Below are 57,545 nucleotides of genomic sequence, written 5' to 3' on the forward strand. Positions count from 1 at the left end.
CTTGCGTTTGGATCAATATTGTGGTTGAGATGAAAGAGTTGTGTGGGCTCAAACTCAAAGTAATTTTCACCGAGAGAGTGATGGATAGTATCACGATCAATCGGAAGATATGGGTAGGCAAATTCAAAACTGGACCAAGGGTTGGCGATTTCTTGTGACGCTGAAACCGGTGTAGTAATTGAGCTTGAGCTTGGGTTTGGATCAATATTGTAGTTGAGATGAAAGAGTTGTGTGGGCTCAAACGCAAAGTAATCTCCCCCGAAAGCGTGATGGATAGTCTCATCATCACTCTGAAGATATCCCCCTGGAAATTCTGGGTAGGCGAATTCAGAAGTGGACCAAGGGTTGACGATTTCTTGTGAGGCTGAGACCGGTGAAGGAATGGAGCTTGAGCTTGCGTGTGGATTAATATTGTGGTTGAGATGAAAGAGTTGTGTGGCGTGTGGCTGATCCCCGGTGCTACTTTGTGGGTCAGGAATATTCTGATGATCAGTACTTCTCCCAATTAGCTTATTCTTCAAATGGTTGTTCCAGCGGTTCTTGACAGCATTATCGGTTCGCCCTGGAAGATGAGTTGCTATAAATGCCCAGCTGAAACACAACACATGAACCAACTCCTAGCTCAAACTCAAACTGACCACATTGTCATATCATATCATAATGGATCATTCTCATTAATTACCTATTCTCATGACTTGAATGGAGGCGGATGATGGTTTCGTCTTCCTCTTGAGAGAAGTTCCCTCTCTTAACATTAGGATCCAGGTGGTTTTTCCACCTCTCCCTACAACTCTTACCACTCCTGCTCAGCCCTGCCAGCTCTGCGATATTTGGCCAAGGTAGATCCAAATTTCTGCTTTTACATTCAAAGAGCATCCGGTCTTCTTCTTCGGTCCATCGCAGTCTCTGCTCCTCTGGTCTGGCCATCATGGATTTCCCTGCAAAGATGGAAGAAATTAACCCAATTTTTTCATGAAATATACTACGATAAAAATAAATACAATGACTGCTTAAAGACCAGGGAAGCGCCGTTGAAAAGCAAGCTGTCAAGAGGAGATTGAGACCTTGAAGAAACAATGTGATTGATATCCAATGCTTGGCTGAGTTTGCTTCATAGTGGTCATGTGCGCAGGGAATTTTATAGATAGAAGAGAGTCGCTTTCATGTGATCAGTTTGAGGAGATAATACGAAGCCATCTCATCGAGGAGAGATGCCTTTAGCACAGTTTTGAGTTGAAAATTTCTCATTGGAGAACGATGGGATCCGCTAAGAGCATGGATTTGGGTCAGATTTGAGGAGATAAAACTGACGCCAACTCTAGATGGTTTTGAACATGCAGCCACAAACATGTCAAATAAAATCTTTGGTGGACCACAAGAGGGAATTTTAATAGAAGATTTGTTCTGGGGTTAGACTAAAGAGACAAAACTTACGCCAATGGACATAGTTTAATCAACCAGATTTGTTCTTAGGATTTTTCTCTTACTGATTAGTTATTATAAGTAGCATACTAGATTTGGGCATCACTTAGAATTATTTCTCATACTAGATTTCCATAAAATATCACTTATTATAAGTTGCGTCCTAGATTTGAATTTCCAGTATACCATCTTTCTCATCCAACAAGCCCTGTTAGAACAAAATCTTAACACCCAAATAAATTATAATAGTTGGTATGGAAAATTTCGAACTTTAAGCAAACTCCTTTTGTCGTTTCTAGAAAAGCTAGCAAGCAAAAAATTAGTTAATTTCCTATCTCCAAACTGTTTTTTTGCTTGATTTTAAAAACTGTTTTTAAGTTAAAAAACAAAAAAACAAAAAAAAAATTAGATAATTTATTTTAAAGATAATTTTTTTTTTATTTTGTAAATTCAAGTCTTACTAAAAATAAAAATAATTTCATAATTGTAAATAAATTTAAAAATAAAACTAAAAAATGAAAACTAATATCATAATAAAATTTCTAACCTTGTTAATGAATCAAATACTTTAACAATGATATCTATTTTATTTCTGTCTTTGACAATGCTCCATTTAGTTGTATTTGTCATGTCCCAATATCTACTCTAATGTCATGATGGTTATTTTATACTTCAAACGTGGAAACTCGAAATATAAATGATTCAAACAAGTATCTTATATAAGAAAGTTATCAATTACTAAATTAACATATACAATAAATAAAAACATAGTACAATCCTCCAAACTCAACTCCAAAAATAAAAGTTGAAACCATTGTTAAAACTAAAAAACTTAAACAATTTAAATAGTTACTCTTTTTTTTTTTTTTTTAAACATTCAAACAATAAGCCAAAATGAAACTTTGAACCAAAAATCCCAACAGAGAATGATTTTCATTCTAACTACCACTTCTCGCCTAAAGTGAGAGTACCTAAAAAATAATCAATAAAAGGAAATGAGTTCAGACTCCAATATGGAATATTGATATAGATTCATGAATAAAAGGTTTTCTATTATGAGTATGTTTAGATTATTTGCATGTTGGGTTGGGAGAGAGAAAAAAATATTAAAAATAAAAATTAGTACGAACTACTTTGGATAAACAATTATAGTGATTGGAGGAGAAAATGCAAATAAATGTTTTAGAGAAATTTAATTTAAATAAATAAAAATAATAATAGGTTTTGGAAAGATTTAATTTAAATAATTAAGGAAAAAGTTCTTTAAAAAAAACTAATTAACTTTGAGAACTCATTAATTAAATTGTTAACTTCAAATAGAATTTAATAAATGAAATAAGATTGTACTTTAATTAAATTAGCTATATATATTCTTAGAAACAAATTGGGGAAATAGCTTTATATAAATTAGAAGCTCATTAATTCTACTTAAATAAGGAATAGATTACTTAAATTAATATTTATAATAAAAAATAATAATATTAATATATAAAAATTTTTAGAATTGTCAAACTTATAATTTTTTTAGATAAATAGTAATAACAATTTTTTTTGTTATTGTTGTAGTATGTGGCTCATATCGAGTGAAAAACATTTGGAAAAAAAAAAAGGGCGAACGATAGGTTGGGGGATGCAGGGGGGCAACGCTCCTCCGCGATATGGTTCAAGGGTATTTTTGGAATTTTCAATACCTAAGGGTCAGTATAAATACCCTTTTATGTAACCCTAAATAAGATATAGTGAAAGTCTTCTTCCCTATTCCCATAGACGTAGACAATCTATTGAACCACGTTAAATTTGTGCGTTTTCTTTTCGTTTTTCTCTAATTTTCACCAAGAATCATTGCACGAAAATCAACAGTTATGTTAGGTGAGGAATAGATTCTTCAAGATTAATTTTTTTCAAGGTTTTAAAGTGCTTCTTTGAAGTAAGAGAAATTAATGCATATTTGATAAAATAAAATAATTTTCTTTTTACATGCTATTTTGAAATGTGTAAAATGTCATATTTGTTTTTATGCATGAATCAAATATATTTTGCATGTAAAATATGTTATAACTTTTTCTTTTGTTTATAACAAAAAATATGGAGATATTATGTTTTTGTAAGTTTGAATAAATAAAACAAAGTGTTTGACTATGGTTTCTTTAACCCTAATCAATGCGATATAAATGTTGACTTTTCAACCCTTGTCATTGGGATATATATAATAGTTGACTTTTACATTTCATGGTGAGGAATGTAATTAATTTAGACCTTAGCCTCTTTATGTTTGGTTAGAGGTTATTAGCACCAATAGTGTTTGGTTCTGTCTACCTTAAAAGAAACAAATTTAAAGTTAGTCACTCATTTGTAAAGTCTCACTTAACTAAGCACCATTTGTTATTGGATAACCAAAGTAAAAATGTTTTGAATGTATTTGATTCGGATTTGATATAAAATTATTTTGATATAAATATGAAAATGTTTGGTTGAAAGTTTTGAATGTATTATCATGTTGAACCCAAAAGTTTTTATAAAAATAATTATACACTATATCTCCTATTTGCATCATAATTGAAAATATTTAATCTATGAAATTGTATTAATATTCTTTATTGTGCTTTAAGGTCATTCCTCTTCGTTGACAATTTTTCAGGTACTATCGATTCGGGCGAGGAGTGATGATTAGGATAAGATTTTAGCATTATTAGGACTTTTTGTTTAAACTCTTATTTTAGACATTGTTTAAATGTTCGATTTTAATTACTGTTAGTTATGGTTTAAGTTTGAAGTTGTTTGGACAATAGCCCTTTGGTTGATGTGTTAGTTTTAAACTTTTGTTCTACTACTCCGAATAAGAATTTGATAATAGGTAACTTCTAGTTACAAGATGAATGTTTGGGTTAATTTACGTTTTGAGTTTTCGGGCTTAAAGTGTGAAATGATTGTTACACACTTGGAGCGGGTCTTGGGGCATGATAGAGAGTATACTTCTAATGCATTTTTGGAATTACTTGCTTCACATGGAACTATTTACCACATATCTTATACCACACCCCATAGAAAAATGTTGTCACTAAAAGGAAACATAGGCATATTATTGAAAATGCTCATTCTCTTTTATTGTCTACATGCATTCCTATTGAATTGTGGGGGAGGGACATCAATTTTTACTATAGTTCACTTAATTAATAAAATTCCCTAATCCCACACCTTTGGTTTGTCACATTTGAAAAGTTGTATGTCTATGCTCCTAATTACTATTCCTTAAGAGTTTTTTGTTGTACTTGTTTTGTTCTTCGTCCTTGTGCAAAGCATAGCAAATTATCTTCTTGTCTGTCATATTTTTTTTCTAGGATATGATGAAAGTCAAAAGGGATATCATTGCTTTAATTCGATTAGCCATAAATTATATGTTTCTCATCATGTTTTCTTCTTTAAGCATATACTTTTATTTTTTATTCCTATTGAGTCTCATAATGTCTTTAAGTCTAAACTTGTTCACATTGATATTTTCTTGGATGATATAAATAGTTTTCATATAGAAACTGATATTTTAGTTCCAGATCATCATGCTCATTTCTCACTTCATATGGCTACTCTAGCACCTTTTAAGACTATGGATCCTCTTCCTTACATTCTTTTCAACGTCTTCATAAGTCTACTTCATTACCATATTTTATTCATTCCTCTTATTCAAATTCTTTTACATCATTTTTAGCTTCTATTCACAATCATTCTGAGCCTCTATCATATAAAGAAGTTATTCTTGATCTTTTTTGGTAGCAAACTATGATTGAGGAACTTTTTTCTTTTCATAAGATTAATGTTTGGGGTTTGGTACCTTTACCACTTGGCAAGAATGCAATAGGTTCTCATTAGGCTTATAAAATCAAAACTAATTCTGACGGTTCAATTAAGCAGTACAAAACTTGATTGGTTGCTAAAGGAGTTCCTCAATAATATGGTATGGATCATGAGAAAACTTCTGCTTTTATTACAAAGATGACAATAGTTTGTATTCTTATTATAATTACTTATGTACTCTTATCTTAAATGGATGTTGAAAATGTCTTTTTGAATGGTGATCTTCAAGAAGAAGTCTATATGGTCCTTCCTCCTAGTGTTTCTCATAATCTTAGAAAAGTTAGCAAGCTTAAGAAAGTTTTATACAGTCTCAAACAAACACCTTGTGCTTGGTTTTCAAAGTTCTTTAATGTGCTTATTTTTCTTGGCTTTCACCTAGTCATCATGATGCTACACTCTTTTTAAAGTACTACACCTCTATTGGTTGTATTCTTCTTTTCTCTATATGTTGATGGCATATTTATTATAGGTGATTGTTGTAGTATGTGGCTCATATTTGAGCGAAAGACATATGGAGAAAAAGGGGCAAATGCTGGAGCGATGGCATGTGCCATTCAGGCTTGTATTTCTATTGTTGTGGGTAACGATAAGTTGGGGGTGCAGGGGGCGTGGTATGGTTTAGGGGTATTTTTGGAATTTCATTCCTAAGGGTTAGTATAAATACCCTTTTATGTAACTCTAATTTGATATATAGTGAAAATCTTCTTTCCTTGTTCCTGTGGACATAGGCAATTAGCCGAACCACGTTAAATCTTCGTGTTCTTCTTTCTCGTTTTTTCTAGTTTTTGCCATTAATCGTTCCATGGATTCCAACAGGGATGATGTTGATAAGATTATAGTGTTGAAATCATATTTGACTTCCCATATTAAAATGAAGGATTTGGGCTCTATACAATACTTTTTGGGTACTGAGGTAGCTTCTTCTCCAAAAGGTTATCTCCTTTTCACAATAGAAGTACATAATTGCTATTCTCGATCATGCTCACCTTATTGATACTACTCTTAAAGTTAATGTTCAGTATTCTTCTTCTGATGGCAACCCCTTGCTAGAACCTACTTTATATCATACTATTGTTGGCAACTTGGCATATCTCACCATTACACGTTCGAACATTACTTATGTTGTTTATAATGTTAATCAATTTGTTGCTTCTCCTACAATAGTTCATTGAGTTGTTGTCTTTGTGTTCTATAGTATCTCCGAGGCACTATATTTCATAGTCTTTTATTTCCATCTACTTTTTTTTAAGAGTTGCATGCATATTTTGATGTTAATTGAACCAATGATCTCGAAGATCACAAGTCTACCACTATATTTTCTACATTTTTTTAGGAATTCCCTTATTTCTTGGAAGAACAAAAACAAACTATCATTTCTCAATCTTCCACGGAAGTTGAGTATCATATTATGGCATTTACCACCAATGAGACAGTTTGGTTATGTTCCTTACTTGTTGATATGGATGTTTCTCTTTCTTGTCCTACTCTTATGTATTGTAACTACAAAAGTACATTCAAATTGCTCAAACTTGAAAGGTGCTCAATTTCAGCATGTAAAAATTTTAATTTTTAATAAAATTAAGAGAAATTAATATAAATGATTAAATACAACTTTATATGAAAAATAAATTTTATTTTATTTTTATTTTATATAAATTAAAACTTAAAAATTTTAATAAAGTAAAATGTTAGAACAACAATCAAGTTTATATCTTATATAATTACAAATATTAAAAAATTTAACCAAAAAGAAAGTTAAAACTATGATCAATTTAGATCCATGAGCAAAAAACTAAAACTATTGTCATCGACTCTGATTTGCATATAAAAATTTAAATCTTTAAAAATATAAATAAAATACCAATGTAATAAAATTTATAAAATAAATAAATATTTTATTTAGAAAAATATGGAAAATCTTATGTTGTTAACTTTTAAAATTTGTTCATTATGTATTTGTTTTTATATTAAATTTGTTCTCATTAATTATTTATTATGCATTATTATTTTGTCTTAAAAATATTCATAAATAATTAAAATCAATAAATATTGAAAGATCAAATAGTGAAGAAAAAAAATTGAAATTAAGAAGATTTTATAAAATCAACACATTAAAAAAAAAAACAAAAAGGTGGTGGTATTACTGAAGGAATAGAAAAAGAAAAAAAGAAAAATCATATGACATGGTTGATTATCACATTTCAATGGTTGATTATCAAAGAGTTGTCATGTGTAAATGAGAAAAAGGAAAACATTTGAGGAGGAGAGGAGCTTTAGATAGTAATTTTGAGTGCACGTTGCTAGGATTATTTCTTTCAAAATATATGTACATTAAAAGTCAAAATTTAAGCTTCAAAGAAAAGAAAAAAGAAATAGGTGACGCATGATTATATAATCCCCACGTAATTTCATGGCTAGTTTGCTTTTTTTTTTCCTCTTTCATTTTCTTCTTTTCATGTTTATATCTTGTTTCATTAGCGGAAGCTTTGATGATCTTTAATTAACAACACAAAGATAAAAAAATCAACACAAACATAATATGAGGTTTTAACGTGGTTCAGCAACCATGTCTTCGTTCATGAACGAGAGATAATCATTTTAATATATAATAAAAAACATTATAAAAGATAAAATCAGATATAATTATTAAGTTCTCGAAACATCCTATGTTTTCCCACTCTTTGTATCCCTACCCTACCACGAGTCATCTCATTCCACCGAATACCTCTCGTATAATTTTTATAAGCTCATATTTTATCTCATTAACTTTTTTCTTTCATAACCTAAAATATTTCTAACAAATTTTCTTATTTTATAAAGAAGTTTAACATTACAATAATATATCAACCTAAAAATATTCCATACAATATTCTTTATAAAAAAATAATCTATACTAATCAGAAATTTAGGATATTTCCTAACATATATGGTGATTTTCTTTTTGAGAAAATAATGGTTTTGTGAGAATTTGTGTTAGAAGTTAATGGAAAAAGTAATCCTTTTAAAAAAAAAAAAAAAAAGAATATTTCACATCTAAATTATTTTTCAAAATATTTATTAAAATAATCTTTTAACTTTATTTCATTATTTTTTTTATAATAAAACCATAATCAGTAAACATCGATTTAATGTTTGTTATAAAAATTATGATTTTGTTATAAAAAATAATAATAATAATACGTAGATGTTGATCCGGAAAGAACGTAAGATTGGTTTTTTTTTTTTTTTTTTTTTTTTCAAAAAAGCTAAGTTTGGCATCAAACTCTGTGTTAGGACCAGAACCTTTTTGTCCATATAGAGGAAGTTAAAAGGGGAAGTATTCATGAGACCGATGAGAAGGATGTCGGATACAAACGGAAGAAAAAGAGCTAAAGAAAAGGTGTGATTGAAACCGATGTTTGATGATTTTCCAACTTTTTGAAGCTTTTATGATTGAAAATTGAAATCGGAACATCAAAGTGTCTTTTCAAGGTGTCATTGTTTCCTATTTTTATTGCAAAGATGGGCGCCCCTCTGTCATCTCGCATATTCGTTCCAATAAAACCGCTCTATTAGTCGGTGTCAGATTGGTATATAGTTTCTAAGAGAAAAATCCAAAATCCTAAGAACAAGTCTATGTGATTAAAGTATGTCCTTTGGTGTCAGTTTATCTCCTCATCTGAGCTGAGACCAAAGACTTTATTTCAAAAGTTCTGTAGCTGTATGTTGACGTCAGTTTATCTCCTCGATCTGACCTGAGAACACAATTCCTATTAAAAATTCCCTCTTGTGGTGGTCCACCAAAGACTTTATTTCTAAAGTTCTGTAGCTGTGTGTTGACGTCAGTTTATCTCCTCTATCTGACCCAAGTCCATGCTCTTAAAACATAAAAAGTTGCCTCTACAACCCGTGGCGGACCCCATTGTCTCCAATGATTGAATTTCGAACTCAAACTGACATAAAGGCACGTGTCCTCAATGACATGGCTTCCGTTTATCTCCTCAAACGGATCATCAACCGAAGGCAACTCTCTTGTATAAATTTCCCTCCCAAAATTAACCACTATGAAGCAAGCTCAGCCAAGCATCGGATAACAATCACATTGTTTCTTCAAGGTCTCAATCTTCTCTTCACAGCTTGCTATTCAATGGGGCTTCGCTGGTTTTTAAGCAGTAGTATGTTTGATGGAAAATTTATTGGGTTGATTTCTTCCATCTTTGCAGGGAAATCCATGATGGCAAGACCAGAGGAGCAGAGACCGCGATGGACCGAAGAAGAAGACCATAAGCTCATTGAATATAAAAGCAGAAATCCCCATCTATCTTGGCCAAATATCGCAATGCTGGCAGGGCTGGAGAGGAGTGGCAAGAGTTGTAGGGAGAGGTGGAATAACAGTCTGACGGAAGACAATACCATTACCCGCCTGCAGCGGCTTTATGGGAATAGGTAATGAGAATCCTCATACTCATATTTTTCCATTATGATATGATATGATATGATAGTATGGTCAGTTTTAGTTTGAGCCCGGCATTTATGGCAAAAAAATCATCTTCCAGGGCCGACAGCTGGAACAACCAAGTGAAGAAGCTTGGGATAAGTACTCATCAGAATATTTCAAACGCAAGCTCCTTTCCTACACCCATTTCAGATTCACAAGAACTCGTCAACCCTTGCTTCAGAAGCCTAGCTACCTAGAATTTCTCAGGGATGATGAGATTATCGATCACTCTGTCGAGGGAGATGAGCTTGAGTCTTTGATTGCCGAGTTTGGTTCTTTGATTCCCAACGTTAATCCAAAATTTCGGGGGAGATTACTTTGAGCCTTGGATTTCTGGACCGGTTTCAGCCTAGTGGAGAACGAGTTCACGCCAACTGAACAAGTCACCAGAAATCGGCAGAACTTTCCGATTATGAGACTAGTAGAGAATATATGTGTATACTCCATGATCATGAACCCATCTTTTTGTATTATGTTGAAGGGTTAGAGCCATTAATGTAATGGTTGACTTATTGTACTCATGGATGAAATTGTAATAAGAAATAGACAAGTAGTCTTTTTTTTTCTTAAAAAGAGGTCTGAGGAGAAAGGTGTCAACGATTGCTACTTTGGATTTGTAACCATCCAATTCGAAGGAAAAAACCGGGGCGAAGTTTGCAGGGCTATATAAGTCGAAGAGATATCCCAGACCTTGCAGGGCTAGATAGAATTGGTGTCTTCAACTGTAGCCTCTCTTAGACTAAATAACAAGTAAAAAATTAATCGGTTTGCTATGAACCCAAAAACAAAATGAAACTCCTAACATTTCTATGTCTTAAAAGGTTTGTTATTTTCCTTCAACATTTTTGGAAAAGTAAAAGCAATTCAAACAATTAGGAAAAAAAAGAATTGAAAGTGGGTGCTTGAGGATTAGGAAGACAGGGGGTGTTGGAGTGGGGTCTGTTACATGCAAACGAAGTCCATGGAGATGAAAGGATTCAATATAACAAACCTAGCTTGATACAATAAAGAGGTGAAGAAGTTGACATGGTGCAAAAAGTAGGGTCAGTTCAGGAACGGTTTTGAACATTATTTAAAAGTTTTCAAGCACAGTTTTTTTTTATATTTTCTAGATTAATATGTTTTTAAAACAACCACATAAGGATACAAGTAAAAACAACAAAAATATGTGTTTAGAAAATATCCTATTTTCTATTTTCAAGAAAATAATATTGTTTTTTATTTTTTTAAATTTTCAAACACGTTTTGCTCTTTTTTTTTTTTTTTTTTAATTCTCAAAAACAGTTACAAACCTTAGCGTACATTCAAGCCTTTTAAATACATAAATTGCTTTTAATGGTAAGTATTGACAATTGATTTATTCTTTCTTAATAGGTTTTGTTTTTTAATAATAATAAAAAGTTGAGGACATATTTGGCAAATTGAAAATTATAAAGGAAAAAGTGGTTTCCATACCCTTATGTATATAAAAATAATTACAAAACATGAATTCTTTAAAAATAATTTAAGTTTCATATATGTATTTATTGGTCAAACCTAGTATTTAAAATGGTCAAAAGTAGTATCTATATTATTAAAAGATAGTGTTTAAACCAAAAAGTATATAAAATGTTAATTATTTTTAGATAGCTATTTAAAATTCGTATTTTATAAATTTAAGTTCCTATTTTATGGTGTTTTTTCATATAAATGTATGAAAATATACTTTTTTATTATAAATAATAAAAAATATTTTTTTATTTACATTCTGAAACAACATACTTAAGTCATGTTAAACAAATGGTATTTGAAATTTTATAAATTTATTTCAATTGGTTGACCAAAATATTTCAAAAATCAATATTAAAAGTAATTTAAGCTATTTAGACTTTATTTTTTGTTGTTTATAATAATCAAAAGGCACTAATGGCTTTGGATTTTTATCTTGAAAGTGGTTATAAGAATGGTGCTCTATACTCATTATCTCTTTTTCTTTTCTTTTATTTTTTATTTTTTATTTTTTGAGCTATAAACTCTTTAATAATATAATTAAAACTATAAATAAATTTAAAAACTAATAATGTAAGAATGGTGGATTTATTTACACTTATTTTATTTTATTTTTTATTGTATGCGAAATTACTTTTTAGTCTTTTTATGTCGTTCACAGTTGAGGTTTTATTTGTTCTATTTCCTTCAAATGGATGGTCACAAGTCATGGATCTAACCCTTCAACTCTTCAACATAATAGAAAACACATGTTTATTATAAGATGAATAATTTCATCGGCGAGTACCATAAGCCAACCATTATATTATGCAGAAATTAATGGGTCTAACCAACGAAGCCCAGGTTTATTATAAGATGCATTCATGACCATGGAGCAAACTCAATGGTTATTCTTCAAATGCTTTTCCCACCTCTCCCTACAACTTGGAGAACTCCGCGTTGGCGCAGCCTCCTTTGCGATTTCTAGCCAATATTTATTGGGATTTTTGGTTTTACATTCAATGACCTTCTGGTCTTCTTCTTCGGTCCATGGCCGTGTCTCCAACCCAGTTGTCTGCTGTTGTGTTCCCATTACGGATTTCCCTGCAGAGATGGAAGAAATTAAACCAATAAAGCTGCTTCCATGAAATATACTATAAGAAAACAAATAAATAAATACAATGACTCCAAAAAAACCAGGGAAGCTCTCCCCAGTGAAAGCAAGCTGTGAAGAGAAGATTGAGACCTTGAAGAAACAACGTGCTTGTTATCCAATGCTTGGCTGAGCTTGCTTCATAGTGGTCATATGAGGAGGGAAATTTATAGAAAGAGAGTTGCCTTCAGTTGATCTGTTTGAGGAGATAAACTGAAGCAGCATCTCATAGGATCCGCCGGGAGTTGTAGAGGCAACGTTCTTTGTTCTAAGAGCATGGATTGAGGTCAGATTGAGGAGATAAACTGACGGCAACGGATATGTTTTAGAACATGCAGCTACAGACATTTGAAATAAAATCTTTGGTGGACCACAAGAGGGAATTTTTAATAAGACATTTGTTTGGAGGTCAGATTGAGGAGATAAACTTACGCCAACGGACATAGTTTAGTCTCTTAGATTTGTTCTTAAGATTTTTGTCGTAGTAATTAATTAGTTATTATAAGTTGCTTACTAGATTTGAACATCACTTTGAATTGTTTCTCCACCTCGTAGCTCTCACCACTCCTCAACACAGCTGTTTTGAGTGTTTCATAATAATTTTTTTGACATAACTTTATATTTATAATACACCTAAGTCATATTTAAGGACACTAACCCATAATATTTACCTGTAACAAATAGTTTTCTATATTGCTTAGTCATTAATTTTATATCATTTTACAACCATATTTATTGGTGTGACAAATATATGGTTGATTGGTGAATATTAATTCAGTAATAAGAGTTCAAAAGTATACCATGAAGGCCTTGTTAGAGAGAAGTGGAGCAAACAACTTATAAGGATACAACCAAACAAATTGACTCTAGGGTTACAACTAGGGCTCTTTTAAACTTACGCCAATCGAGGAGGGTTAATTTTCTACCCTAATTTTCAATTTCGGGTACGTGAGTTTTTTAAAATTTATGAATGATTAAAAATATTTTGTTTAAAAAAAATCTCGAACTCACTATTAACTTGATTCTCTTCATCCTAAATCTTATTTATTAAGGGTAGTGTTGGTGTCATTCCCAACTGGAGTCAGGTCCGTCCAGTTCCACTAGAGTCAAGCGGACTTCTTCCCTTATTTGTGCTTCTTGAGAAGTTCGTCCAACTGCATTGAAGTTGGACGAACTTCTTCCCTACACAAAAAGATGTCCGGACGGGTGGTCTGGGCACTCCCCTCCAAAGTTTAAGTAAAACAAAGATAGCTCTAACTATTTTGTGAGAGAGAATGAGTGTATGTGCGCGCGTACCTCGTTCGTGCTTTTTGAGGGGTTTATATAGAGTCGATGGCACCGTCATTGTAGTGTTGACTATGCACTCTAACCTTTCTGGTAATGATGATTGCCTTTAGGGCGGTTGGGCGATCATATTAGATAAGGGCGGCTGATTGGTGACATCTGCTGACATGCCAAAATATCGAACCATGCAGCTAATTGTCCATTTAGTCTGCCAATGTCTGAAATTGTGTGTAACAATTAATTAGTATTGACTTTTGGGTGTAAATAGAGTCTCATTCGCCACTTAGAAGTCAGGTGTCTGGGCCGATACTCAGACATCAAGTATGGTTAACCACATATGTCAAAAATCCTAAGGACTTGATTGGATTGATTTGCCCGTCTAAAAGGTCCAATCAACTTGGTTTGTCCATCTTGTCTGGCATTCTGGGAGTCCAGCTGGCTTATTTGGCAATGTGGAATAAGGAAACTTCTCACTTTTGGTGCCAAACGGAGCTTATGCTCGTCTAGAACAGGTGCCCCCAACAAATTATATGTTTGTCCTGATCGACCAAGTGGTCTTGAATTTGAAAAGGACACATGGAGGGAAACACCCCCTCACCCCACTGGTGGGACGAGTAGCCAAAAAAACTCACCCTATCATCATTCTAGAAAAGAAAGTAAAATAAGTGGAAACAAAAATATTAAATATGGAATTAAAAAAATTAAATTAAATTAAAAATAATGATAATGATAATTAAAAATTTTAAATGAAGCAATATCTTATTGGAACGAAATTAGAAGTCCATTTGTTATTTTGTACTTTTATAATTTCAAAAAAAAATCAAAGATAAAGGTGTATAAAAATATGTGATTTTAAAACTTTATAAAAAAATTGTAAAATAAAAAATTAACACTTGTAACTCGTCTATGTCCTATCCATGAACCATCGAAATTAGTGAAAGATTCTCGAAAAATGGATGAATTTTTTTTCTTTTGATTTTTGTTTTTAAAAATAAAAACATTAATTAGAACTATCTAGAATATTTATGAAAATTAAAAATACAATTTGAATATTTGTGTATTGTGTTATTTGCATGACTAAATTAGAAAAATGAGCTTCACAACTTGGGAAATACTATGATATCTATTTTATTTATGTCTTTCACAATGCTCCATTTAGTTGCATTTGTCATGTCCCAGTATCTACTCTCAGGTCATGATAATTATTTTACACTTCAAACATGGAAACTCAAAATATAAATGACTCATAACAAGTATCTTATATCAAAAAATTATCAATTACTAAATTACCATATACAATAAATAAAAACATAGTACAATCCTCAAAACTCAACTCCAAAAATAAAAGTTGAAACCATCGTTAAAACTAAAAATCTCAAACAATTTAAATAGTCACTTTTTTTTTTAAAACATTCAAACAATAAGCCAAAATGAAACTCTAAACAACAAATCCCAATAGAGAATGATTTTCCTTCTAACTATCACTTCTCGTCTAACCTAAGGGTACCTAAAAAATAATCAACAAAATGAAATGAATTCAAACTCTAGTAAGAAATATTGATATAGATTCATGAATAAAAGGTTTTCTATTATGAGTGAAGTGTGTTTACATTATTTGCATGTTGGGTTGGGAGAGAAAAAAAGATTAAAAATAAAAATTAGTACGAACTACTTTTGATAAACAATTATAGTGATTGGAGGGGATAATGCAAATAAATATTTTTTTAGAAATTTAATTTAAATAAATAAAAAAGAATAGGTTTTGGAAAGATTTAATTTAAATAAATAAGGAAAATGTTCTTTAAAAAAACTAATTAACTTTGAGAACTCATTAATTAAATTGTTAAGTTCAAATAGAATTTAATAAATGAAATAAGATTGTACTTTAATTAAATTAGCTATATATATTCTTAGAAACAAATTGGGGAAATAGCTTTATATAAATTAGAAGCTCATTAATTTTACTTAAATGAGGAATAGATTACTTAAATTAATATTTATAATTAGAAATAATAATATTAATATATAAAATTTTTAGAATTGTCAAACTTATAATTTTTTTAGATAAATAGTAATAACAATTTTTTTTTTTTTTTTTTTTGTTATGTTAGGTGAGGAGTAGATTCTTCAAGATTAATTTTTTTTTTCAAGGTTTTTAAGTGCTTCTTTGAAGTAAGAGAAATTAATGTAGATTTGATAAATAAATACCAAAAAAAAAAAAAATTATGCTATTTTGAAATGTGTAAAATGTCATCTTTGTTTTTATGCATGAATTAAATATATTTTGCATGAAAAAATATTTTATAAATTTTTCTTTTTTTTATAACAAAAAATATGGAGATATTATGTTTTTGTAAGTTTGAATAAATAAAACAAAGTGTTTGACTCTGGTTTCTTTGGCCCTAATCAATATGATATAAATGTTGACTTTTCAGTCTTTGTCATCGGGATATAATAGTTGACTTTTACATTTCGTGGTGAGGAATATAATTGATTTAGACTTCAGCCTCTTCGGGTTTGGTTAGAGGTTACTAGCACCAGTAATGTTTGGTTCTGTCTACCTTAAAAGAAACAAATTTAAAGTTAGTCACTCATTCGTAAAGTCTCACTTAACTAGGCACCATTTGTTATTGGATAACCAAAGTAAAAATGTTTTGAATGTATTTGATTTGGATTTGATATAAAATTGTTTTGATATAAATATGAAAAATTTTGGTGGAAAAGTTTTGAATGTATTAGCATGTTAAACTCAGAAGTTTTTATAAAAATAATTATACATTATATCTCCTATTTGCAATCATAATTGAAAATATTTAATCTATGAAATTGTATTAATATTCTTTATTGTGCTTTGAGGCCATTCCTCTTTGTTGACAATTTTTCAAGTACTATCGATTCAAGCAAGGAGTGATGATTAGGATAAGATTTTGGCATTATTAGGACTTTTTGTTTAAACTCTTATTTTAGACATTGTTTAAATGTTAGAATTTAATTACTAATAATTATTGTTTAAGTTTGAAGTTGTTTGGACAATAGCCCTTTGGTTGATGTGTTAGTTTTAAACTTTTGTTCTACTACTCCGAATAAGAATTAGATAATAGGTAACTTCTAGTTACAAGATGAATGTTTGGGTCAATTTACGTTTTGAGCTTTTCGACTTGAAGTGTGAAATGACTATTACGCCCTTGGAGCGGGTCTTGGGGCATGACAGAGAGTATACTACTAATGCATTTTGGGAATTACTTGCTTCACATGGAATTATGTACCACATATCTTATACCAACACTCCATAGAAAAATGTTGTCGCTAAAAGGAAACATAGGCATATTATTGAAATTGTTCGTTCTCTTTTATTGTCTACATGCATTCCTATTGAATTAAGGGGGAGGGGCAGCAGTTTTTACTATAGTTCACTTAATTAATAAAATTCCCTAATTCCACACCTCTGGTTTGTCACATTTGAAAAGTTGTATGGCTATACTCCTAAGTACTCTTCCTTAAGAGGCTTTTGTTATACTTGTTTTGTTCTTCGTCCTTGTACAAAGCATAGCAAATTATCTTCTCATTATGTCCTTTGTTTTTTCTAGGATATGATGAAAGTCAAAAGGGATATCGTTGCTTTGATTCGATTAGCCATAAATTATATGTTTCTCATCATGTTTTCTTCTTTGAACATATACTTTTATTTTTTATTCCTGTTAAGTCTCATAATGTCTTTAAGTCTAAACTTGTTCACATTGATCTTTTCTTGGATGATATAAATAGTTTTCATATAGATACTAATACTTTAGTTTTGGATCATCATGCTCATTTCTCTCCTCATACGGCTACTCTACCACCTTTTGAGACTATGGATCCTTTTCCCCCACATTATTTTCAACGTCTTCATGAGTCTACTCAATTACCATATTTTATTCATTTCTCTTATTCAATTCTTTTACATCATTTTTAGCTTTTATTCACAACCATTCTAAGCCTCTATCATATAAAGAAGCTATTCTTGATCTTTTTTGGTAGCAAACTATGATTGAGGAACTTTTTGTTTTTCATAAGATTAATGTTTGGGGTTTGGTACCTTTACCACTTGGAAAGAATGCAATAGGTTCTCAGTAGGTCTATAAAATCAAAACTAATTCTAACGGTTCAATTAAGCAGTAAAAAGCCTGATTGGTTGCTAAGGGATTTTCTCAATAGTATGGTATGGATCATGAGGAAACTTCTGCTTTTATTACAAAGATGACTGCATTTTGTACTCTTATTATAATTACTTATGTACTCTTAACTCAGTTGGATGTTGAAAATGTCTTTTTGAATGGTGATCTTCAAGAAGAAGTCTATATGGTCCTTCCTCCTAGTGTTTCTCATAATCTTAGAGAAGTTTGCAAGCTTAAGAAAGTTTTATACAGTCTCAAACAAACACCTTGTGCTTGGTTTGCAAAGTTCTTTGATGTGCTTATTTTTCTTGGCTTTCACCTAGTCGTCATGATCCTACACTCTTTTTAAAGTACTACACCTCTATTGGTTGTATTCTTCTTTCTCTATATGTTGATGACATAATTATTATAGGTGATGATGTTGATAAGATTATAGTGTTGAAATTATATTTGACTTCCCATTTTAAAATGAAGGATTTGGGCTCGATACAGTACTTTTTGGGTATTGAGATAGTTTCTTCTCCAAAAGGTTATCTTCTTTCACAATCGAAGTACATAATTGATATTCTCGATCATGCTCACCTTATTGATACTACTCTTAAAGTTAATGTTTAGTATTCTTCTTCTGATGGCAACCCCTTGCTAGAACCTACTTTATATCGTACTATTGTTGGCAACTTGGTATATCTCACCATTACACGTTCAAACATCACTTATGTTGTTTATAATGTTAGTCAATTTGTTGCTTTTCCTACTACATTTCATTGAGTTGTTGTCTTTGTGTTCTGTAGTATCTCCGAGGCACTATATTTCATAGTCTTTTATTTCCATCTACTTCTTTTTTAAGAGTTGCATGCATATTTTAATGTTGATTGAACCAATGATCTCAAATATCACAAGTCTGCCCCTAGATTTTATACATTTTTTTTAGGGATTCCCTTATCTCTTGGAAGAACAAAAACAAACTATCATTTCTCAATCTTCCACAAAAGTTGAGTATCATATTATGGCATTTACCAGCAGTGAGATAGTTTGGTTATGTTGGTTACTTGTTAATATGAGTGTTTCTCTTTCTTGTCCTACTCCTATGTATTGTAACTACAAAAGTGCTATTCAATTCAAATTGCTCAAACTTGAAAGGTGCACAATTTCAACATGTAAAAATTTGAATTTTTAATAAAATTAAGAGAAATTAATATAAATGATTAAATACAACTTTTTATGATAAATATGTTTTATTTTATTTTATTTTATATAAATTCAAACTTAAATATTTTAATAAAGTAAAATGTTAGAACAACAATCAAGTTTTTATCTTATATAATTAGAAATATTAAATAATTTAACCAAAAAGAAAGTTAAAACTATGATCAATTTAGATCCATGAGCAAAAAACTAAAACTATTGCCATCGACTCTGATTTGCATATAAAAATTTAAAATTTCTAAAAATATAAATAATAAAATAATATAACAATGTAATAAAATTTATAAAATAAATAAATATTTTATTTAGAAAAAATATAGAAAATCTTATGTTGTAAACTTTTAAATTTGTTCATTATGTATTTATTTTTATATTAAATTTGTTCTCATTAATTATTTATTATGTATTATTATTTTGTCTTAAAAATATTCATAAATAATTAAAATTAATAAATATAGAAAGATGAAATAGTGAAAATATATATATAAATTTAAAAAAATTTATAAAATCAACACATTAAAAAAACAAAAACAAAAAGGTGGAGGTATTTATAAAGGAATAAAAAAATAAAAAAGGAAAAATCATATGACATGGTTGATTATCACATGTCAATGTTTTTTAAAATAAAATAAAAATAAGAGACAACTCTTTGAGTTGTCATGTGTAAATGAGAAAAGGAAAACATTTCGGGAGGAGAGGAGGTTTAAATAGTAATTTGGCGCATGATTATATAATCCCCGCGTAATTTCAGGACTAGTTTGTTTTCCTTCCTCTTTCTTTTACTTTTTTTCATGTTCATATTCTGTTACATTGGCGGAAGCTTTGATGCAAACATTGTTAATTAACAACACAAAGATAAAAAAAATCAACACAAATGGTACATGAGGTTTTAAAGTGGTTCGACAACCATGTCTTTGTCCATGAATGGAAGATAATCATTTCAATATACAATAGATAACATTATAAATAACAAAACCAGAATATTACAGAGGACAAAATCAGATACAATTATTGAGTTTTTGAAACATCCCATGTTTTCACACTCTTTGTATCCCTACCCTACCATGAGTCATCTCATTCCATCCGTACCTCTCTATCCACTTTATATAGTCTTTATAAGTTCATCATCTTATAAAGAAGTCTAATATTACAATAATATATTGTAGACCCCCATTTAGGTCATTCTTTGCTGCAGCTGATTTTGCCACGTGGAAGAGCCTTGGCTAGCCACGTGTCGACTCCTGAGGGCCTGCTGGGGAATCATGGTAGTGACTTGAGAGAACCTATGAGGGTGCAACACCTATTAAGAAGGTTCTAGAAGGAGAATCGGCTGGCCGTTAGAGGAGCAGAGGCTGCCAGCTGCATGGGGGTAGTGGAGGCTTGCAGCTGCAGGGAAGGTGGTGTCGTCTGACCGTGGAGGATACTTTTAGCTGGCAGCGTTTCTATTGGAAGGAAGAGGAAAGGGTTCAGGGAGTTTTCAGAGAGTAGGGAGGCAAGGGAAGCGGGGAGCTGCTTTTGCTGAAGGAGGAGATTTTTCTGGGGAGGATTTCCTGGAGCTTAGGCTGCTACGGAGAGGGGTTTTGGTGCCAAGGACGGGAGCAGACTGGTTTTTGTAGGTGAGTTTCATCGGAGAGGAGTTTCACAGGTATGGAGTATAGTGTTTCTTTTTTAGGGTATTTTTCATTATCACTGTTCTTCATCATCTTTCTCTGGCTACTTGAGCATTGTTAGTTTTGTTTGGTTGTGGATTGAGATTTGCTGAATTTGAGTTTGTTTTTGTACTTGCTCTGTTTTGGTTATTTTCTATTTTCTTTGTTTTCTCCTGTCAATAACCGATGTATGGATTATTTTTGAGATTGATGTTTGATTAATCATGCCACTGCTCCCTGTTTTTCTCACCTGTTTAGATCCATTGAGTGCAGCATGAGATGGAGTCTTGATTAACGAATTCTGAGCTTGCTCTGTTTCTTGAGCCTACCTTTTTTTCTTTTTGCTTTTGAAAAATACCGACCATTACTTTGTAAAATACCTGAAAGTTCTAGGATGAGGTATAAAATGTTTCTAACTCCAAGTGGTTTCTGGATTTGATGGATTGGGGAAGTTGAAAGTTCAAGTCATTGGTCTGGTTTTGGTTGCTGTCGGAATGGGTGAAGGAACTGGTAGTAGTGAGGGCTCCTGTAATTGCAGTTGTAAAATCATTGAGTAGGAGTTCTGCATCCTGACTAAGAAATAGAGGTGATAGACGGTGTCAATTTCCTCAGCCATTTAATGATGGATATCCTGCTCAAGCTCATGAAAAAGTGGTTGATGTATCTCCAGTTATTGAATGGATATGGTTTTGAGGCTCCTCTACTGTTCCCATTGGGATTGCTGATGATGGGGAACCCAAGGCAACTGTTGCCGACCTTCAGCCTGTGAACAGGGCTCCTCCTGTGGGGTTCAGCACAGGGTTTGGTTGACAGCTGGGTACCAAACTCAGCTGCGACATCCATCTCTCTGCCTTGCGTGGCGCCGTCGACGACCGCCATCACCTAATCCGCTATGGCCGTAGCCTTGGCCACCGATTGCGACGCCGGGGATCAATGTGGCTAAGCGGCTGCTGGTGTTTGAGGTTGCATCTTCCAGTTTCTTCCTCTTCTCCTCCTTGATTGCTCAGGGCCTGAAGCTCGCCATCAATCTCCTCAACAGTAAGGATGTGGATGAGGCCTTTAGGGCTCATATCAATCTCAAAGCCCTGAGGTTTGGGATGTTGAGGTCCACCACGGGATAGGTGCTCGAGTGCTTTTCTTGGAGGTTTCTTTGATAACAAAGATGAGGAACCGGGTGCGAAGACTATAGGGTATCTTGCAGAACGCCCTAAGGCATATACGGGTTATGCATTAAACATGGGGATAATTGAAAAATCTGATTATGACCGAATCCGCATGGTGCTTCCGGTGCGTGAAGTAGCAATGAGGCTTTGTGGCACCTTTGAGACCCGTTTCCTCTTTCTAGCATGGCATGCATGGCCACCTTTGGTGGGCCACCCCTGAAACCCATGTGCCATACCCTACATTCCCGTGCATTGTTTTCAAAAATTGATTTTCAAATAAAATCCTTTTCAAAGGTTTAAATCCCTCAAGTTTTCTTACTTTATCTTAAATAAATCCTTTTTTTTTTTAATAAATCAATTTTTACCCTTTTCCATTCGCCAAACATCTTTTACTTTTTATTTTTATTTATTATTATTATTATTAGTATTATTATCATTGATATTAGTTTCTCTTTCTTTCTTCTTTCCTTAATTTTAAACATTTTCCTTTTCTTAAAATATATATAAAAATTGGTTGTCATAATTATTTTCGGCAAATATTTTTCTATAAATCCTCATTGTTTTTAATAATTTCATAATTTTCACATTTTTAATAAGCATCTATTCAATCCCGTGATTCCGAATAATGGGGTTATGGAATTAATTCATGCAAAAATAAACGGGTTTTGGTGGGGGCCCCACATACGGGATTTTATGATCGATTGATTGGTTGGTTTGATTATTATTCATATTTGATTTATTCTGCTCTATGACATGCTCGAAATTATTTCTTAATTGTGCACTAACCTCACTTTTTGATAGCTTATTATGGCTCGTCGCCCAGGTGCGTAGCTATTCCCACTTTGGTCTTTCTATATACATGTTTTGATTCTCATATGTGCATGATAGTTTTGGGTATTCAGCGTTTTCCTTATTAGATATCATGATTGCTTCATTTTATTAGTAGAGACCCGACTTTAGGGACTTAGAAGGGTGCTACGGTCTTTTCCGTACCTTCCCGATAAGTAACCTGACCCCCGAACTCGATCCGATTTTTCACAGACCACCTTTTCCAAAATAAGGAGTCACACTTAGGGTTTTTCTTTCTTATTTTGTTTACCCTTTAAAATAAAACAAAAATAAGTGGCGACTCCAAGTCATTTTCAAATAATCAATAAAATCAATTTTTCAAATAAAAATCGAGCTCGCCATCGAGTGGAAACGCATGAGCCCGAAATATGGGGTCCACATATATCAATTTAGAAATATTCTATATAATATTCTTTATAAAAAAATCTATATTATTTAGGAATTTGGGACATTTCCTAACATATACCGTAATTTTCTTTTTGAGAAAATGATGATTTTGTGAGAATTTGTGTTACGAGTTTATCGAAAAAATAATTCTTTTAAAATATATATATATATTTCACATCTAAATTGTTTTTCAAAATATTTATTAAAATAATCTTTTAACTTTATTTCATTATTTTTTTTATTTTTTTTTCAAAAAAGCTTAGTTTGGCATCAAAATCTCTGTGAGGACCGAAACCTTTTTGTCCATATCGAGGAAGTTAAAGGGGAAGTATTCATGAGACGGATGAGTAGGATGTCGGATACAAACGGATGAAAAAGAGTGAAAGAAAAGGTGGGATTGAAAACGATGTTTGATGATTTTATATGGTCTACGTTTGGACTTTCCAACTTTTTGAAGCTTTTATAATTGAAAATTGAAATCGGAATATCAAAGGGTCATTGTTTCCTATTTTTATAGCAAAGATGGGCGCCCTCTCGCATGTTCGTTCCAAAATCCTTTGGTGTCAGTTTATCTCCTCGATCTGACCTGAGAACACAATTCCTATTAAAAATCCCCTCTTGTGGTGGTCCACCAAAGACTTTATATCAAAAGTTCTGTAGCTGTATGTTGACGTCGGTTTATCTCCTCTATCTGACCCTAGTCCATGCTCGTAAAAACATACAAAGTTGCCTCTACAACCCGTGGCGGACCCCATTGTCTCCAATGATTGAATTTCGAACTCAAACTGACATAAAGGCATGTGTCCTCGGAGAGATGGCTTCCGTTTATCTCCTAAAACGGATCATCAACTGAAGGCAACTCTCTTGTATAAATTTCCCTCCCAAAATGAACCACTATGAAGCAAGCCCAGCCTAGCATTGGATAACAATCACATTGTTTCTTCAAGGTCTCAATCTTTTCTTCACAGCTTGCTATTCAATGGGGCTTCGCTGGTTTTTAAGCAGTAGTATGTTTGATGGAAATTTCTCATACCCACATTGCCTTGACCTATTAAATTTAAAAAATAAAAATAAACTTTTTAAAATTTTTTTAAGAACAATAAAATAAATGTACTTTATAAATGATTAAAGTATTATAATTTTTTATAATTTATTTTATTAAAAAGTTATTTTTATTTTTTATAGATATTAAAAATAGAAAAATAAGAATTAAATTAAATTAAATTTTAAAGTTTGTTTTATGTCTTTGGACAAAACAAAACAACACCCAAACTCATTTTAGGTTTTTAAAAAAAAAATCTTAGACTCATTCATAATCCATTTATGAAAATTTCATACGGGCGATGGGGCGGATGGAGCGGGTATCCAAAAAAATCCGTCCTGAACTCATAATGCGCCATACTTCAATTGCAAGATTGGTACAAAGAAGTGAGGTTGTGTCCTTAGCTATCATTAATTTCATTGCCTTGCTCAGAAAACACCAAACTTCTTCGCCCCGGTTTCTCACGACCATCCGACCAGATATGGTATCCATGAATAGTTTAGGTTTTATTTTTTAATATTTCCTTCAAATTGGCTAGTTACAAATCCAAAGTGGGAATTGCTGACACCTTTCTCCTCAGACCTCTTTTTAAGAAAAAAAAAAAGGGCTGCTTGTCTATTTCTTATGACAATTTCATCCATGAATACAATATCGACCATTAAACTAATGGGTCTAACCCTTCAACATAATACAAAAACATGGGTTCATGATCATGGAGCATACATATATTATATATTCTCTACTAGTCTCATAGTCGGAAAGTTCTGCCAATTTCTGGTGACTTGTTCAGTTGGCATGAACTTCTCCTCCACTGAAGCTGAAACCGGTCCAGAAATCAAAGGCTCAAAGTAATCTTCCCCGAATTGGTCTCATTTGGATTGACTTTGGGAATCAAAGAAGCAAACCCGACAATTAAAGACTCAAGCTCATCTCCCTCGACAGAGTGATCGATAATCTCATCACTAAGAAATTCTAGGTAGCCAGGCTTCTGAAGCAAGGGTTGGCGAGTTCTTGTGAGGCTGAAATGGGTGTAGAAATGGAGCTTGCGTTTGGAATATTCTGGTTGAGATGAACGAGCTTTGTGGGTCAGGAATATTCTGATGAGTACTTATCCCAAGCTTCTTCTTCAATTGGTTGTTCCAGCGGCTCGCCCTGGAAGATGATTTTTTGCTATAAATGCCCAGCTCAAACTCAAACTGACCACACTATCATATCATCTCATAATGGAAAAATATGAGTATGAGGATTCTCATTACCTATTCCCATGAAGCCACTGCAGGGTATTGTCTTCCGTCAGACTGTTATTCCACCTCTCCCTGCAACTCTTGCCACTCCTCTCCAGCCCTGCCAGCATTGCGATATTTGGCCAAGATAGATGGGGATTTCTGCTTTTACATTCAATGAGCTTATGGTCTTCTTCTTCAGTCCATCGCGGTCTCTGCTCCTCTGCTCTTGCCATCATGGATTTCCCTGCAAAGATGGAAAAAATCAACTCAATAAATTTTCCATCAAACATACTACTGCTTAAAAACCAGCGAAGCCCCGTTGAATAGCAAGCTGTGAAGAGAAGATTAAGACCTTGAAGAAACAATGTGATTGTTATCCAATGCTTGGCTGAGCTTGCTTCATAGTGGTCAGTTTAAGGAGGGAAATTTATACAAGAGAGTTGCCTTCGGTTGATGATCCGTTTGAGGAGATAAACGGAAGCCATCTCATTGAGGACACATGCCTTTATGTCAGTTTGAGCTCAAAATTCTATCATTGGAGACAATGGGGTCCGCCACGGGTTGTAGAGGCAACTTTGCAGATAGTGGAGATAAACTGACGTCAACACAGCTACAGAACTTTAGAAATAAAGTCTTTGGTGGACCACCACAAGAGGGAATTTTTAATAGGAATTGTGTTCTCGGGTCAGATCGAGGAGATAAACTGACACCAACCGAGATAGTTTAATCACACAGCCTTGCTCTTAGGATTTGGGATTTTTCTCTTAGTAATTTTATATACCAAACTGACACCAACGAGCACAGCGGTTTTATTGGAACAAACACGCCAAACGGCAGTGGGCTGCCCGCAATAAAAATAGGAAACAATGACACTTTGATGCTTCGATTTCAATTTTCAATCAAAAAAAGGTTGATAAACTCGGAAAGTCCAAAAGTAGACCATATAAAATCATCCAAATATCGGTTTCAATCCCACCTTTTCTTTAGCTCTTTTTCTTCCGTTTGTATCCGACATCCGAGTCATCCGTTTGTATCCGACATCCGTCTCATCCAGCTCATGAATACTTCCCCTTTAATTTCCTCAATATGGACAAAAAGTTTTTGACTTTTTATAAGGGGAATTATGTAATTATGCATCACGTGATTTTTTTTTTCTAAAGTTTGAATTTTGACTTTTAAATTAAATATATTTTAGAAAAAATAAACCAAGAAATACCCACTTAAAACTTCCCTCTAACCCTCCTTTCCTCCTTCCAACTACCACAATTTTTTTTTCTTTCCTTTTATTTATATATTTTTATCTTACATCAATAAAGTGTTGTCTTTTATTTTTTAAATATATATATATATATATTGACATGTCACAATCCATCATGTCATATGATTTTTCTTTTTTCAATTTTTTTCTTTCTTTACAATATCTCCACTTTTTTACGTTTTGGTTTCATAAAATATTTTTTAATTTCAATTTTTTTCATGATTTCATCTTTTTATATTTATTTATTTTAATTATTTATGAATCCACTCTAATGACATGATGATTATTTTTTACTTCAAACTCTAGAGTTCCAAATTCAAATGACTCAAACAATTATTTTGTATCAAGAAGTTATGCATTATCAAATTTTTATTCAAAATAAGTAAAAACATATTATAATCCTCAAAACTCAACTTTAAAAACAAAAAATTTAAGAAGTAATTACTTATGTTTCCTCAACTAATTACTTTGGAGAAGTAATATGACAATATTTTCTTTGAAAAAAAGTGATATGAAAGACAATAAATTTTACCCTCCTTTTTGGTGGGCATAGAAAGAAAGTATGAAAGTAAATTTTTTTCGGTTCCCTCATGAAAAGAATGGATGGAAAGGAAAAAAAAAAGGAAAATTGAAAATTTTTATTTGATTTATCATAAAAAATACAAATATACATATGTATATATAATAAAAATTATTTTGAAATTCATACATTTTCAAATTCTTCATTCTTTGTATAGAAGGAAAAAGATGAAAAACAAATTTTAAAAGTATGTAAGAAAAATACTTTGAGTTTAAATTTATTTCCTTTCCTCCTAATACATTTCTTTCCTTCCATTTTTCTTTCTATTTTTGTTTTTTAATTTTCCCTTAAACTTTACAAGATTTAAAAGTAGTCTTATAATTCTATTTATATTACATGTACTAAAGAAAAGAAACAAATAATAATAAGAGATCCAAAATCTTTTGTTTAGTTTATCATTAGAAATATGATAAAAAAAAAAAATCAAATATAATAAAAATTATTTAAAATTTTATATATTTTCAAATTCTTCATTATTTATGGTTATGTTTGGTTCCCAGAAATTTTGAGAAAAAATGCAAGAGAAAGAAAATATAAAAAAAAAGTAGAAAAAATGAAGGAAAAAAATATATTAAAAGTCAATAAATTATTTGTATTTACTACTTCAAATTCATTTTATTTATTTTAATTCAATGATATAAATATTAAACAATTTAAAAATATGTAATTTTTTAATTAATTTTAATTATATTTGATTTTCTTTGAAATTTTTTATAGAACAACCAAACATAAAAAAATTATTTTCCTTTATATTTTTTTTCTTTACTTAGTATTTCCAAGAACCAAACATAACCTATACATAATAATAATATATAATAATAATAAACAAATTTGAAAAAACTTTAAATTCTTCTTTTTCTTTTATATTTATAAAATAACGTTTTAAAACAAATGAAAAAATCATTTAAATTTAATTCTCATTTCTCCTCTCTTTACCTTTTTCCTTGTTATTTATTTCCACAATCCTCCATGATCCAAACTCAAACTTAAACTTTGCCTCAAATTTGTAGTCTCTTTAAGCAATACTGACTTGTTATTTGTTCTAAATGGGCTTGGGCTCCACAAGTTGAATCATGTTTTGTTGTTTTTGTTTTTTCTTAGTCAAAATAAACCAGTTTTTATATGATCAATCACTGTTGTCTTAATAATTTATGGGATTAAAAAAAACGCCAAAAAGTCACACACCAACTATATAATTAAGCCAAAATGGGCCATTATGTAGAAATACTGTGCTGGTTTGGTCCCAAATTCTTAGGCTGAACCCAACCCGAAAATATAAGTGGGCTACAATGTTGGGCTTGATCTGGCTTAGGTTCATGGCTGGTAAACTAAACCCAGTCCATGTCGGTTGGGCTTGGAATTGTCACTGCTGCTTTGCAATATTCGAAGATGAGAAATGTTTAATGGTTAAATCAATGGAATATGGAATGTGAAAAAAAAAAAGATTCATTTCATTTACGATCCATTTCCATATTTGGGTTACTCTATTAGAAGTATATAAGAAAAGAAAAGTTATTTTGAATGCCAAAAAAAAGTTTTAAGATAAAGATGAATTCGTAAAATATTTCACTTTAGTTTTTCTTTACTTTTTAATACTTAATAGAAGTAAAATATTAAAATAAATAAATGACTTAATGTTTATCGTTATTAAACACTATTTAGTTTTTAAGTTCTATTTAGAATTAAGTTAAAAAAAACAAATATTACTTAGGTATTTGATAAAATTGAATACTTATTACTTAATAATTCAAGTTTACTTTAATTTAAATTATTCTTAAATTATTAATTTAAACCTTATTGCTCAAATTTTTTTACTTCAAGTATTAAAGTTGTTTGATAAAATTTATTTTAAATCATTATATTGATATATTTATTCTCATTAATTGTAATTAATATTTATTATTAAAAATATTAACTAATATTATTTTCATGAAAAATGGGTTAAGGATCAGGAGTCATGGTTATTAAATATATTCTCATTAGTTGTGGGTAAATAAGACAAAAAATAAAAAATAAAAATAAAAAGATGAAGAGTAAGTTAACTATTTTGACTTAATACCTAAAGTCATTTTTAACTTTTAGTTGTAATATTAAGTTTTTTTTTAACCAAATATATTTAATTTACTTAATAATTTATATTAACTTATTAAGCCACTTTAAGTTATTAAGTTAATTTAGCAAAGACCCTCTTAATTTGGAAACAAGTGACTTTTTAGAATAATTTAAGGTATTTTTAATTATTTTTTTTATAGTTTTCTAGGAAATACAATTAGAAATATAAAGAGTATGCAAAAATACTTTTTGCTTTGCATATAAGAATATCAGTACCTCCTTGGAGAGTAGGTTGAAAAAATTGTTTCTGATGTTTGACTTCTTCAAAGGAGTTATAGTCTTCAAAATAACTAAAAACTATTTTTAAAAAAATTATATGCAATAATTGATTTTGAAAAACTATTCAAGGAAAGATTCCCAAACAACACCATAATTCTATTCTCATCATACAGACCATTCTTTATCTTGAATATCTCTCCACCACTCATCCACCCCTTGAAAGCTACATTCCTTGGCCCTTTTGTTGGTCCACCTTCCACAAAGATACAGAGATTATTTAAAGAAAAAGAAAGTCAGTTGATAAGTTATTGGTTTGGCTTCATAATTGGAAAAAAAAAAAACCCAATGTGAGATAATGAGATAAGAAAAGAGAAATGATTTAGGGTTTATTTGAAATATAATAATATATTTAGTTCTAGGAATATAGAAAGAAAAAAATATCAAGAAAAATAATTTTTTTATATTAATTTTATTATAAAAATACAAAAATTTAAATATAATTAAAATTTATATATTTAAAATTGGCTTGGCTCTTCATAATTGAAAAAAAAAAAAAAAAAACCAATGTGAGATAATGAGATAAGAAAAGAAAAATGATTTATAGTTTATTTGAAATATAATAATATATTTAGTTTCAAGAATATAGAAAGAAAAAACTATTAAGAAAAATAATTTTTTTATATTTAATTTTATTATAAAATACAAAAATTTTAAATATAATTAAAATTAATTAAAATTTATATATTTAAAATATATAATCTTTATATAACAGAAAAAATAACTAAATTTAATTAGAAGAAATATATAAAAATAATTTATTTACTTTAAATATATTTTTTATTTTTCTTCACATTTCCTTTCTATTTTTTTCCCTCATTTTTCCCATAACCAAATACAGCATAAAAGTATGGGTTTTGAAAAAATAGAGAGACTTAAACTTATATTATAATTATTCTTTTTTTTAATAATAATTTTTTAAAATGTAGTTTTAAGACAAATTCAATTATGCAATTGAGAGCAATAACTATTTTTATTCTCCTACATCTTCTATTGCTAGGAAAACTACCACTTGCAAGCCCCTAGTAGTTTTATTAATAAATTAAGAAACCTAAAACAACTTAATTAATTATTATATAGAAAAATATATATATTAAAAAAAAAAAAATCATGCATGTATTCTTGGCTTTGCAACAGCATATTCCATTAGCTTCACATCATTCAAGTCCTTTTTTTTTTCTTTTTTAATTCCAAATTTTCCAATATTGACAAGGCCCATTAACTTTGGAATATTGGCAGGCCAGTCTTTCCTCAGATCCTTGGGAAAGAAACCTTGTCCTCATTCACAATGCCCTTGTTATTATCTATCTAACAGTCAATGAAGAGGGGCTAGGGTTCTTCACTTTATAAACAACACAACCACCAAAGCCTAAAACACCATCTTCATAGGTCTGTAACCACAGAGAAGTGAGGTGAAGAAGAAGATGTTTGGCCAAGTTTCATATGATGTGGAGGTCGACGTGCCGGCCGGCGATGCCTGGGAGCTCTATAGCACCCTTCAACTGGCCAAGGTTGTCCAAGAAGGCCTCTCTCCTATGCTTGAGAAAGTTGAGCTGGTTGAAGGTGATGGAGGAGTTGGCACTGTTCTTGAACTCACGCTCGCCCCACCACCTGGTACTATTTTTATTTTTTATTATTTTTAGCCTAATTTTTCTTCTAGAGTTGATACTTTCTATTCAAGTGATAGATTGTTTTATTTTGATGAATAAGGGGCACAAGAACCTATGATTTACAAGGAGAAATTCACAAAGATTGATAACGAGAAGCGCATCAAAGAGACTGAGGTAGTTGAAGGAGGATTTCTGGACTTGGGATTTACTTTGTATCGAGTTTGCTTCGAGATTGTGGAAAAAGAGAAGGATTCATGTGTCATCAAATTAAAGATCGAGTACGACGTGAAGGAAGAAGCAGCTTCCAATGCTTCGATGGTCACTAGCACACCACTGGAAGGCATTGCTTCGGTCACCACAAGTTATCTTCTGAAAATGAAAAATGCAAATTAAATTTTCAAGTTTGTGAACCTTTAAGAGCTAGTAGTTATTGCTCATCAATAAACGAGATAAAGAACTAGTAGTTCTTCTTTAGCAAGAGATGTATAACTCTTTTATTTCTTTATCTAATAGTGCAAATATTTCCATAATGTTTGGTTCACCAAAAATACTAAGGAAAAAAAAATTTGAAGAAAAATAATTATATATATATATATATATATATATATATATATATATATATAATTGTTTGTGAAAAAAATTAAAGAAAATCAAATATAATTAAAACTGATTAAAAAATTACATATTTTTAAATTATTTTATTTTTATATCGATGAGTTAAAATAAGTAAAATGTGTTTCAAGTAACAAATAAAAATAATTTATCGATTTTAATTTTTTTACTTTTTCTTTCCTTTTACTTTTCTTTATATTTTCTTTCATTTACATTTTCCCTCAAATTTTTCAGAAACCAAACATAGCCTAAATCTATTTCTTATTTTTCATTTTTTCTACTTTTTCTCTACATTTTTTTTATGTTGCATTTTCCTTCAAACTTCTCGAGATTCAAACATAGTTTAAAGGAAAATTGTGAAGTTTCTTATGTTACATAAAAAAAAAATGGCGGTTTCAATTTAATATGCATCAAATTTAGTAACACACGTGTGGTTACCTTAAACTTGTGTTTCACTTTTTAAAAGAAAACACTATCGAAAAATATTGGAAAGGAAGAAGTCCAAGAATTAAAAGCATACTTTATGAGTTTTGTGATAGTATATTTTATTAATTAATCACATAATTTATCAGTCTCCTTGACTTTTTCTCCAAAATTTTATCATGTGTCCACCGTGCATGACTAGGGTATCTATATATAGTCATAAAATCGATGTCTCTTTCTTCCCAATATTCTATACATTTGTGACAAACATGACTCACTTATATTAATATTTGCAGGCCAACTGGCATGGAGACCTTGCCCGTGACCCTTTTTTAGGTATCATCAACCAAAATGAAATTTGATTCCCAAAAATATGAGGGAATGTGATAGAAAGAAAATAAAAAGGAATTCGGTTATGTTTGGTTTTTGGAAAATTTAAGGAAAAATATGAGAGAAATAAAATAGAGAGGAAAAATATAAGGAAAATAAAAATTAATGTTAACTTTAATAAATTATTTTTTATACATTTCTTTAAACTTATTTTACTTATTTCTCTCTATTATATAAAAATTAAATAATTTAAAAATATATAAATTTTTGAAAAATTTTAATTTTATATATATATTTTGTGAAATCAAATATGAAAAAATCATTTTTCTTAATATTTTTTTTTCTTGGTACTTTCAATGAACCAAACATAGCAAAAAAGCGTAAGAAAAGAAAAAGTAGAGAAAAATAAAAAATTGATTTAAATTTAATAAATTATTTTTATATATTTTTTCAAACTTGTTTTACTTTTCTCTATTATATAAATATTAAACAATTTTTGAAATGTATAAATATTTAATTAATTTTAATTATATTTAATTCTTTCACGTTTTATAGTAAAACTAAACATGAAAAAACTATTTTTCTTAACAATTTTTTTTTTCTTCGATACTTTCCAAGGTATCAATATACCCATCATGCATAGACGAGCAAGCCAAGCCACGGAAACTCTTAACACTCTTCAATTGTCTAAATTTGAAGTGAAAGAAGAAAATGTTTAGATAGAATTTTTCATGTGATGTAGAGATACATGCATAGATGAACAAGCCACGGAAAGTCTATAACACTCTTCAATTGTCTAAATCCATTGAAGAAGACATCTCAAATTTTATTAAAAAAAATTAAGATCATCGAAAGGGGTTGAAGGGTTGGAACTATTCTTGAACTTTCTTAGTGAGAAAATTGAGGTCATTGAAAATGATTGAAGAGTTGGAATTATTCTTGAACTTATAAGTCCCCGGGACAAGATGGTTTTAGATTCTAATTTTTTTGCCTACTTCTTTATTTGTAGCGTTATTAAATTAAATTTGAATTAAGTTCTAAATTATGGTTCAATTAAATATTTTTTTCAATAAGAACACAATTTGATTTCAAAAATAAATAAAAATTCAAAATTGATTTTTTAATGACGGCTTAAAAATGGGTACCTTAAAATTATCTTTTATGGTAAAAAATAATGGAAAAAACTACGATTTATGATTTAAAAAAAAAAAACTCTAAAAATTACATAAATAACCAAAAAAAAAATATTGATGAATTTTCTCCTTTGTCTCACTTAACATTTGACATATTTTACACTTTACCGTCTCATATTCAAAACCCAATATTTTACCTCATAAACTTATTAAATACTAACACTTTCCAAATTATAAAGCCTTCATAAAATTACAAAAGAGATTTATCTTTTTCATACTTTGGTTTTGACACTAGTATAAAATTAGGTAAAATCAACTTTAAATTAACAGTCTCAAAGTGAAATTTCTCAAATGTTTTTAAAAATAGTAATTATCGGTTTTGACTTTTTATTTAGAGAGATGTTCTTGATTTTGCATGTAGGTGCAAAGTGTGGTGATTTCGAACTTATAATAAATATTTTTCTTCACATTTTAGTCATTTTTATTTACATTTTAATATTGTTTTTTTATTTAACAAACCATTTATTGACTTTTTATTAAATTTCATAGGTAAAGTTTTACATTATAATAAATTTGGGAATCAAAATGCTAAGTTTTTTAACATGCAAAAGCAAAGTGTAAAACATGCTAAAGATTAAGAGGTAAACTATATTTAACCCTTAATTTTATAATTTAATAAGTCATTTAACTTGAGTCACCTACCTCAACTAGGTCAAATTTTAATATTTTCAACATTTTTATTAACCTAATTAATTTAAGCAAGTGATAATAAGCAATTTTACAATTTTTTAAATATAATATTCATTTAAATTATAGATTGTTTTATTTTGACTGAATTAGAAAGATGGAAGCCTCAACTCTAGACTTTAAATTTTATAAATATCGAACTTTTTTTTTAGATAATAGATAAAGGCAAAGTTTCATACATCACCAAAACGAAATTTTCAATTTTTTGATTATGAGATAAATGGGATTTGCTATGTTTACTATTTTAAAAAATAAAAATCATAAATATTTTTTCAATCATGTTTTTTAATGTTTATAAATATTAAAGATGTTTGCTAGTTCTAATATCATTCCTCACTTTTGAAAGCAAAAGGCAAAAACATATTTGATGATTACACAAGGAAAAAGGAAAATCCAAAATTAATTTTTTTTATGATTTTTGAATAAATTTTTTAGTGATTTTCAATAATTTTACAATGTCTATGTAGAAAACACAATGTTAATTAGGAGGTAAAGAAGAGTTAAATTTGGTGAGAAAACTAAGATATAAGGAAAAACATTCGGGTGTTAGGATTTGTTTAGGAAGTGTTTTTAAAAATAATTTTGAAAAATAGTTTTTAAAAGTTGTTCTCTAATATTTTATAAAACAAAAAAAAGGAATTTGAAATATTTGTTAATTGTTTCCTATATTTTTAAAATAATTTTTATTTATAGTAATTTATTTTTAATTACTCTTTATATTGTATAATTATTTTTTAAAACAATCCTTCAAAAATAATTGAAAGCAATTAAAAATTATTCTTTGAAAATACCTATTATTCTCATTTTAAAATTTGTTTAAAAAATTGTGATATTAAAATAAATTTTGACACTTTTATTTTTTATAGTTTTTATCATCAAATTTAAAAAATAAAAATTAAAATGGTTTTTAAAATTATTATTCTTAAAATTTTAATTTTTGAAAAAAACTTCAAAAAAAGAATAAAAATGCAGCCAAACATATCATTTCTAAAGTTCTAATAAAATAATCATACATATATATGCATCCATATGGACTTTTCCTTTGAATAATTTAACATTTGTTCATTTTTAAAATATTTATCATTATGTTGTCATCTTTCCTAGTATTCATAAATAAATGTCCTTTTGCATGAGACCATATTTTCACGACATTGGCAAAACGACAAGTTTACGTGAAATCCAAAAGTATGATAATTTTAAAATTATTTTTGATAGGAACAAAAAATTCCTCCAAACAAATTCATCAATTACTTGGTTTCAAATAATTAAGGTTATGTTTTATTCTAAAAATATGCGAGGGAAAAAAATAAAAAAATAAATCAAGGAAAGAAAAATGATTTAAAGTTAATAAATTATTTTTATATATTTTTTCAAACTTATTTTATTTTTATATAACATCAAATAAATTGAAAATATATAACTTTTTAATTAATTTAATTTTTTTTCATTTTTATTTTGTGGAAAATCGAGTTGAAAAAATAAAAACATAAATTTGTTGTTTGCAAAATTTTCTAAAGAACACGAAAAAAAATAAAAATTAATTTTACAAAAAAAAAAAAATTGTGGAACCCACTTGTAAACCCCTATTTGGACTAGGAGGAGCTGGTTTTTTTTTGCTTTCATTTGAAGGAGCAGGGAACGGCCTCCACAAGTGTTCAGAGCTGCATGGGACGTGTGGCAAAGGCATGACCACCTTGCCATGGTGGTAGTTGAGGGAAAGACTTTTTCGTTGAACGAGGAACAGTAGAGTAGCTGGGAGAGGGTGAAAACAGAGAGTAAAAAAAAAAAACAGAGCAAAAGGAGGTAGAGTGGGGTTAGAGAAAAAGCTAAAGTTAGGGGTCACTCGGATTATGGTAGAAGATACTTAGGTGGCCGAAACTCATGGATTGAAGCAGGATTTCGGATGAAGAGTGAGCTATTTGGGAGAGCAATAAGGATGAAAGTTTACTATTTTTGGAGGATCGAAGGAAAACCCTCAGGTATGGATTCTTTGCAAGTTTTTTATTCATTTTTTTTTCTCATTTTCACTGTTTTTCATCATTTTGCCTTGCTACTTGAGCATCATTTTTGTGGATTAGGTTTTATTGAAGTTGAGTTTGTTTCATACTTGCTCTGTTTTGTTCCTTTTTTGGTTTCTTTGATTTCCTCTATAAATGACTAATATATGGATTGTTTTCTTTGAGCTTAATATTTGATTAATCATGCGAATGCTCACCGTTCGTTCCACCTGCTTAGATCCATTGAGCATAGCATGAAATGGAGTATAGTTTAATGAATTGATTGTTTAGAGCATGCTCTGTTTCTCAGGACCTATCCTTGTTTTGAAAAAACTCCTACCATTATTTTGAAAGCTATCTAGAAGTTCAAATAGCTTTTGGAAATTTGTTGGATATTCCTTGTACTCGAAGACCTCTCTCGTTTCAGTCCATCTCTTTTGATTGTTTCCGGAAATGCAACCTCAATTCATATACCCAAAACCGCTAGCTGTTTTTCGACACTGACAAATGGGTACAACCTGTTAAACAAAGAAAAGATAACAGAGAGACAACACTAAGAAACAAAGAAGAATACTGGAAGATATGAACGGAATGAGATGATTTTATTGAGCTGGACTGATATGCTTTATATAGGCAAACCAGTTACGTAAAAATAGAAACTAATAGTTGCTTCCATTATTCTAGCCACAGAATACTAACAACTTCCTATAATTAGCAAAGCAATAATTGAAACTAACGAACTGCAAGAGAATAGGACAACTTTGCTGACTTGATCAGCTTTATTTTTGCACGTTTTTGGTGTTGTAATTTTAACATCCCCTCTCAACACCAGCATCTTCTCTGTTAATCATCCCAAGCTGTCGACAGAAATCTTCAGACTTATTGCTGCTCAAGCTTTTGTAAACAAATCTGCAATTTGATCCTTCGTGTTAACATGCTTGAGCTCAATTTCTTCTTGTAAGACCTTCTCCCTGATAAAGTGATAGTGCACTTCTACGTGCTTGGTCCTTGCATGGAAGACTGGATTTTCAGCCAAACGTATGGCTGATTGGTTGTCACAGTATAGTGTGACTGCTGCTTTTGTTGGCTGACGCAAATCTTTTAGCAACCGTATGAGCCAAGTACTCTCCTGTGCTGCCATTGCTGTGGCTCGATATTCTGCTTCCGTTGTTGATAAAGACACCGTTGGTTGTCTCTTGCTGCACCAAGTAACTGCTCCCCATCCAAGCATAAAAACATAGCCAGTAGTTGAACGTCGAGTGTCATGATCACCTGCATAATCAGCATCACAGAATCCAACAAGTCTGCAATCTCCATTTTTCTTGTACAGAATGCCTTCATTGAGTGTCCCCTTCACATATCTTAACACTCGACGAACTGCTTCCAAATGTGACTTCTTTGGATTTTGCATGTATCGACTTAATACACCAACTGCGTGAGAAATATCTGGTCTGCTTAAAGTTAAGTAGATTAAGCTACCTACTAATTGCCGATACATTGTTGCATCTTCTAGGTCCTTTCCTTCGAGAGCACAAACCTTTGCATTTAGTTCCATCGGAGTTGAAACTGGTTTACAATTAGACATTCCAAACTTTGTCAAGAGCTCCCTGCAATATTTCTTCTGATGAAGGACCAGCCCTTCATGAGTATAATCAACCTCTAGGCCAAGAAAATGCTTGAGCTGGCCGAGTTCTTTCATTTGGAACCGTATGGACAAATTCTCTTTTGTTAAGAGAATTTCTTCTTCATAATCTCCTGTTACAATTAAATCATCCACATACACTAACACAATAGCTATTTTTGTGTTCACAAACTTGACAAACACACTACAATCTGCAGATGTTACCAAATAGCCGCTATATGTTAGGAATTCAGCAATTTTTCCATACCAGGCTCTTGGAGCTTGTTTAAGGCCATATAGCGCCTTTCGTAGCTTGCAAACATATTCTGGATGATCTTGATTCTCGAATCCCATTGGTTGAGACATGTAAATTTCCCGATCCAGTTCTCCATGTAGGAAGGCATTCTTTACATCCATTTGCCACAAGTTCCAACTTTTGTTTGCTGCAAGTGCAAGTAGAACCCTCACCGTTGTAATCTTTGCAACTGGACTGAAGGTTTCGTCGTAGTCTAGGCCATACTGCTGAGAAAACCCCCGAGCAACCAGGCGTGCCTTGTATCTTTCAATTAATCCATCTGTGCGACGTTTAATTTTATAAACCCATTTGCATGAAATAGGCTTCACACCTGTCGGCTTTGGTACAAGCACCCATGTCTGATTTTGTTCCAATGCAGCAAATTCCTCTTCCATGGCTTTATTCCACTCCACATGAATTTGTGCATCTTCAAATGTCTCAGGTTCTGCTGCAATTTCTTCTTTTGTTATTGCAGCATTAGCATATTTAGGATTTGGCCTTCTAGTTCTTGTTGACCGTCGAGGTTCAGTTGATCTGCTATGCTCTCCTTCTTCTTCACTTGGACGATCATACACGCCTGTTTGCCAAGGATGTCTGCTGCTCTCTTCTTCTTCTTCACTTGTTTGGCCTTTGTCCTCAACTGAAACTTCTCCCTCACCTGATTCCAGTTGAAAATGGATAGGGTGCAAGGAGTCTGAAACTGGTTTTGTTTCTTTTTCGGCTGGCCACCATGAAGATGCTTCATCAAACACCACATTTCGTGATGTATAACACTTCCCAGTCATAGCATCACAACATTTCCAGCCTTTTCTTTGACTGTCATAACCCACAAAAATACACTTCACAGCTTTCTTATCAATTTTGCTACGTAAATGATCAGAAATAAACACATAGCACACACACCCAAAAACACGAAAATAGCTGACCACAGGTTTCATGTTCCATAATTTTTCAAAGGGTGAAAGAAAGCATAACCGTTGTTGTGGAAGCCTGTTGATCACATACGCAGCAGTCTTCATGGCCTCTGCCCAGAAACGTCTAGGGACATTTTTTGCATGGAGCATGCATCGACAAATTTCTGTGAGGTGTCTGTTCTTCCTTTCTGCGATGCCATTCTGTTGTGGGGTATTGGCACATGTGAATTGATGACTTATTCGATGACTCTGTAAGAACTTGAAGAATTCATCTGACGTATATTCTCCCCCATTATCCGTGCGTAGAGACTGAATATGTCCACCAGTTTCGGCTTCTGCTGCACTCTTGAATTCTTTGAATTTTGAGAATGTTTCAGATTTCTCCTTCTGAAAATATATCCATACATACCGTGAAAAGTCATCAATAAAGGTCACCATGTACCTCATTCCACTGAGGGATGCTTGTTTTACCGGGCCAAACACATCAGAATGAACCAATTCTAATGGTTTCTTTGCTTTGAATTTTGACTCTTCATACGGCAATTGGTGTGCCTTTCCATATTGACATCCTTCACATACCACATCTGTTTTTACTTCAAGTTGAGGAAGACCTTCCACCATTGATTTCTTCATCATCACAGCCAGCTTTGAATAGCTGACATGACTCAACCGTGAGTGCCATAAATCTGGTGTTTCATTCTTCCTGGTCTTATCTATGTATGCAGTTTCTGCTGACATTACATAGACTGATTCTCGCCTCTGACCCTTCATTAGTGGCTCCTCTGTAACCTCAAGATTGTGATAAACTCTCACATCTTGTGGACCAAATAAAACATAATGCCCAGCCGATGTTAACTGTGACACCGAGAGAAGATTTTTCTTCATACCTGGAACATGGTAAACCTTCTGCAGTGCAACTTCATTGTCACTGTGATGGTTAGAAACCATTGTATTACCAACATGAGCTATTGGTAACTTTGAATTGTTGGCTGTTATTACCACACGATTTCCCTTGTATTCTGTCAAATTTTGCAGCTTCTCCTTATCTCCAGTCATGTGACTTGAACAGCCGGAGTCTACAATCCAATCACTTTCATAATCAATTTGATCAGACATATTTGTTGTGAAGGCTTGTTCATCATCTTCTCCTGCTATAGATATTGTCTGAATATCCCATTCGGCTTCAATTCTGGTGTTAACAACATCACACAGAATCGTTGTTGCAGTAAGAGCCAGTTCATTGTCTTCTTCCTCTGTGACAAGTAGTGCCTCTGCATCCCATTCATCTTCAACTTTAGAGGTAGCAACATTACTCTCCATGTATTTTTTCTGCAAATTACAGACTCTGGCCATATGACCTCTCTTCCCGCAATTGTAACATTTACCTTCAAATTTCTTGTTGTTGCTTTGATTTTTCCAGCCTCCCATTGAATGGTTGCCTTCTGCACTTTGATTTTTCCAGCCTTCTGCACCTTGATGACTTTTGATCTTGTCACTGTACTTTTTCACTCCACCATTTCCATACTGCTTAAAGTTCCTGCTGCCTTTGCTGACGTAGAGTGCTTCCTCTTCACCCTTGGTTGAAGCTCCTCCCATTTGCTTAGCTAAGGCTTCTTGTCCAGCAAGCAAATTCTCAAACTCAACAAGTGATGGTTGGTTTTGCCATCCTTGTACTGCAGCAACAAAGCTTCTGAATTCTGGACGTAAACCATGAATAATTATTCTTTTCATCCTGGTTTCACCAATTGGAGCTTCTGTATCCAATTCAGAAATCTCTCTGCATAAAGTCTTCACTTTATGAAAGAACTGGGCAACAGGAAGCTCACGTTGAGCTACTGACAGCAGTTCACTCTCCAGTAGTTGGAGTTTTGTGTCATTCTTCTTGGAAAATAGCTTGGCAAATGTATTCCAAGCTTCATGAGGAATTTTGGCATCTCGAATATGTTCCAGCACATCTTCTTCTATTGTAGTTTTCAAAGCAAACATTGCTTTGCCTGCCTTTATCTTCCATTTGCGTAGAGTACCGCTTGCATCTTCAGCCTCTGGTTGTGTAATTTCACAACCACTCACAACTTCCCACAAATCTTGGCCCTGCATGTAAGACATCATGCATGTTGACCAAGTTTTGTAGTTCTGATTGTTGAGCTTCTTAATCCCTCCAATGACTTGAAGATCACCCATCTCACTCTCTCTTTTCCTCACGTGTTTAACTCTCAATACTCTCTTTTCCTTACGTGTTTAGCTCTCAAAAAACAGAAACAAAGATCTCTCTTAAACAAGGCTCTGATACCAATTGTTAAACAAAGAAAAGATAACAGAGAGACAACACTAAGAAACAGAGAAGAATACTGGAAGATATGAACGGAATGAGATGATTTTATTGAGCTGGACTGATATGCTTTATATAGGCAAACCAGTTACGTAAAAATAGAAACTAACAGTTGCTTCCATTATTCTAGCCACAGAATACTAACAACTTCCTATAATTAGCAAAGCAATAATTGAAACTAACGAACTGCAAGAGAATAGGACAACTTTGCTGACTTGATCAGCTTTATTTTTGCACGTTTTTGGTGTTGTAATTTTAACACAACCTTCAAGTGGTTTTGTGAGCTTCTCGTCCTGAAGAAGACTGACTCACCAGCGTTGTTGCCGACTTTGACAACAGTCCACCTTGACACCATGTTGGAGAAGTAAAAGTGGAGTCTTGTGAGATCATACAGGGAGAAGGATTTCAATGTCAACCTGAAGTAGTGTGTGGTGATCTTCCTCATTTCCTTTTGTTGGAGAATTATTAATGATGAGAGGCTTCTATTCAACGCCGGAAAAATGGCCTCGTCAAGCTTGAAGTTCAAGTAACTTGATGTCTTCGCCTCCTGGATTAATCCAACTTAGATCTATAAAAGTTTGTCGTTAACCTCATCTCGCTCCCTCACCCACACTTCTTCATGGTCGGGTTTGCGCCACTCACATCCTGTGGGTCACAGCAATACCGCGCCCTTACCTTCCCGGAGCTCACTCGACAGACGGGGGACGCAAAAAACATAATGTGTGCTGCTTGATGTAAATAGACATTAAGCTGATACAATTCATGGAGAACCCAAGCTCTCATTCAAAGTGGAGATTCATTACTTCACTTTCAAGAGTTGATAACTCACTAATGACATAAAGCACAATGCAAGCAAATGGTGAATGACTAATCAATAGTGGCATGGAATTTTTCACGAGTGGCAAAACCAATAGTCATGAGCTTTGAGCAAGGGCACTTCAAATTTTCAGAATAAATGATACCCTTTCAGTTGTGGCAGATGCGAACTGTTGACATTGGGAAGATGATTAAAATTAGAACAACCCTCATGGTACAGAAACTAAAACAAGTAGACTCAGCACAATGTCAGAAGAACCCTTGTTATGAAATGTTGATAATGTCTTGGCCCAAATCAACCATTGAATCCTAGATATCCAACAACATCTTGACCTTATAAGGCATCATGAACCCCAATTGGAAGAATTTTGACATGTTCTCCTATCACATGCATAAAAGCTCTCTGTGCATGGGCACCTTTGGTGGGCCATCCTTGACGTACACGTGCCCTTATCCGCCCTTATCCTTTTTGATTCTTTATCCTCACACGTCAAAATTTGATTTTCACGAATCATCTTTTAAATAATTTTCAAATAATTTCTGAAACTCCAATTTTTAAAACTCTAATTTTTCAAGTTTAATTTTCAAAATTCCAATTTTTAAAATTTAATTTTCAAAACTCTAATTTCCAAATAATTTTCAAATAATTTTCAAAACTCCAATTTTCAAATAATTTTCAAAATTTAATTTTCATAACTCCAATTTTCAAATTTAATTTTCAAAACTTCAATTTTCAAAACTTGAGATTTTCAAATAATTTTAATTTCAGTCCGGTTTTCAAATAATTTCAAGTCCTTTCTTTTCTTCTTCCTTCCTTAGGATTTAGAGTAACAAAAAATCTCGTTTTTAATAAACTTACTACATTTCCTTTCAATTAAGCACTTTCACAAATTTTCTTTGATTTTAAAATACTTTCTCATTTTTCTCAATTTTTTTTAAAATAAATATGAATGAATTTTCATAATTCCAAAATAATGGAATTTATTAGATTAATTCATGTTAAAATAAATTGGGTTTGGGTGGGGCCCAACATCCTTGATATTTTCTTTGAAAATGACTTGAGTGAAGGGCATGATTGTCATTGATGATTTCTTGCTTTGTTTTGTGACAAATGCGTTGTATTTTGTATTCTTTATTTGTGCACTAACCCCGTTTCATGATAGCGCATTATTACTTACTGCTAAGATTCGATCTCACTCCCATTTTGCTTATTCTCATGCATAATTCGTTTTATTATTTGATTATTTTATTTGTATTCATTGATTTTCTTATTAATTGTCACATACTTCACTTTTATTAGTAAAGACCGTACGTATATGGGTTTAGAGGGGTATTATGGTTTACCACTGTATCTTCCTAATAGGTAACCTAACCCTGGACCTATACTTAGTTTTTTACAAATCTGTTTTTCCTTTAGGAGTCACACTTAGAATTCTTCTTTCTTATTTTGTTTTTCCCTTTAAAAATAAAATAAAAATAAGTGGTGACTTCAAGTTTTTTTTTAAATAAAAAAATAATATTTTTCACCAAATAAAAAAGCGAGTCACGCCATCGACTAGGAACGCATAGAGCAAAATATGGGGTCCACACCACTATATAAAGAAATATGAATATTATTAATATGAATGAAATATTAATATAAATAAAATATTAGAAATCATACATTATTCTAAAATATGATAAAAATTTTTGTTGATTTATTAGAGTATAAATTATTATAAATAAAAATATTTTTATATTTGAATATTTTTTATTAATTCTTTGTGCGACTTTTGGCAAAAAAGTAAAATTAAAATATATATTTTGTGACGTTGGCCTTTGCATAGGAAGAAACTAGTCCTACTATTTGAATCCGCTAATGGTATTCATAGATACGACGCCGTTTCACGAGTTGGGACTCTGAACAACATTTTTCCCGCCATTATAGAGAGTAGGGTTGTCATCCCAATCTCACGAAGAACACACTCACAAAACCCTAGATCAGTTCAAATTCTCAGGAATGGCCGGTCAATCTGATCCTCACATATCCCTCTTTTCTGCCCAGGAGGTCTGTTTCTCTCTCTTTCTCTACCTTTACTAGTATCTACTTTATTTTGGATTTTGGTCCATTTCTGTAAAATTATGAATTGGAAGATGAGAAATTTGATTTGTATGCGTACAAGCTGACCCATTTATGTATTTATTTATTTCTATTTATTTGGATTTTTTAGTACATATTTCGGCCATTTTCTGTAAATATATTGTCTGATTTCTATTCATTTGGATTTTTCTAGTTCATAATTTGGTTAATTTTCTTTGGATTTATGTCTTGGGATGTTGTTATTCGATTTATCAGGTGGAATTTCTTGGCGAAGATGAAATGGTGGAGATTGTTCCCAATATGAGAATGGATCCCCTGAATTTGATCTGTGTATGAATTTGTTCTGTCACTCCAATCTCCGTACGCATGCCTCAGTGGGAAATTGTGTTTAATCAGATGATTTTGATATGTTTTTCTGTTTTGTTCATTAACAGGGGGATTTTGGGCCTTTCAGGCCACAAATAGCTACTCAAGTTCCGTTGTGGCTTGCAGTGGCTTTGAAGAAACGAGGGAAATGCACCATTCGGCCCCCTGAATGGATGTCAGTTGGTGAGTACTAGTAAAGGAAATGTACTAATTCCAAATTGCTTCACAAAATTGGCTTCTCCTATGAACTCAGTGGCATGCACTGTAATTCATTTTGCAAAATAAGGGGGCTTTTATTCTATGTGTATGGTTGAAGAAGCTGAAACGTAGTGTTATTTGTTAGTTGGAATTGTGAATATTGATATTTTGGTGACAGTTATCTACATTTATTTTAGTTTAGTTTGTTGCTCTTGTTCTTTTATGACTTCTAAGACTAATAGTAGAGTTGTGTTGGGTATTTGAGTGGGACAGTTACTTTAAGTATTTGAGAAAGAAAGCACAATTTTAGATGATAAGAAAACCAAAAAAAAAATTCAGGCTTACCACCCTCTATACAATTAGATATAGTTTTTTTCTTTTTTCTTTTTTCAGTTGAAGATTAGGGTGTGAAGCTCAAATTGATTGTACACTTGGTTGTATGTATTAGTGATAGAAGCAAGAAGAAGTATAAGGCAACAATAAACCTAGGCAATGAATATTATTTATTTTAATGTTGGTAGATAACGGAAATTAGAAAGTTGTTTAATTCTCTCTTGAATATGAAGGATCTTGTTTTGTTTTCAGTTTTTGGTGGGTCTTGCTTATTGGGCTTTTTGGATTTTCATAATTTGTGAGCACATCTTTATCGAACTATAATTTTTATGTTAACTTGGCTTCTAAAGTAGTATAGATGTTTGTTTATGTATATGCATACAGTTCTATGATACATACTTCTAGGCTTCTTTCTTTTGAGTATGATAGAATATTTTATGAACTTGTGTGTGAATCAGTTGCTGTCATAACTAGACAAATATCGCACTTCTGAATAAAAAGGTAAAGAAAGAAACAAAGAACAATTGTAGTTAAAATTCAATCAAGAACATATTATACGCATTATTCCAAATTGACTTAAATGATCTAAGGTGGCTGAAATTAGCAACATTCAGGGTATTTGGTTCAATATTAAATAGAATTGTGTAAATTAGATGTTTTGAGTTTCTTCAAATTTTTTATTGTTCCTCCACAAGATTGATTGCATGCTTTGATGAAGGGTATTAGGTAATAGTTTTGCTGAAATGATAGACAAATGTATTTGCATATGCACTGCAGAATCTAGATATTACATGGTGGCTTCTGGGCCTTGTCTTTGTTGCTAGAGCTGGGCCTATTTGAGACAAATATCAACTCCTGGCTTTCTAAGGGTGGTATGGCTGGTTCAGTTGATATGGGAGGGGGACAAGGAACAACATTTTTCGCAGAACAAGTTTTACCCATTGCTTATTTTGTGCTGCATTTTCAGTTACCTGCCATTGATTCTCTAAGTGTGCAACCCAGTGATTTGGACCCTGCAACCTATTTCTACTTAGAGCTTTTTTATTAGTTTTTTATTTGCTGTTATGCTGTCTTTATGCAAGCTGTGCAAACAGCATCACCTATTGAATGCTCATGATGAATCATTGAATAGCTCTGGTCCCTGGGCTCCCTTGTATTGGAATGCATATCCTGATATCATGTACTGTCACCAACTGCCATGTCCCTACCATACACTTTCTCTCAGATCTCCAACTCACTTCCAAAGTTTAGGCATCTTGTTATTTCGCCACTCTGTATTGCATGCCTTTTCCAGATATATCTTACAATCAGCACCATGAAAAAGAGTGAATGGGTATTCCTTAGTTCTTCCAGAGTCTTCAAGGCTTCTCAGGTAGCCCCTAACAATAAAATGGGATCAAACATTATGAAAGATAAAGTAAAGAAGAAATGAAAATGGAAAAAGTTGAAGATGATGAAGTTATCTCCTTACTACAACCTCATTAATTTATATGAATTGTTCCTTCTAAGGATGAGTCTTTTATATTTCCTTGTAACCATATCAGTTGGCAAGTCTTAGTCTTGGGATGAAGTGACATTTCTGTATGAGACTCATTGTCCAGTTGACACACTAGATGTTCATCTGGAAATACTAAGTTACACTATGCTCTGCTCCACCTTACCCAGCTAGTCTGCTCCAGCAGCATTGCAAGGTCAACACTGTACTTTCCCCTGGGTGTGCCTCCTTTTCTGAAAATACATGTCAAAAAAGTACAAGGGATAGAGCATGGTGAAAGAGAGCAGAGGTCAAAACAACCTTGTATTTTGGCAAGATGAATAGCTTATTCTATTCCTTAAGGAATACAGGCCTTCATAAACTGAGGTAGTGAAATAATTTATAACATTTTTTTTATCAGAAACAAACATTTTATTACCACAAAATAAGCAATTATAATTAAGGATGAGAAATCCTCTCCCCATAAGACAACCACTGCATGTAAAGACTTTATCATATTCCTTCTTAAAATGAGGAATGGGAATCTTAAAAAGCACCATAGTTTCTAAAAGCTGATATTAATAGCCAATAGGGCTTCATAAAGAAGCTTATAATCAAGTACTGTTTAGAAGCTCAGAACTTAGGTTTTGAAAACTTATTTTGGCTATTCTATTCAAGAGTTGGAGGTAGAGGAGAGGTGAGGTACTCTGTACTGTAGAGTGTAGAATATCATAAACAGTATCATTCATTGGCTCCTCAGAGGTATATTTAATTGATCAAGCTTTTTAGAACCATACTGGCTCCTAAGAGGTACATTTAATTGATCTGCTAGTGGTGAGATATAGCTGGAAACTCTGCCCTTGATCTAGATGGGTTCAACTGGAAAGTAGGGAAGGGGATCGAGGAACAGTATACAAATGTTCCACAACATAGAGTAAAGGGGGCATCAAAAAATGTAACACATACAAATGTTTTGACCAGTTCTCTTCTCTATTGAGAGTCCTCATTATTGTGGTGGTTTTGTCAAAGAACATGTGTTGGCTGGGTTGACTAACCTGCATGCTGCATTACTTAGGATGATGATGTGCCATTTTGAGTGTCTTCCTTCATAGCCAAATCTGATGACACGAAAGTTGTTAAAGGCACGCTTTAGGCCCAAGGCTCAACCACTCTCTAGTTATGGTACCTTGTTGCACAAGCACGCCTCACTTACCTTATTTTTTCTTTTTTAATATTTTTATTCTTAATGTTTCTAACTATATATTGAAATTTATATAATTTCATTATTTTTTTGTTGAATGCTTCCTTTAAATGTTTAGAATCTTGAACTTTTTGTTTCTTAGATTGGATTTTAGATCATATTTTATAAAATCGATATGCATCATAGGTTGTGTTTCACTTCACTTAGAAGCATGCCTTTTGTTGTGTCTTGTGCCCAAGCCTTAGGATAGTTTTATGCCTTAGGTGTGCCTTGCAACTTTTAAAACTACGAATGACACTCTTTATCATATTCTACTTAGTAAAAAGCCTGCTAGTGCTCGGTCATTGAAGTCACTCTAGTCCTCCTTATCCATCTAATAGTTTCTCCTGTTTCCTCTGCTGAAATAAAAGGTAACCTGCCACACCAGGCTACAAGTACAACTGTTCGGCTACTTGACTGGTAACAAAAAGATTCTGTAACAACCAAAACACTCATATTAATGGCAATTTCTCCTTCTCTATTGCCAGATTATCCTCCATTTAGGCTTGATTGCTAAAAAAAGCTTCTTCAAGAACCAGAAGACTTGTATCTATTGCAATATTTCTTCTCCTAGTAGCAATTATCCTCCATGCAGTTGCCCAATGGAAGTGTCCAATTTTATTTTTATCATATTACTTTTCATCTAAACAGAACAATGGGATTTGAGGGCTTTTTTCCATTTTGCCTCTTTAATTCCTACAAACCTAAATACTCCCCAGCTATGGGTAATCATTGTCTTAAAGGTGGCATGGGATTCATATCTTAAAAGTAAAATTCAAAGTTGTGTTTTATGCAGTTCTGAAAGTACCTGCCTGGACATGAGGTGCTTGTTGACAGTTAATAGATTATGACCAGGTATCCCAGAGATTACTGTATGACACTCCAAAACTCCTTTTCTTTGTTTGAAAATTACTAGTTATGATCTTTTATTTCTTATGCAAATCATAAGTTCTTTCATTAACAACATAGCATCATATGAGTATTAAGGCTTTTTTTATATGTATAGGTTGTATTATGCAATTCATGTGTTGGGTTTGCTGTATTTTATTTAAATTTAATAAATGAATTTTAATTTTTTTAACTTAACAACTCAAATTCTTTATGCCCTTATAAGATTCTGACACTTTTTCTAGAACAATGTAGGGTTTAAGAGAGATGGCCTACCTTAATCCATCTCTTATGTTCATTTCTTCCTTGTTTAGCCATTCATTTTCTCCAAATGCTCTAGATTTTTTAAAATGCATGACTAATTTAATTTTCAACTCTTCTACATGAAATGGTATATTGGAGTATATATTTCTTGCTGATAGCTTGTTTGTTACTGTTCTGTTCTTTGCTCAAAATTTTAAAAGTAAAAACTAGATGTTATTTCCAGTTTGCCAATCTTGATATCTATCTGTGCAGTTGTTTGAAGTTTAATTCAGTTAATCATTTGTTGCAACTTTTATTTTTATGTACTTATGTTGAAACCTTCATCTTTCCTATTTCTGATAGGAATTTCGTTAACCTTATAACCACTAAATGTACTCAAGATTGTGAAGGTTTCTTACTATCCTCTGTTTTGTGTTTTCTAGAAAAGTTGACACAGGTTTTGGAAGCAGAGCGAAACTCTCTAAGAGAATTTCAGCCACTTCCATTCCATTATGTTGAAATTGCAAGACTTCTTTCTGACCAGTAAGTACTGAAACATGTTCTTTTATTTTCTCCTTTATCTTCTAATGATGTTGATCTCAAGTTTAATTTTGTTGATGTAGTGCACGTGATGACATTCCTGATGTTTATATGGTGAGTTTGGAAATTCTTTATGCTTTTGGGTTTTTGAGAGGCTTTTCATATATATTTTCTTTTAAATAGGTAAGGTCTCTCATTGAAGACATCAGGAATGTAAGGTTTCATAAAGTTGAGACTGGGTTAGAGACAATCCATGAGCGCACACATGCAGTGAAGGTATTCCATTATCTCCCTTTGCATGAACTTGTTATTGTTGTTTATTATAAAGATGTTACATTAGGCTCATGCATTTTCAAAACTATTTAAAATTCTAATGCTTTGGGGAATGGAACTAGGATGAAAATTCAAGCTACCAAAGTGGAAATTAAACATGTTCCTTCATGAAGGGTAATTTTTGTTGAGTTTTAGATAGGGTGATCTTCCTTGTCAATTGTTATACCTAACAGATAAATTTAACCTTTCACTCTACTTGTTTCCATCCATGAAACCTCTCAGTTTGTCAAAATGGATTTAACAGATAAATTTAACATTTTGGTCAAAGAGTGTCACTCTCATCATTTGTGTTTCTATAAGGCCTCTGATATAGCTTCAGCCAATAATTGAGATGATATTTTGCATAAAATTTCTTATCTGTGGATTGTGGTGTGATCATTATCTCCATCACAAATTTGCTTCAATTTCATTTCTATGCTCTTAACTCTGGAATTTGGTATTGCAGCTTAAAAATTTATCTGCGATGGAAGCAAATATAGTGCGCCCATTTGTTGTGAGAGCCCTGCAGGCATTTTATAAGCACGACAGCCCAGAGATGATACCACAACCAGATACCACGGCTATTAGAAGGCGGCAAGCAGCTGATCGTGGACCAAAAGTAAGTTCTTTTTAACTTAATCTGTTATATTGTATGTTAGAATAAAGAAAAGTAAAGCACAGGAAGAACCAGTTTTTTTGGTGATGGCCAGCACATATTTTCTCAAAAAGTCTTAAGCTTTGTTTGGAAACTATTCTTGAAAACAATTTTCTAACACAGAATATACGTTTGGTAAACTTCTAACAGAAAACAATTTTCTAAGAATTTGTTTTTTCAGTTGTTTTTTGTATATTGTTTTAAGCAACAATTGAAAATGAGGAGAACATTTTAAAAAATTTTGCATTGTGCATAAATGCATGGTACTTTCATTGAGAATAAGCTCAGAAAGCTGTTTTTCATAAGCTCCCAGACAAAGTTTTCCTGGAAAAATTTGAAAACTGTTTTTGAAAACATTCACAAACAGACCCTTAGCATGACATACTCTTGGTCATCAGCTTCTAAAATTATGGAGCTAACAATAGTGTGGAAAAAGAGTTTGCACCAAAGTTTTTGGATAAAGAGATTGCCTCCATTGCACCAAAGTTATCTTCATTTCACAAATTTTCTGTTTACAGCGGGATCGACGATACTAATATATGGACAAAGCTCTCAGAAAGAAATAGATGGTGCTCATTCCCAATGACCTTCCCACCCATAACAGAGTAATTTCAGCATTCTAGGGAGGAGGTACTTGTACTCTCACCATAAACTCTTATCTGCAGAATACTTCTATAGGTTTTACTCACGGTAGATTTGTGAAATAACTATGGCCTTTGAGTTGGTTGTCTTTTTTCTAATGAATTATGAAGATCCAGTGGAGAGATTGAGAAAACATGAAATTTTGTTTTGCATTAACATTTGGGGTCTCACTACAGTATTGAATTGGTATCTACCGAAAAACAGGATTAATCATAACATGTTATGTGTACAATTTGGTCTCATCGCTTTGTACCCCACTTGTGTCCCATTTGTTTGTGCCTTGGTCTTATTATTTTTAATTTTGGTCTCATTTATTCCTATCCCGACTTCATATATTTGTATCATCATTCAACAACTTAAATTCTATCATACACTTTCTACAGTCAAGATTGCAATTTCGGTAGGTACTAGATTGATACTCTAGCTGTCTCCTAATGCTTGGGACAATTAAAACAGCTCCCTGCCACATTCCTATATGATTGATACTCATGCAACCTAAATCCTCATAGGCTAGTTTACTTAGGTTGAGGATGACATTGAATTAATGCAGAGGAATTTGGTTGCTACCAGTTCAGTTCCCCAACATACAGATAGGAAGAATGAATTACATAGAAGTTCTGATGGTCTCTAAAATCTATGACAGGACCATTACACTAGCATCTAATTCTAGTCAGTCTTTGTTTCATCAAGGCATACGGTTATTTTCTCAGAACTTGCTTTTTCAATGCCATTTTGGCCTTTCTGTTTTATTTTTTATTTTTTTGCTATTATGGATTTGAATTCTAAGCATTATTAAGGTGTTCTACGGTGACAAATTAATTGGGTATTTGGTAAATTCATTTACTAACTTAATATGATTTAATAACTTAATTTAAGTCATTAAGTAGATCGAGTATGTTTGGTAAAATACCTTAATAGTGTAACTTCACACTAAAAATAACTTTAAGTATTAAGTCAAAATAGTTAATTTATTTTCAATTTCAAATCTTTTTTACGGGAAAGTATATTTTACCACCATTCACATTGACCATTTATTTTTATAATATATATCTTGTGGTTATTTTATGTATCAACAATATCTTACATATGAATTTTTAACAAATAAATTTACTAATTAAAACTAATACAAATAAATATAACTTAAAACGAACGTGGATAAGTGTTTGTTAAAATTAATAAAGATGAATATGTCACTTTAATAATTTAGAATAAATTTTAAGTGAACATTATCAAATAAAGTAATAAGTTTTAAAAATAACTTAAAAATAATTTAACTTCAAATCAATTTAAACTATTAAATAATAATAGTTTTATCAAAGGATAAAATATTTTGATAGTTGCAAATTATATTAGTAGATGAAAGTCATTTTCTCAAGAATGACACTCCCAAAATTAAGTTAATTTTAATTAAAAGTTGTCTATCATGAAAGCCCCATCCTAGCTTACATGTATAACTATTTTATATTTACTTGAAACCTTATAATGTCTTTCAATTTCATGTTTCTCAATCATCAAATTGAGTGATTAGGAAATTATGGCTCTATTTAGGAAGTGTTTTTGAAAACTATTTTTTGAAAATTATTTTTTGATGTTTTATAAAATAAAAATCTACTTGAAACTTGAAATATTTTTGACCTAGTAAATATTTTTTTAAAACAACTTTTATATATATAGTGTTTTAGTTTTAATCATTTTTCGTATTTATATAATTATTTTTTAAAATAAGTGAAAAAATTAAAAAATATTATTTGAAAACACTCTATTTTCTATTTTAAAAATAAGTAACTGGTTTCTAATTTTTTGTTGTTAGAAATGTTTTTTTTTTCAAAAAATTATTTTAAAAAATTGGTTACTAAACATGACCTATGAAAATCTATTCAAACATTGGATTTGAAAAATGATAGGAAATAAAGAAAAAAAACAAAACAAACCAACAAGTCCAAATAATAGAACGTTTAGTTTATAAGTGTTGTAATAGTATATTTCAATAATTTCAACACCATTTTTACTTACCTATATGCCCAAAGCATATACCTCATAAAATCATAAATAATAATTTCAAGGTTTTTAATTCGATATATATTTATTATAGTGACAGCCCATATGCCAACAAAAAGCACTTATTCACTTGGACAAATATTCCAGGCCAACTACTCCAAGATCCTTAACGCTTGTTTGATAACTGTTTTTAAAAATAGTTTTTTGTTTTTCAGAACAAAAAAAATGTAGAAAGCATGTTTGGTAATAAAAAATTGTTTCTTATCTTCTATTCTTAAAAATTGAAATCATGGTATTTTTAAATAACATATTTTAGTTGTTTTATGTTATTTTCGCTTCTTTTTTGAGAACTATTTTAAGAAATAATTATACAAACATGTTTGATAATAAAAAATTATTTTTTATTTTTTATTCTCAAAAACAGAAAACATGGTATTTTTAAAAAAAAAAAAAAAATTTAGTTGTTTCCACTTATTTTCTGATAACTATTTTAAGAAATAATTATAAAAATATGTAGAATAATTAAAAATAAAAATTATTTTTAAACATATTTAAAAATATTAAAAACATGTTAAAACATTTTAGGTTTTTAAATAAACTTTTATCCTACAAAAATCAGGGAACAACTTTTAAAAACTATTATTAAAAACTCTTTTTTAGAATAATTTTTTAAAACAGTTATCAAATAGGACCTTAGTGTACACATCATGTATTACATGGTTTTATATATTATGACTTAGCTAGGAATCAACAACATAAAAGTTTTTCGTATTATCAAAACAATCATCTTAGTCCCATTGGCATTGCGCTTTATCCACAAAATTGAAAGAAAGAAAATGTTCGGACAAGTTTCAATGATGTGGAAGTAGCCGTGGGAGCAAGCCAAGCATGGAAGCTCTATGACACTCTTCAATTGGCAATGATCATCCAAAAACTTGAGCTTATTGAAGGTGATGGAGGTGTTGGAACTATTCTTGAACTTACATTTGTATAGGGACAAGGTATTACTTTAAATTCTAACTTTTTATTTTATTAATATAGTTGAATTTGACTTGAATTCTAAATTGAGGTCTGAGTTAATATTTTTCAACCAAGAGTTTATTTGATTTGGAAAGAAAAAAAAATTCAAAATGCTATTAATGAAGCTAGGGTTGGGTTTAGATCATATTACAATTACTCAAAATATAAGGTAAGAAATTATACCTTGTTCTCATGATTCACAATAACCAAACATAATAATAACCCTATGAATTTGTATTTAAATTATGCAATAAGTGTTGTGGGGTCCTTGCATCTATTTAGCATGTTGCCCATCTCAGTCTTAGATGGTGAAATACTATCTAAACACCATTTATTGCCATCTGGCAAACATTAATTACTAAAAACACCGAATGTTGTACTGTTATGACAAGGCCATTCATGAGCACAAAAGCCCAAAAGCCATTATTTGACAAGTCAATTATTAGCCTTAAAAGCAACTAAGACACATGAGAAAATGTTGCAACTTGGTTAAGATAAATAGTCATCAAACATCAAAACCTAGGTATGACGCAAGTTCTCAAAACAATTCTTGTCCACCTCTTCTTTAAACTAACTTGAGCTTCGAAGGGCATTCCCAACAAAAACCATCTAAACACTTCTTATTGTAGGTACTCTTGTCATTCACTTAGAGAAAGTTAGTTGGAAAAGACGTTGGCTATGCACAAACAATTGCTTTAAATGATTTTTGTTTTCATTTTATCATTAAAACATTTTTTTTATTAAAAAAAATCACATACTACTTCATTTATTGGAAGAGCACATAAGAAAATCTCACCAATTGAAGAAGTGTACCAAAAGGGTATTAAAGAGAATTTTTATTTTTATATTTTGATATTATATTGAAATCCATGGAGTCTCTTCAGATGGGTCAACTAGGTTGAATCCTCTAACTCAAGTAGGTTAAATTCCATTTTTTTGCTAAATGGATTTTAATATTATTTGGTTAATTAATCAATTCCAAGAATTGTTTTATATTATTAAAGACTTTCATTTCATATATATTATTTTATTTCAATTGTATCACGAATGCCAAAACATATTGGTGCCAAAGAGAAATTCACTTCCATCCATGATGAGAAGTACATAAAAGAAGTTGAGGCAATTGAAGGAGGATTCCTAAACTTAGGATTTAATCAATTACAAGTTTACTTTGAGATTATAGAGAAGGTGAAGATTCATGCATCATCAAATCATCAAATCCAAAATCGAGTACAATGCCAATGAAGAAGCTATTTCTATTGCTTCAACCATACCTTCCTTACAATTAGAGGTCATTGTTGTAGTTGCCAAAGATAATCTTTTAAAAATGAAAAATGAAAGTGCAAACTAAATCTCAAGCTCACGAGCCTTTCCTTAGAATGAAATGCCTAGAATTCGACTCTTGTTTACAAATAAATGCGATTTTCATTGAAGGTTTGAAATTTTAATATTTGTCTCATTCAACCAAACACTGTCTTAGCTCAAGTCATTTTAATTCACCTAATAATATAAGGTTTTGGATCAAAGAAACACCTTAACATTATGTCATAGCCTTGATTTTTGGGAGATATAGATTCAAATTTTACCATTGTTTAAATCCCCATTTAAAGCTCATATAGAATTTTATTCCATTTTTTTTATATATTGGTAATTTGTTACCTAACAAAATAAGTTTTTAGATCAATCGGTGGTACAAAGAAAAGTTACATGAGTTCAAATATTAACTAAATATATGGTCTTGCTTGATAATATTTTTTTAAAAAAAATTAAAAATAATTTTTAAGAACGGTTCTTAAAAAAAGTCCTTAATTATTTTTAAGAACAAAATTTTATTTAGGAACTCAAATTGAAAAAACCATTTTCCTAACTTATTTTTCTATTAAACTATCATACACTTGTGTACAATGTAAAAGTTCTCAAAGTACTTTAATTAAAAGCATCTTCAATTTGTTTTAAAAAATAAAATGTTTTCAAAAATAATTCTCAAAAAATTACTTTCAATACAAAAAAATATGTAAAAAAATGGTTAAAGAAAAGCTACCCAATAATACTTTTTTATAGGTGGTATTAATTCATTATTATTATTTTGTATATGCATAATTTCAAACAAAATGATATGATGAAGGTGTATTCAGAGTGTCATTTGACCGCTTAAAAAAGGTCATATCTTGCTTTGATGTAGAATTCATGTGTAACAAAAGAAGTCATGTATATGTATGAAACAAAAAAAAAAAATGATAAATTTACATAGAGCAAGCCAAGCATGGAAGCTCTATGACACTCTTCAATTGGCAATGATCATTCAAAAAGATCTCTATCATATGGTTGAGATAATTGAGCTCATTGAAGGTGATGGAGGTGTTGGAACTGTTCTTGCACTTACATTTGTAGAGGGTCAAGGTATTACCTTAAATTCTAACTTTTTATTTTATTAATATAGTTGAATTTGACTTGAATTCTATATTGAGGTCGAGTTAATATTTTAAAGAAAAAAAAATGCAAAATGCTATTAATGAAGCTAGGGTTGGGCTTAGATCATATTAGAATTACTCAAAATATAAGGTAAGAAATTATACCTTGACCTAATGATTCACAATAACCATACATAATAATAACCCTATGAATTTGTATATAAATTATGCAATAATTGTTGTGGGGTCCTTGCATCTATTTAGCAATTAGCATGGACCCTTACCCATCTCAGTCTTAGATGGAGAAGTACTATCTAAACACCATTTATTGCTATCCGGCAAACATTAATTACTAAAAACACCGAATGTTGTACTGTTATGACAAGGCCATTCATGAGCACGAAAGCCCAAAAGCCATTATTTGACAAGTCAATTATTAGCCTTAAAAGCAATTAAGACACATGAGAAAATGTTGTAGCTTGGTTAAGATAAATAGTCATCAAACATCAAAATCTAGGTATGACACAAGTTCCCAAAACAATTCTTGTCCATCTCTTCTTTAAACTAACTTGAGCTTCGAAGGGGTATTCCCACAAAAACCATCCAAACACTTTTTATTGCAAATACTCTTGTCATTCACTTAGAGAAAGTTAGCTAAAAAAGACATTGGATATGCACAAACAATTGCTTTAAATGATTTTTTTTTTTTTCATTTTTATCATTAAAACATTTTTTTTATTAAAAAAAATCACATACTACTTACT

The 57,545-nt window shown here is 31.4% G+C and overlaps 4 protein-coding genes across 4 annotated transcripts in view; 2 read left to right on the forward strand and 2 right to left on the reverse strand.

Moving 5' to 3' along the window:
• LOC117933942 (transcription factor MYB61-like) overlaps window positions 1-927 on the reverse strand; it is a 2,957-nt gene extending 2,030 nt beyond the window's left edge. Inside the window, exons 1-2 of the mRNA XM_034855526.1 lie at window positions 683-927; window positions 1-591 (exon numbers count right to left, since the gene is read on the reverse strand). The exon at window positions 1-591 is cut by the window's left edge and continues 461 nt beyond it. Coding sequence (XP_034711417.1) covers window positions 1-591; window positions 683-927 — 836 coding nt within the window. The remainder of the gene's footprint in view (window positions 592-682) is intronic.
• Window positions 928-21,551: 20,624 nt separating this feature from the next.
• On the reverse strand, window positions 21,552-25,813 carry LOC117933946 (transcription factor MYB102-like). The gene is made up of 4 exons (XM_034855533.1): window positions 25,762-25,813; window positions 25,359-25,572; window positions 25,211-25,272; window positions 21,552-21,868 (listed from the first exon to the last, which is right to left on the reverse strand). The coding sequence occupies exons 1-4, from the start codon at window positions 25,811-25,813 to the stop codon at window positions 21,552-21,554; spliced, it is 645 nt and encodes a 214-aa protein (XP_034711424.1).
• A 5,094-nt stretch (window positions 25,814-30,907) lies between these two features.
• LOC117934011 (S-norcoclaurine synthase 2-like) lies at window positions 30,908-31,694 on the forward strand. Its single transcript, XM_034855600.1, has 2 exons — window positions 30,908-31,168; window positions 31,265-31,694. Exons 1-2 carry the CDS (start codon window positions 30,979-30,981, stop codon window positions 31,555-31,557), a joined length of 483 nt encoding a protein of 160 aa, XP_034711491.1. The 5' UTR covers window positions 30,908-30,978; the 3' UTR covers window positions 31,558-31,694.
• Window positions 31,695-44,284: 12,590 nt separating this feature from the next.
• LOC117934022 (DNA replication complex GINS protein PSF2) lies at window positions 44,285-51,696 on the forward strand. Its single transcript, XM_034855618.1, has 8 exons — window positions 44,285-44,428; window positions 44,717-44,791; window positions 44,896-45,010; window positions 49,647-49,746; window positions 49,827-49,857; window positions 49,927-50,019; window positions 50,522-50,674; window positions 51,229-51,696. Exons 1-8 carry the CDS (start codon window positions 44,381-44,383, stop codon window positions 51,244-51,246), a joined length of 633 nt encoding a protein of 210 aa, XP_034711509.1. The 5' UTR covers window positions 44,285-44,380; the 3' UTR covers window positions 51,247-51,696.
• The last annotated feature ends 5,849 nt before the right edge of the window (window positions 51,697-57,545 follow it).

Source organism: Vitis riparia, chromosome 16 (genome assembly GCF_004353265.1).
Source record: "Vitis riparia cultivar Riparia Gloire de Montpellier isolate 1030 chromosome 16, EGFV_Vit.rip_1.0, whole genome shotgun sequence".
In the NCBI taxonomy this organism is placed as follows: domain Eukaryota; kingdom Viridiplantae; phylum Streptophyta; class Magnoliopsida; order Vitales; family Vitaceae; genus Vitis; species Vitis riparia.

What these genes read in the sequence shown, in the direction of transcription:
- LOC117934011 (XM_034855600.1), top strand. Translation starts at nt 30,979, where the DNA reads ATGTTTGGCCAAGTTTCATATGATGTGGAGGTCGACGTGCCGGCCGGC. An exon ending in CACGCTCGCCCCACCACCTG is followed by an intron (nt 31,169 to 31,264) that starts GTACTATTTTTA and finishes TTGATGAATAAG; the next exon opens with GGGCACAAGAACCTATGATT.
- LOC117933946 (XM_034855533.1), bottom strand. Translation starts at nt 25,813, where the DNA reads ATGGCTTCCGTTTATCTCCTCAAACGGATCATCAACCGAAGGCAACTC. An exon ending in CAGTGGCTTCATGGGAATAG is followed by an intron (nt 25,273 to 25,358) that starts GTAATGAGAATC and finishes GGGCATTTATAG; the next exon opens with CAAAAAATCATCTTCCAGGG. An exon ending in GAAGAAGAAGCTTGGGATAA is followed by an intron (nt 21,869 to 25,210) that starts GTACTCATCAGA and finishes TATATGCCTTAG; the next exon opens with GGCGTTCTGCAAGATACCCT.
- LOC117934022 (XM_034855618.1), top strand. Translation starts at nt 44,381, where the DNA reads ATGGCCGGTCAATCTGATCCTCACATATCCCTCTTTTCTGCCCAGGAG. An exon ending in ATCCCCTGAATTTGATCTGT is followed by an intron (nt 44,792 to 44,895) that starts GTATGAATTTGT and finishes GTTCATTAACAG; the next exon opens with GGGGATTTTGGGCCTTTCAG. An exon ending in ACATTCCTGATGTTTATATG is followed by an intron (nt 49,858 to 49,926) that starts GTGAGTTTGGAA and finishes TCTTTTAAATAG; the next exon opens with GTAAGGTCTCTCATTGAAGA.